The sequence below is a fragment of the Dendropsophus ebraccatus genome, chromosome 1 (genome assembly GCF_027789765.1).
Source record: "Dendropsophus ebraccatus isolate aDenEbr1 chromosome 1, aDenEbr1.pat, whole genome shotgun sequence".
NCBI lineage: Eukaryota > Metazoa > Chordata > Amphibia > Anura > Hylidae > Dendropsophus > Dendropsophus ebraccatus.
In genome coordinates, this window is record NC_091454.1 from 207,862,906 (window position 1) to 207,934,994 (window position 72,089).

At 44.7% G+C, this 72,089-nt stretch overlaps 3 protein-coding genes across 4 annotated transcripts; 1 reads left to right on the forward strand and 2 right to left on the reverse strand.

Annotated features, from left to right (window-relative positions):
* Positions 1-315: 315 nt before the first annotated feature.
* DNAJB1 (DnaJ heat shock protein family (Hsp40) member B1) lies at positions 316-7,707 on the reverse strand. The gene is made up of 4 exons (XM_069945958.1): positions 7,601-7,707; positions 4,258-4,509; positions 2,434-3,017; positions 316-1,584 (listed from the first exon to the last, which is right to left on the reverse strand). Exons 2-4 carry the CDS (start codon positions 4,466-4,468, stop codon positions 1,354-1,356), a joined length of 1,026 nt encoding a protein of 341 aa, XP_069802059.1. The 5' UTR covers positions 4,469-4,509; positions 7,601-7,707; the 3' UTR covers positions 316-1,353.
* A 14,167-nt stretch (positions 7,708-21,874) lies between these two features.
* TECR (trans-2,3-enoyl-CoA reductase) lies at positions 21,875-46,193 on the forward strand. 2 transcript variants are annotated; one of them, XM_069945981.1, is made up of 13 exons: positions 21,875-21,980; positions 33,563-33,613; positions 36,264-36,315; positions 38,237-38,281; positions 38,821-38,924; positions 40,237-40,352; positions 41,215-41,320; positions 41,609-41,681; positions 44,133-44,176; positions 44,498-44,555; positions 45,473-45,561; positions 45,673-45,718; positions 45,799-46,193. In XM_069945981.1, exons 1-13 carry the CDS (start codon positions 21,966-21,968, stop codon positions 45,924-45,926), a joined length of 927 nt encoding a protein of 308 aa, XP_069802082.1. In that variant the 5' UTR covers positions 21,875-21,965; the 3' UTR covers positions 45,927-46,193. The 2 variants fall into 2 exon arrangements, with proteins under 2 accessions (XP_069802082.1, XP_069802072.1); XM_069945971.1 differs by lacking the exon at positions 21,875-21,980 and having other exon boundaries at positions 33,060-33,613.
* Positions 46,194-57,628: 11,435 nt separating this feature from the next.
* Positions 57,629-66,926, reverse strand: LOC138793205 (adhesion G protein-coupled receptor E3-like). Its single transcript, XM_069971646.1, has 11 exons — positions 66,795-66,926; positions 65,800-65,910; positions 65,532-65,716; positions 63,299-63,466; positions 62,351-62,545; positions 61,588-61,823; positions 61,058-61,118; positions 60,879-60,970; positions 59,615-59,783; positions 59,396-59,494; positions 57,629-58,445 (listed from the first exon to the last, which is right to left on the reverse strand). Exons 1-11 carry the CDS (start codon positions 66,880-66,882, stop codon positions 58,383-58,385), a joined length of 1,467 nt encoding a protein of 488 aa, XP_069827747.1. The 5' UTR covers positions 66,883-66,926; the 3' UTR covers positions 57,629-58,382.
* Positions 66,927-72,089: the final 5,163 nt, after the last annotated feature.

Sequence of the window (72,089 nt, forward strand, 5' to 3'; positions counted from 1 at the left end):
TCATACCCACCAGAGTTGCTTGCCAGCCCCCCCCCAGCATGTCGAGCTGCAGCACATACTGGTGCACGGCCTCCGCTGGGCGTTGTTCAGTAGCCTGGGCAATGTGGGCTGCATCTCTCCATGCCAGACTCTGCAGATTGGGAGGGACGCTGTATCGTCCAACCAGACGTAGCTCTTATTTCCTCCCCAAGGAATGTTGCTGATATTGGGCCAAAACCTCAGCAGAATACATGGAGAGGAGTGACGGCACACGGCAGAGATCCAAGGCCCAGATTCTCTGGGGCATCTCTGGGACACAGGACCCGGCAGACGAGATTTATTGAAAATACTTTATTCAGTATTGGAGATGTTTACATGTGGTCCGGGTCATGTGACGCACACGGCCTCAGGACACACGGGCAGTAATACGAAACGTCATCTTCTTACACAAACAATACAACAGAAGTCTAAACGCCATACAGAACAGCTCATTCACCAAGCTCGCACCGCTCCAGTCACCTGTGGATCACGTATTTACAGCATGAAAACACCAACAAAATAAAAAGATATATTATATACAACACAAATACAAATGTCTTTATACCGGGGACACCGGAGTGAGACGCCCATTGTATCCTAATGTCCGTCCCACCACTTTTTGAAATACATATAAAGTGGCAAAGCATTGAGCCAAGAAGCAGCTTCTTGGCGCCAACTAGTGTCTGGTTCAAAGAATGACACAAAAAAAAAACCAAACAAACACAACTTGTGCATGCCTCCTAAAAGCAAATCATTTAGAGATGAGATTTTCTGGCCCTTCCTATATTCTAGGGGTCACTATCCAGAACCACGTCAACCTCTGCCCCAAGTATTGGCCACTATGTGACATGTGCAGTACCCACAGGGCAGAGCGACAGGTTAATGTAACATTAAAGGGTTAATGTGCTGCACCAGTCAGCACAGACGTTACTGAAATTCATTGAGATTTTGAGAACGAGATGACTAGTAAAGCGATGGGATCTGCTGTAAGACCCTTACATGGGACTGCAGCTTCTTGAGTACTCTCTGTACTGAGAACAAATAAATTCCAAAACATGGTATGGATCATGCAGCGACTGCACACATCCGCCATGACTAGAGGAGGCTGCTCTATAACTAAACAGTGGGCGATCGCCCTTAAGACGTTCAGTGGTAGCTGGTCAGATATTGGTGCAGCCCATGGACTAAATGAAGAAGAAGCTATGTGTTTTGGCTCATAGGGTGCACCAATACCCCCCGTCAGGAGTGTCTCCAGCTTCTCAGGCACTGCAGGCGTATGGGGCAGGCCTGGCAGCGCAGCTTTGGTCATTGTACGCGGCAGGGTCAGCACCATTATTATGCAGGCAGGATCCGCTGTAGTGTTTCCCGAGAAGCTGCTGGCAGACGTTCAGGAAATCGTATGTCAAACTCCACTATGAGATCCCCCCGCTGATCGGGGGCTTTGGGGAGTGGGAGTCCTTCTCCGTGAATTCTCCGCTTGGTCCCTGGGTTGATGATGTCTTTGCTGACAATTGGAATGGTGCGACCGTCGAGGGTGGGGACGTTAACGGAGCAGCCGCAGAGAGCCTGGAAGAGTAGAGATGATGGCAAGAAAATGTTACAAGAAACTACACTCTTAAGGCCACCCCCCCCCTTCACAAGGAAAATCTATCAGTATTTTTTATGACGAAATATAGATTTCCTGACCCATAGGGTTCTATTGGGCATGGACACCCCTCAGGATTCTTACTGAAAGGTGTCCATGCTGGAAAAATAGGCCTTGGCCTAGAAATGTCCAGAACCCTCTGGGGGCATTGAGAATTCCAGACAGCTCTGAAGGTGCATCGGATACTGGCCAGAATTCTGGATGCACTGCTTGGTAGCCCGGGCCAGCCCCAGGACAGTACTAACAGATGTTAGTACTGGCCCTTTAACTGTATGTGCTTCCAATAAGGAGTACAGTTAAATGCAGCGTTAAATTTGACAGAGCAGGATGCCACTGGCTGCCCGCCCTGTCAAACACTCTTCGGTCAAAAAAAGCATCATGCCTCTGGCTGCCAAACATCACTCTTTCCAACCCCCCCATGTCATTGTGCACTCGCAAAGCACAGAAATGTAAGAGAGAAGTCGTTGGTGGGGAGCACGGCTGCAGCGGGTGAGTATTTTTTTCCCTCCTCCATTTTTACAGTTGGGAAACACTAAGGGTAGCTTCACACACACCGTATCGCAGCGGATCTGCAGCTGATTTGAAGTTGCAGATTCAATGCAAAGTAACTCTGGGCCATCAAATCTGCTGCAGATCCTGTACGTGTGAAAGCACCTGTTTCCAGAAACCTTCTGATCAGTATTTCCTAACCCAAAAAACGGCCACGGACGTGTGAAGGGAGCCTAAGACTTGCTGATAGTGAGCGTTGCATGTGACCTGTTATAACTCACCTCTCGCAGGCTGATCTTTGCCGTGTAGATGACATTGGATGAATCTCTCTTGTACACAGAATGCGGCTTATCCTTCAGCACAAACACGATATCTGCCGGGATGATGTTGGGCGTCTCATCGCCCTCTTTGGGGAAGGTGATCTTGGTGCCCTCCTTCCAGCCCTTCTTCACCTGGATGGTGAGGATCTTGTCCTCGTTGTGGACGCTCCTTCCATCTGGTCCCACACGTTTGTGAGAGATCTTCATCTTTTTGGTGCAACCGGTGAAGATTTCTTCTAGAGAAACCGGCAGCTCCCTGACCACCGGAGGGTCCTGCTTCTTGGGCATCGCCTCACGACGTCCAGGGGCAGCTCTGGGGAAGCCACCTAAATGGCCAAAGCCGCCCATACCGCCCATGCCGAACCCCGAGAAGGGGTCCTCTGTGTCCATGTCATCCTCTCCCCTTGCAAAGAAGGAATCAAAGGGATTCCGGCCCCCAAAGAACTCTGCAAACATGGCGTGAGGATCTCCATGGAAGGTGTAGCTGAAGGAAGGACCATTGGGACCGCCACCGCCTCCTCCACCTCCCGGGACTCCTTTCAGTCCTGTGCAAAGAAGAAGACATTAATGTCACAGGTTTACAAGCACGTATGTCATATCAGCTGACCATACTGAGAAGAAATCTAACATTTAGGACCTTTCATTCCAAGCTTTAATAAGAGGGTGTAATGTTAAACGGGTCATTCAGAATTGAAAAACAGCTACATTCTTGCAAAAACAGCGCCACCTCTATTCTCAGGTTGTGTTTGGTATCACAATTCCCCTCCATTCACCTCAATATAACTGAGCTTCAAAACCCACGCCCAAACTCAGGACAGAAGGAACGGCCATGTTTTTCTATACCTAGACAACCCCTTTAAAGAGGATGTACCATCAGGTACACTTGCTTTAAAATTACATATGGAACGAACGGCGCCGGCACGGGGAGGCTGCTGCCGTGGTCCTTTTTTTGAACCGTGTCCTGGTTCCCGCTTATGGCGTCATTCTATTCATGGTTACCGGGCCGGGGGGTGAAGCATCAGGTACCTGGAGGAATAGTGACATCACTTTTCCCCCCACAATAACTTCCTCTTTGAAAGTCCCATTAAATTCAATGGAAGCTTCGCAACATACCCCAGAGATTACCGGGCCTAGTGTACAATGCATGGAGACAGGAGGCATGTCCTGATGTGCAGAGCAGCGAGGCTCCGGCAGGATGGGACCTGCTCAGCGTACAGTCACCTCCCCTGACACATCACAGTGGATGTCAGGCACTCAGATCCCCACTAGAAGCAGCCATGATAGTCAGCTAAGAGGGATGAACCTGACAGGTAAACCTAATGGTCTTATATACCTGGTGTCCTCAGGTCACTGTCTCTATAGAAGGACGTATAACCAAATGGGCCCAGCAAGTCAATGACCGGACGCAATTTGTTGCAATAAATTGGTGCCCTGCCCTCAGTCTGCTAAGAGACACCACAAGGTACGGGCTCCCAGTGCCAAGAGAGCGTGCCCGCACAGGTGTATGGGGGGGGGGGGGGCGAGTGTATCGCGGTTGCCAGGCGATCTGATGCCGCACCTATACCTGGACTGGAGGAATGCTATGTCTATGAGTAAGATATTCAGGTCACAGGGCGCACGCTGCTTCCTGCTGGAGGAGAAGCTGTAAGAATGTATGCCGATTGGCTGCACGGGATCACATGATCAGTGTCAGCCAATGAGGTTGCTGCTTTTCTTTCAGGCCCTCTCATTAGCTGCTGCAGGTGACCCCCCCCCTCTCCCCCCATATACACAATCGGTACGTACCCTCCTCGCCATACTTGTCGAATATCTCCCTCTTCTTAGGGTCGCTCAGCACGTCGTAGGCCTCAGCGATCTCCTTAAAGCGCTCCTCAGCCCCGGGATCCTTGTTCTTATCGGGATGATACTTCAGGGCTTGCTTCCTGTACGCCTTCTTGATGTCTTCCTCCGAGGCCCCCTTGGACAAGCCAAGAGTCTTGTAGTAATCTTTGCCCATGCTTTTGGGTGACCTTTCCAGTTAGTGGTGTAACCAGACACCTGCGGAGGAATGGGAACAACAGATCAGTATGACACCGGTCATAGGTGAAGACTGCTATGTGCGGAAAAGGGGGACGAGGACCACGCAGGGGTCACAAACAGGATGAACTACAACTTAAGTTTGCTATCCAGGCTAATAAAAAACATCTCCCAGAAACAGCGCCACTCTTGACCTCAGGTTGCGTGTGGTACTGCAGTTCAGTTCCATTGAAATGAAATGGATTGAGTTGTATATTCATACCACACACAACTTCTCTAACTCTAGCTATCCCCTTTAAGAGAACTCATCTATACCTGTACTACTACTACTCCCCTCATCAGTCCCTGTACTACTACTACACCCCTCATCAGTCCCTGTACTACTACTACACCCCTCATCAGTCCCTGTACTACTACTACACCCCTCATCAGTCCCTGTACTACTACTACACCCATCATCAGTCCCTGTACTACTACTACACCCATCATCAGTCCCTGTACTACTACTACACCCCTTATCAGTCCCTGTACTACTACTACTACACCCCTCATCCTATACTACTACACCCCTCATCTGTACCTGTACTACTACTACACCCCTTATCAGCCCCTGTACTACTACTACACCCCTTATCAGTCCCTGTACTACTACTACTCCCCTTATCAGTCCCTGTACTACTACTACACCCCTCATTAGTCCCTGTACTACTACTACACCCCTTATCAGTCCCTGTACTACTACTACTCCCCTTATCAGTCCCTGTACTACTACTACTACTACTACTACTACACCCCTCATTAGTCCCTGTACTACTACTACTACACCCCTCATCCTATACTACTACACCCCTCATCTGTACCTGTACTACTACTACACCCCTTATCAGCCCCTGTACTACTACTACACCCCTTATCAGTCCCTGTACTACTACTACTCCCCTTATCAGTCCCTGTACTACTACTACACCCCTCATTAGTCCCTGTACTACTACTACACCCCTTATCAGTCCCTGTACTACTACTACTCCCCTTATCAGTCCCTGTACTACTACTACTACTACTACTACTACACCCCTCATTAGTCCCTGTACTACTACTACTACACCCCTTATCAGTCCCTGTACTACTACTACACCCCTCATCAGTCCCTGTACTACTACTACACCCCTCATCAGTCCCTGTACTACTACTACACCCCTCATCAGTCCCTGTACTACTACTACAACCCTCATCAGTCCCTGTACTACTACTACACCCCTCATCCTATACCTGTACTACTACACCCCTCATCTATACCTGTACTACTACACCCCTCATCTGTACCTGTACTACTACTACACCCCTTATCAGTCCCTGTACTACTACACCCCTTATCAGTCCCTGTACTACTACTACTCCCCTTATCAGTCCCTGTACTACTACTACTACACCCCTCATTAGTCCCTGTACTACTACTACACCCCTTATCAGTCCCTGTACTACTACTACTCCCCTTATCAGTCCCTGTACTACTACTACTACTACTACTACTACACCCCTCATTAGTCCCTGTACTACTACTACTACACCCCTTATCAGTCCCTGTACTACTACTACTACACCCCTTATCAGTCCCTGTACTACTACTACACCCCTCATCAGTCCCTGTACTACTACTACACCCCTCATCAGTCCCTGTACTACTACACCCCTCATTAGTCCTTGTACTACTACACCCCTCATTAGTCCCTGTACTACTACTACTACACCCCTTATCAGTCCCTGTACTACTACTACACCCCTCATCTATACCTGTACTACTACACCCCTCATCTATACCTGTACTACTACTACTACACCCCTCATCTATACCTGTACTACTACTACACCCCTCATCTATACCTGTACTACTACTATACCCCTCATCTATTTCTGTACTACTACTACTACACCCCTCATCAGTCCCTGTACTACTACTATACCCCTCATCAGTCCCTGTACTACTACTCCACCCCTCATCTATACCTGTACTACTACTACACCCCTCATCTGTACCTGTACTACTACTACACCCCTCATCAGTCCCTGTACTACTACTACACCCCTCATCTATACCTGTACTACACCCCTCATCAGTCCCTGTACTACTACTACACCCCTCATCTATACCTGTACTACTATACCCCTCATCTATACCTGTACTACTACTACACCCCTCATCCTATACCTGTACTACTACTACTACTACTACTACTACCCTCATCAGTCCCTGTACTACTACTACACCCCTCATCTATACCTGTACTACTACACCCCTTATCCACTAAACCTCCACTACTACACCCCACCTATATGGAGGCACAAAGAAGATCTCCTATACTAAATGGGGGGCACTGGTACAGTAGGAAGCAATACAGTCGTCTCAAACTTTATTAAAATAGTATCTGACGCTGCAAGAAGAAAAATGTTCTGTTTATTTGGCAAATCGTCCAAAATTTAACAATTTAACAAAAAGCGAGATTAAATTTTTTTGGCCATATCCCCCAGCCCTAATATCATCAATATCATCGCTTAGAACCAGAAACTGGAAAAGCTGGGCGCTGCCCCCTACTGGCCAGTCATGGCGGTCAGTCATCACCCAGCTTTCTCAGCTTCAGACATACATCTTCTATGGGGCTCAGTATTAGGTCTTGTTCACATAAATAAATGCGCGTGAACATACTCCAAGGTCTATAGGAGTGGGGGATAAGGGGTTAACCACACACACACGTGTCACATACATACACAGCTTATTGTTGAATATCATCACCATTTTCTAGATCTCTGCTTGCTGTCAGTGAGCAGAAACCTCCTCCATATACATACACAGCCCTATAGCACTAATCACAGCTGAGGGTTTGTCACAGTCGCAGCCACTCTATACAATCCATTGTGGCCCTATAGCAGGGATGGGGAACCTTGGCTCTACAACTCCCATCATGCCTGGACAGCCGAAGGCTGGAGAGCCAAGGTCCCCTCCCCCTGCCTTATAGCTTGTTACAATGTACAACTGTGACAAGTAGCAGGTTTCTATTCACTGACAGCTAGCAGAACAGCGCCATGCCTATTCCCAAAGCAGATCCCCGCCACATACCTGTATCCGCCGCTCCTAGCGACTCCTCTGCCCGGGATCCGTGACAGCCAGTCCCTTGTATAGACTCAGCTCCACCTCCAGAACCTTCCAGATCTTTCTTCCGCACTCCAGAAACTTCACGAGCTGTTGACCAATCAGAGAGCTCGGAGCGTAGAGCTGAACCAATCACTAGCAAGTCACCGTCGGCAGCCAATCAATAGGCCGTAAACGATAGCCTGGGGGGTGTGACGGATTCTCGTAGGGGATTGGTTGTTAGGAGGTTTCGGCTGGCGATTAGACCAATCAGGGGAGGCATCAGAGAAAGGCAATGTCGCCATTTTGAAATTGGGTTGTGAGGGCACGTTTAAGACAGCGCGTTGGTAATAATTATTTTGGGGAAACCTGAGGGACGTCAGTATGACGTCACAGACTATCGCAGATTGTTATCGCCCAGCTTTCCCAGAGTGCTGATCGGCGCACATACGTGTTCCATAATTAGTTTTGCCTTGGGAGCTTCTCCTCTATGCTGAATGGCTGAATAATTATTAAAACTTTCCATGCCGTTGCCAAGTGCACCTAGTTACAGATTCCACCAGTTACTGGCTAAGGCAGGTCACCATTTCATTGTGTTTCTTCAGTGTTGCAGGGAGTAGTAGGGGACAGGGGCAGGTGAGTATAGCCACTGGGTTCTGCACAAAGTGCATAGTGCACTGACAGAGCGAGGAGCCATTGGTTCACCGCCCTGGCAGTCATTTTTTGTGGCAGCAGGCAGTAGTATTAGGCCTGCCTTCACAAGAGGCCAATCTCTCCACCTGAGCTCCAGCCCACCAGTTAGGAAGAGGACTACCTCTAGAGAAGGCAGAAGAGCAGGTGGACTGCGTGGGGGTCAGGTGAGTATAGTTTTTGTTAATATACTGTCTATAGGGTCATCCATACTTGGGGGAATTACCAACATGGGGCATGCTATTTACTGGTGGTAGCTTGTTACCAGGGCCCAGGGGGTACCAGGGGTGGACTACTTACAGGAGGGATTACCTACATGTGGGATACTGTTTACTACTATGAGGACTACTTACAAGGGTTGGGTCTACATGAGGAATAATACCTATTGAGGGGGTAAGCTGCAATGGGGATACTACCTACTAGGGACCTACCTATTATGTGGAAGCACGGGGGCCTAACTGCCATGTGGGGGCACAGATGGAGCCTAACTACTGTATAGATGCACAGAGAGGACCTAACTACTATTTGGATGGACAGAGGGAGGCTTACTATACATTGGTACCTTGGTTTAAGAGCGTTTTGGTTTAAGAGCTCACAGTTTTTCAAAATTGTGACTTGGTTTAAGAGCATTGCTTTGGTTTAAGAGCTCCCTATGCTGGGTGGGAGGGAGAGTGGGGGAGGGGCATGGTCTGCATAGCGGGCTACAGCCCTGTACTCTGACCCAGGAAGTCTCCCCTCACCTTCTAAATCATAGCAGATCCACTTCAGGCTGGGGCTTACATCAGGGGACAGGACTGTGGAGGTAATCTCTCTATAGCTGTAACCCCTCTCTCCCCAGACAGAGCGCTGCATGTTTGTGCCCACATATACCCTGCTCATTCCTCCCTGCAGTCTGTCAGCCCTTGTGTTTCCCATCCTCTTCATTACTGTACAGTAACTTATAATATCACATATTCTGCTGCTTCTGAATCTTTGTTTCATTCGTTCTACATGTTATTCAGAATAATAAATAATTATTTTTGGGGTGTGGAACCAATTGTCTGTATGTCTATGATTTCTTATGGGAAAATTTGCTTCGGTTTAAGAGTGGATTTGGATTACAAGCCCGGTCCCAGAACGAATTATGCTCGTAATCCAAGGCACCACTGTATATATATATATATATATATATATATATATATATATATATATATATAGGAACAGAGAAAACTCAACTACTCTAGGGGGCACATAGGGGGACATAACTACTTTATGAATGCACAAAAGCTGCCTAACTACTATGTGGGGGCACCTAGCTACCATGGAGGGGGCACAAAACTTCTGAACAACCAGAAGCCACAGCCAATGTATTAAGAGGCACTTGGATAGTTTTGCCACTATAGGGGGCAGTAGACATCCATCGTGCCAACTGCTTTCAATGAACGTCCTGATCTGTGGTTCTTCAGCCCAAATGGATTCATCACTAGGCTGAGTGAGACCAGTAGGGCACATAATAATACCGCCATAGTGCCAAGTGTGAATGATGTCTAATGGAAGCCATTGACGGGTGGTTTCTGCTAATGCTATGCTAAGTCCACACACTGCACAAGTCTCCCTGACAGGCACGGATCAGCTTGCAGGCACTGAAGACGCCAGGCTGTCCACCTTACGGATCCATATCACCAGCTGTTCACACATAGCACTGCTGATCTAGAGGGCACGGCCCCTACAGGTGCTGATATAGGCCATACGCTCTTATAGCCTGAAAAATGGCTCCCATCTCAGCTCCGATAATAATTATACCGGCAAGAATACAAATCCGATCCATATACTGTATGTTCTGTGCACTGGGATCGTGTGCACCCAAGTGATTGGGTCACTGACGAGAATAAATCCATTAGGCTGGGTTCACACTACGTTCCCCCCCCCCCCCCCCCCCCCCATCCATTTTTGTGAAAAAAATGATGAAAAAACAGTTTCATTTGTGTACGTCCGTTTTGATCCATTTTTTCTATTGACTTCTATTATAAGAACGGATCAAAATGCATAATTTTTTTTTAACGTACACATAAATAAGCGTGCGTTCACACTACATTTTTGCGGTCCATTCTTTTTCATCTGTTTTTACAAAAAAAAATGGAAAAACGTACGCATTTGTGTGCATCTGTTTTTCTATTGACTTCCATTATTAAAATAAAATGGATCAAAAATGCATCTTAACAAAAACGTACTCGACCCAAGTTTTGTGTACACCCCGCCCCCCCCCCCAAAAAAAAGGATGCGTTTTAATCCTTTTTTTAATTATTTTTTTATAAAAGTCAATGGAAACTCTTATCAAAACGGATGCACACAAATGTATCCATTTTTGTATCTTTTTTTTGTAATAAAAGATGGGGGGGGGGGGAACGGAGTGCAAAAAAGTAGTGTGAACTCAGCCTAAGGTCATCTACGTTTTTGTGCACGTTAAAAAAAAAGAAGTGTTTTTTTTTTTTTGTTTATTATGGAAGCCAATGGATCAAAATGTATCCGTTATTCTATAGGTTTTTTGCAAAAGCGGATAAAAAAAATAGACGAAAAAAAGACGTAGTGTGAACCCAGACTCACATGTTTGCACAAACTTCTACATTTTTGCACAAAACACATAAAAAGAGTTGTTGTGTTTTTTTTTTGTTTTTTTTAGCCAAAACCTACACAATTGTTACTTATCGTGTCCCTGTCGTTTCACAAAAGTTTTGACATGTCATAGCGTTCTGAGCGTTCAGACCGTTACTTATAGGGAGATAGAATCGGCGCTAAGAGCGGTCCTCTCCTGGCTCTGTGTCATGTGATTAATTGGACTTATAATGGAGCTCTATGGAGCCTGACTCATCACTTGCCTTCTCCTGGCGTTTTGTGGTGCCAGACAAGGGGTTGAGAATTTACCCACAGGGAAGCTACTTGCAATAGGGGGCACTAGAGAGCAAACTCTTTTCCTTCTGGAGGAGAGGATATTATTATTATTATAATTTTTTTATTTATTTTTTTTTACTAGTGGAGCATTGCTCGGCCTATAAGTCTTCTCACTCCAACTTTAGCTGCATCTTCTTCCAGCAATATCTAGTGATCGATAGGGGGCCAAGCACATAGATCCAGGCAAATGAAAACTTTTGATATGTCTATATCAAATCTTTTAAAGTGACAGTAACGGTCCGTAAATTCTGACATTATTATGTCCACATTGCAGACCTAAAGTTATGAGAAACCCCTTACCACCAGGCCAAGGCATTGCACACTGCTCATCTGTAGTGACTCTGTACCCACAATCTGCCCCCCTCCCCCAAGCAACTTGTACCGTCAGATAGCTGCTTTAAATCCAAGATCTGTCTTGGGGTCCGTTGGGCAGGTGATGCAGTTATTGTCCTAAAAAACAAATTTTTTTTTACTTGCCGCCCTGTGCCAAATTGGCGTGGCCTAGAGTGTCTGTGCCCTAAGCCTGCGACACCCCTCTGTCCCTCATCCCGCCCCCCCCCCCCTTTCATCATTAGGAATGCCCTGGGCAGGATTTCTCCTATTCATCACCTGTCTCAACACTGCACAGTTGCCTTACCGATCCAGCTCATGTGTAGTGATCAGACAAGTGATGAATAGGAGAAATCCTGCCCAGGGGAATTCCTATTAATGAAGAGGGTTGAGGAGGAGGGACAGAGAGGCGGCGCAAGCCTAGGGCATGGGTACTCTAGGCCACGCCAATTTGACACAGCGCTGCAAGTTTAAAAGTTGTTTTTTAGGACAATAACTGCAACACCTGCCGAACGGACCCCAGGACAGATCTTGGATTTAAAGCAGCTATCTGAAAGTACAAGTGGTTTGGGGGGGGGGGGGAAGATTGCGGGTACAGAGTCGCTTTAAATCAATAGGATGTCTGTTTAAAGGGGTTATCCAGCTCTACAAAGACATGGCCACTTTCTTCCAGCATCACTCTTGTCTCCAGTTCAGGTGTGAGTTGCAATTAAAGGGATTATCCTGCGCCACAAAAACATGGCCACTTTTGCCCTGATCTTGTCTCCAGTTCAGGTGTGGTTTGCAATTAAGCTCCATTTACTTCAATGGAACTGAGTTTTAAACCCCACCCAATCTGGAGACAAGAGAGGGGAAAAAGTGGCCATGTTTTTGTAGCACTGGATAACCCTTTAAGCCCTTTAAGCTCCATTTCAAAACCTGCACCCAAACTGGAGACAAAAGTGGTGCTGTCTCTGGACGGGACACTTCATTCTGGCCAAGACATATGGACCATTAGTCAGTATAATACTAATAGTGAATTTGAAACTGGAGTACCCCGTTTAATTTTCCTTGTCTGGTATCACAGCACATCCCACCTGTCAGACACTCCCTGATATCTTCAGGGTGAGTGATCTCAGTGAGTCATGGGGATCTCAGAGCACTGGCTCACACCGCTGAGCTGTGTACGATATTGCCAGACTTGTAATTTCATTCTCATACCGACACCTTTACCAACACCACCCTTCTCCATCACTTCTCCTATTCCTATACCAACAACACTGCTATAAATCTCATGCACAACTAACCCCTGTCACATCTATCTATCTATCTATCTATCTATCTAGTAGAAGATAGTCCACGGCACACCAGGTAAAGGTGAAAAATTTTTTGGTGTTTTATTCACAACAATGTCATGTTACAGCACTCCAGTGACGCGACGTTTCAGCAGCCTCGCGCTGCCTTTTTCAAGCGTGAAATGTGAAACTCATACAGGGATTAAATACATCTCAGTGATAAAGTGATTGGTTACAACAAATTACAAAGTTAGCTCCACTTGTGTTACAAAGTGATGATGTTAAGGAAAGTAACGCCCATCCATGGGCGTGTATACTTCAGTGCATGTGATACATCATGTGAGCACCTAGTTCCACCCACTGTGTTTAGAAAATATGTGCATCACAGTGTAAGTGCTCCATTAAAAGATTTTTATATACAAAGTCCACTATAAAGAATGGCGCTTCTGTACAGTTCTTTTACAGTGATGGAGGATACAAAAGTATTAATAAAAAACATCTCGTGCTATATCCGGATCTGGCTCCAACATTCCACCCGATTGAGGCGTAGACAGTCAGCGCATGCCCCGCGTCCTGTGTTGTCATGGCGACTGAGCTCTGTGCGCATCCGGAGGATCACTGCTTGGTAATTAGCCTGCAAGTTATGCACATAGATTGAGCACTGCCCCGGGACGTCACTTACCCATTCAGGTTATGTATCATCCCGTGTCATCTGGACTGGGGCGTCTAACCTGATCAGGAAGTTATCCTAACCAGGAGTACAGCCCCTATCCTTCAGACCAGGCCAATGTTCACGAACCTCTCCAGGTCCATCTGTAAAAACGCACCATTACCGCTGCATGTGAAAACCTCCCTACAAGAACCTTTCGCTCCACAGGTAACATCGGGTCCCCGAAAAAAATGCTGGCTGTTCGAGTATATGTTGGAACCCGTCCGGCAGCAGGATATTTGATCTGTAAGATCAGGTTAGACGCCCCAGTCTATAATATATAATATACCGTATATACAGTATATAATATGCCGTAGCGTGCGTACTAATCCGATCTATTAAAATAAAACAATATTTTGGATTGCTTTTTTTAAATGACATTTTATGTATAAAAAAATTAATATAAAGTGATCAATCTGTCTGATCTAGAAAAAAATGTTACTAATAAAAACTAGAGATCATGGTGCAAAAAATGACGCCAGATACGACTCCGTAGGTGAAATAGTAAAAGTGCTATAAGAGTTACAATAGAGCCATTTTAAATATGCCTATTTGCAAAAAAAAAGTTTTATTGCTAATAAATATATAGTAAAACGTTAGAAAACCTAGTAACCATGCATATCGCTGTGTTCAGACTAAGGGCCCTATTCCACAGGAACGACAATTGCCTGAGTCGGCCCCATTCAGCTGATTATCGTTCGGTGGAATAGAGAGAATGATCAGCCGATGTTCGTGTCATCGGCTGATCGTTCATTTAGGGCCAGACCTAAAATCATCGTTCCCCCACCGCGCATCGCTACGGTGGAATAGCGGTGTGCGGGGGGCGACCGACGATTTGAGAAGCACAATACATTACCTGTCAGGTCTTCTCCTGCGCTCCATCTTCCTCCCTGGGTCCCGCGTGCTTTAGCTTCAGAGTGGCCTGTCAGCTGACGGAGCGCTCAGCCAATTACAGGCCGGGACCCCCGCGGCCTGTGATTGGCTGAGTGGCCTGTCAGCTGACAGGCCATTCTGAAGCTAGAGCGCGCAGGACCCGGGGAGGAAGACGGAGCGCAGGAGAAGACCTGACAGGTGATGTATGCTGCAAGGGCTGCAAGGACATCGGTAACAATGTCCCTGCAGCCCTCGCTCAACGATCATCGGGCCGTGGAATAGGCCCAGTAAACGAGCGGCGATCTAGCAGATCGACGCTCCTTTACATCGTTGATCGGGCCCTCCTCGACCCGTGGAATAGGGCCCTTACCCATAGAATAAAGAAAAAAAATGTTAGTTTTACCGTAAAGTGCATTACATAAACTTGGAAGCCCCCCAAAAGTTGCAGAATCGCACCCCATAAATGATATTTTGGGGATTCCGTCATTCATTTTATGGCTGATTGAAAGACGCCATTACAAACTACACCTGCTCCTGAAAAAAAAACAAGGTTTCACATGGCCCTGTAGGTGGGAAAAAAAAGAGTTATGGGTCTTAGAAGGCAAGGAGGAAAAAACGAAAACGCAAAAGTGACAATTGGCCCGGTCCTTAAGGGGTTAAGTATGTAAGTCATGTCTGTATGTGCAGCACGTCCTGGGTAGGACATGATAATATGTGTTTCTTCAGATATTTTACAATACCATATGGCAGAAGAAGAGCCCTGAGATGGTTGGAGAGCTCGCCGCCATGTAACATCATAGGTCTTGTAGCCATTAAAAGGTATCATATCTACAAGACGGCTATTCTGTCTCCCTCAGAGCAATAAAACGTTTTATAGCCTCTCTGTTCTGCACGTGACTGTCTGGAGAACCAATCCACAAGAAAACATCAAATCCACAAGCCAGGCCAGGGATTTCTGCAGGAGTATCTTTATTTAATCCAATAAATTGCATATCTATCTATCTATCTATCTATCTATCTATCTATCTATCTATCTATCTATCTATCTATCTATCTATCTCCTATCTATCTATCTATCTATCTATCTATCTATTATCTATCTATCTATCTATCTATCTATCTCCTATCTATCTATCTATCTATCTATCTCCTATCTATCTATCTATCTATCTATCTATCTATCTATCTATCTCCTATCTATTATCTATCTATCTCCTATCTATCTATCTATCTATCTATCTATCTATCTATCCATTTATCTATCTATCTATCTATCTATCTATCTTCTATCTATCTATCTTCTATCTATCTCCTATCTATCTATCTATCTATCTATCTATCTATCTATCTATCTATCTATCTCCTATCTATCTATCTATCTATCTATCTATCTTCTATCTATCTATCTTCTATCTATCTATCTATCTATCTATCTATCTATCTATCTATCTATCTCCTATCTATCTATCTATCTATCTATCTATCTATCTATCTATCTTCTATCTATCTATCTTCTATCTATCTATCTATCTACCTATCTATCTATCTATCTATCTATCTATCTATCTTCTATCTATCTATCTATCTATCTATCTCCTATCTATCTATCTATCTATCTATCTATCTATCTATCTGTCTATCTATCTATCTATCTATCTATCTATCTATCTATCTATCTCCTATATCTATCTATCTCCTATATCTATCTATCTCCTATATCTATCTATCTCCTATCTATCTATCTATCTATCTATCTATCTATCTATCTATCTATCTTCTATCTATCTATCTCCTATCTATCTATCTATCTATCTATCTCCTATCTATTATCTATCTATCTATCTATCTCCTATCTATCTATCTATCTATCTATCTTCTATCTATCTATCTATCTTCTATCTATCTCCTATCTATTATCTATCTATCTATCTATCTCCTATCTATCTATCTATCTATCTATCTATCTATCTATCTATCTGTCTCCTATCTATCTATCTATCTATCTTCTATCTATCTCCTATCTATCTATCTATCTTCTATCTATCTCCTATCTATCTATCTATCTTCTATCTATCTATCTATCTCCTATCTATCTATCTATCTATCTATCTATCTATCTATCTCCTATCTATCTATCTATCTATCTATCTATCTATCTATCTATCTCCTATCTATCTATCTATCTATCTATCTTCTATCTATCATCTATCTATCTACCTATCTAGATATAGAAATCGCCCACAGCACACCGGTCGTATCAAAGAAAAGTGGATTTATTTCATTGTGAAACAGCACAGCAAACAGTTACATAGCGACGTTTCGACGACCTCCGTCGTCTTTTTCAAGCATAATAACATAGTGAATATCAGACCTTCTTATACAGGTGAATTAATTAGTGTGAATCCATGATTGGTGTAGAAAGTGCACGTGATTAAGGTTTGTCTAGCAAACATCATTTCATTTACATATTATAAAAACAGTTATATCAGTGTTTATACATGTGTATAAAAAAAGTGGATAAAAATAGAAATAGAAAAAGCTCGAGCCAGACGGCGAATACATAGTAAGTCCATAGGTGAATATAAATAGTTAAATTCAGTTGAAGCAGGCTTCATCTCACCACCCATAGAGTCAGAGATCGAACCAGGGCAGCTGTCAGCTGGATCATGTTGATGTTCAAACAACAAGACACCCATCAGAGTCAGGTGTAGGAGGAGCATGATAGGAGTAGTAGTGCTGGTGTTGCTCAGTCAGTTCAGTGATAGATCGCATCACCCCAGCGGGGGGGCGCTATCGTGGTTATGGACAGGGAAGATTATTTGAATGAAGCTTACCGTCAATTGCGGGACACACAGGTATATAGAGAGCTAGCAGGGGATCCGAGATTTAAAATTGCCGCATCCATAGAAGTGATATTGCAGGAGGCCCTGCGACATGACATTATAGATGAGAAAACTTGTGAATATCTGACTATTATACATCCCAAATTACCAATGCTATATCTATTACCCAAAATTCACAAGAATGTGGAGCACCCTCCGGGGAGACCTATTGTCTCCGGACGGGACTCCATATGGAGTCACATTTCCATTTACTTGGATGGGATTTTGAGACCTCTTGTATTGGAATCAAAGTCCTATCTAAGAGACTCTACACAATTTCTTAATTATATCAAGAATTTATATATACCTGATGGTGCTCTGTTGGTGACGTTTGACGTGGTTAGCTTGTATACATCTATTAGACTGGACATGGGCCTAAAAGTGATTGAGAAAATGTTACCTAAATTACATCTAACACCGAAAGAACAGGATTTTGTGTTGTGACTCCTTGAATTGAATCTAACCAACAATTATTTTAGTTTTGATGGTAAAATGTATTTACAGACACGTGGCGTGGCGATGGGGGCTAATGTAGCCCCCACGTTCGCAAATTTGGTCATGACATCCATTGAGGAGGAGAGCGTCTATGTGGCCCACCAGTTCCAGCATGTACTGGCCTGGTGGCGCTACATCGACGACATCTTCGTGGTCTGGACTGGCGACCGCACGGATTTAGACACATTCACATCTATGCTGAATAATATTGATGACACCATAAAATTTACCTGTACATGCAGTGATTCAAAAATGAATTTTTTGGACATACATATGACTTTGGAGAACAATAGATTGGTACCTAAACTTTTCACAAAACCGACTGACTGTAATAATACACTATTATACAACAGTTGCCATCCAGGGAAGATGATTAGATCTCTTCCAAAGAGTCAGATGATAAGAGCCAAGAGAATAGTGGAAAAAACTGATGACCTAGAAATAACTTTAGATCAGATGACCCAACAATTTAGGGAAAGGGGGTACCCTAAGCAATTACTTAGAGACTGTAAAACAAGTGTGACAGAAATTGAACGAGAAACTCTACTGACAGGTGGAAGGAGAAATGATAAACCGGCTAGAGTCCCTTTTGTATCTACGTACACACATGTATCCCCTAAAATTGGACATATAATAAATAAACATTGGTCCATGGTAAAACATAGCTTCCCGGGAATCCCAGAATTTCAAACCCCTCCTCTATTATCCTATAGACGGGGTAAAAATTTACGTGACAAACTAGTAAAAACGGATATCTCTAAAAAGAAAAAAGACACACAAACTTACCTGGGATCGCGTAACTTAGGTTGTTTTCCTTGCCTGGGTTGCGTGACCTGCAGGTATTTGGTAAAAGGTCCGAGTTTCATTCATCCTAAAACAAAACAAGAGTATAAGATCAGACATTATCTCAACTGTAAATCTGATTATGTGGTATACATTTTGTGGTGTCCCTGTAAAAAAATTTATGTAGGTGAGACTACATGGGATTTCAGAACCAGATTAACACAACATCGGTATAGTATCAGGAAACAAAAAATGGATCTTCCAGTCTCCAAACATTTTACTGAGGCCAAACATAATGAGAACGATCTTAAATGTATGATAGTGGACAGAATTGATATGCCTGCACGAGGGGGCGATCGACAACTTGCACTACATAAAAGAGAACTGCAGTGGATATTCAAGACTGACGCATTGGGTCCGGACGGACTCAATGTGGAATACAAAACATCTAAACACACAACTAGATGAGATGTGTACGTACTGGGTCTCTCCTGTAGCCTTGACTAACTAATCCAGGGTAAAAATTTATACATATTGGATCTTCTATATAATTTATTGTATCTTATTAATATTTATATTTTCTTTTTTAGATAATGTATGAAGTTATGAAGCGGACTCACTCACCACCTACTGATGTAAAGAGGAACCGAGGCAGCATGAATTCCATCTTTAATAAGTACCGAGGTAGCATTTATTTCCTCTTAAAGAGGATTTGAGGCAGCATTTAAAATTATCAAGTTGAGAGTTGCTTGCCACTATTCACACACAGCGATTTTAGCATGTTGGGCAACATGGAGTGATTTCTGGGAAAGGGGCTTGGAGTGGCCACAGGACGACGGGAGGATGTGGTACCGGAACACAATGCATGATCTGGGGTGTTGCACTTCCCTAAGAATTCGTCCCAAGTACCGAATATTGCCTATGTTTATTACGAAATGCCCAATGCTTATAACTGTGTATATAATCATGATATGCGTGTTGGCTGGTAAGTTAGACCGGTGTTTACAGATTGCGGTACTGGCATGTTTTTTACCGCTGGGGTGATGCGATCTATCACTGAACTGACTGAGCAACACCAGCACTACTACTCCTATCATGCTCCTCCTACACCTGACTCTGATGGGTGTCTTGTTGTTTGAACATCAACATGATCCAGCTGACAGCTGCCCTGGTTCGATCTCTGACTCTATGGGTGGTGAGATGAAGCCTGCTTCAACTGAATTTAACTATTTATATTCACCTATGGACTTACTATGTATTCGCCGTCTGGCTCGAGCTTTTTCTATTTCTATTTTTATCCACTTTTTTTATACACATGTATAAACACTGATATAACTGTTTTTATAATATGTAAATGAAATGATGTTTGCTAGACAAACCTTAATCACGTGCACTTTCTACACCAATCATGGATTCACACTAATTAATTCACCTGTATAAGAAGGTCTGATATTCACTATGTTATTATGCTTGAAAAAGACGACGGAGGTCGTCGAAACGTCGCTATGTAACTGTTTGCTGTGCTGTTTCACAATGAAATAAATCCACTTTTCTTTGATACGACCGGTGTGCTGTGGGCGATTTCTATATCTATCAAGCAAGTCTTGTCAAGACTATACCTGCTGGCACCCAACTCAGCGACTTCAGTTGTGCTGCTCCAAGATATCGTTTTGGTATCTACCTATCTATCTATCTATCTATCTATCTATCTATCTATCTATCATCTATCTATCTATCTATCTATCTATCTATCTATCTATCTTCTATCTATCATCTATCTATCATCTAGCTATCTATCTATCTATCTATCTATCTCCTATCTATCTATCTATCTATCTCCTATCTATCTATCTATCTATCTATCTTCTATCTATCTATCTATCTATCTATCTATCTATCTCTCTCTCTCTCTCTCTCCTATCCATTATCTATCTATCTATCTATCTATCTATCTATCTATCTATCTATCTATCTATCTATCTCTCTCTCTCTCTCTCTCCTATCCATTATCTATCTATCTATCTATCTATCTATCTATCTATCTATCTCCTATCTATCTTCTATCTATCTATCTCCTATCTATCTATCTATCTATCTATCTATCTATCTATCTATCTATCTATCATCTATCTATCTATCTATCTATCTATCTTCTATCTATCATCTATCTATCATCTAGCTATCTATCTATCTATCTATCTATCTATCTATCTATCTCCTATCTATCTATCTATCTATCTATCTATCTATCTTCTATCTATCTATCTATCTATCTATCTATCTATCTATCTATCTATCTATCTCTCTCTCTCTCTCTCTCCTATCCATTATCTATCTATCTATCTATCTATCTATCTCCTATCTATCTATCTCCTATCTATCTATCTATCTATCTCTCTCTCTCTCTCCTATCTATCTATCTATCTATCTTCTATCTATCTATCTATCTATCTATCTATCTATCTCCTATCTATCTATCTATCTATCTATCTATCTATCTCTCTCCTATCTATCTATCTCCTATCTATCTATCTATCTATCTATCTATCTCTCTCCTATCTATCTATCTATCTATCTATCTACCTATCTATCTATCTATCTATCTATCTATCTATCTATCTATCTATATCATTGGTGTATATATCCGTGTTTCTATATATTGACCACACATATAGAGGCTGTAGTGATATCGTGTCCACATCTGCTCTACACACTGTTAAATAAAGCTTTGTTACATTGAATCCCTGGCACAGGCTGTGTATGGGGCCCCTGATGCTGGGTGACAGAGTGTGGGGGGGGGGGGGGGGATGGGGACTAACCACACAGGGCTGGGGGAAAGGAAATTTTCACTTTAGGGAAGTTACAAAACAATAATGGAGCTCCCCTTTAAGTTATTTGTAATGTACGATCATTATTTATAATAGAATGTAACTTTAGGGAAATGTTCCCAGTTATTTCCCTTGAAGAGATTTTTCTATGCCTTTCATAGTACAACACACTCAGGACACTGCACTGAGTAAGCTGCCCCCTCCCCTGTGCAGCGCTACAAATAGCCTGACAGCTGTCCATCATGCTAGACACACCCCCGATTCCAATTGGCTGCTTAGAAGCATGATAAAAATCTTGCTTTTCATTGGTTGACTCCACGTCAATCATTCAAACCACGCCCTCAGCTCCCGCCCATTGCAACTTACTCCGGTCCCGCCCCCAGAAATAGCTGGAACTCTGATTGGCTAAGTGTTTTATCCTCCCACCTCCCGTTATCTATTCTGCTATCTGATTGGCTGGATGCTTGTCTTTCACCATGTCGAGCGGTTGGCCCCGCCCCTGGCTGGATCCCGGCAGGTAAACCGCAAGCTGTGAGTGTGGCCTAAGAGCCCGGCGGAACCATGAAGCACTATGAGGTGAGTAGAGGACCGAGGGCTCTGTGAGGTCCCGGGGTGTATATGATGGGGAATAGAGGGCCGCTTCAACGGGCCTGGGAACCCCTTTTTTTTTAAACTTGGTATGATCCGCTGTGCTTGCAGAAACAGGGCCTGAGAATAGATAGACGGGGGCCGCTGAGGGTCAAAACTAATTAGGATGCGAATCGTGCTAGAAACTTGTGAATGGGGGAATAGTTAGGGTCATAGTTGTGATGAAGAACATGTGTATGGTAACAATGGCATTCAGAGCATGGATTTATTAATATTTAAATCTTAGGTTTTAAAGCTGCAGTGCTGCAACACTACAACTCCCAGAATGCATGGCAGCGAATGCGCTTGGGGCATGCTGGGAGTTGTAGTTTTGCTATAGCTGGAGCACTGCACCAGTCATATTGATTCGGAGGGTATTGCAGCCCTCAGTATGATGCAACACTACAATTCCCAGAATGCATGGCAGCGAATGCGCTTGGGGCATGCTGGGAGTTGTAGTTTTGCTATAGCTGGAGCACTGCACCAGTCATATTGATTCGGAGGGTATTGCAGCCCTCAGTATGATGCAACACTACAATTCCCAGAATGCATGGCAGCGAATGCGCTTGGGGCATGCTGGGAGTTGTAGTTTTGCTATAGCTGGAGCACTGCACCAGTCATATTGATTCGGAGGGTATTGCAGCCCTCAGTATGATACAACACTACAATTCCCAGAATGCATGGCAGCGAATGCGCTTGGGGCATGCTGGGAGTTGTAGTTTTGCTATAGCTGGAGCACTGCACCAGTCATATTGATTCGGAGGGTATTGCAGCCCTCAGTATGATGCAACACTACAATTCCCAGAATGCATGGCAGCGAATGCGCTTGGGGCATGCTGGGAGTTGTAGTTTTGCTATAGCTGGAGCACTGCACCAGTCATATTGATTCGGAGGGTATTGCAGCCCTCAGTATGATACAACACTACAATTCCCAGAATGCATGGCAGCGAATGCGCTTGGGGCATGCTGGGAGTTGTAGTTTTGCTATAGCTGGAGCACTGCACCAGTCATATTGATTCGGAGGGTATTGCAGCCCTCAGTATGATACAACACTACAATTCCCAGAATGCATGGCAGCGAATGCGCTTGGGGCATGCTGGGAGTTGTAGTTTTGCTATAGCTGGAGCACTGCATCAGTCATATTGATTCGGAGGGTATTGCAGCCCTCAGTATGATGCAAAACTACAATTCCCATCATGCCTGGACAGCCTTCGGCTGTCCAGGCATGATGGGAATTGTAGTTTTGCAACATCTGGAGGGCTGGCAGTTCCCCATGCCTGGTCTATAGGTACCCAGCTCCATATCTATCTTACCCCATCATGGCGCAACACTGCCCCCACCTGGCAGGGCAATCTGACCAAATGGGTTTTCTGCCACAGCTTATGCCCGTCCTGGCATCGCTACCTCAGGCACAAGGTCTATTGCTTCCTATAATATTGATTCCACATATTCCAGGTAACCCATGGACACAGCACATAACACAATGGCCAATCACTGTAATGACAACAATACATGGAGGAAGACCCCTCCAGGTTACCCCCTCTGTCCGCCATACCTATAGCCTGTCACCCGTCTGACCACCTGGCAGACTAGTGGTGTGAGAGGGTAAAGTCCGTAGATAACGCCGCTGCTGGTTTGTTAACTCTTCACAGTCAGTCAGACATGATAACAATATAAAAGTCACCAAGGATGGCGCTATAGGGCAATAACGGGTCAGGATAAGTATCTAGCTCATTTGTGGGGGTCTGACCACCAGGACCACCACTCATCATGAGATTGGAGATGCTCAGCCTCCGCTCCATCTACAGAGGTCCATAAAGAATGAATGGACCCATGGCCCAGCATGCGTATTGCCGCTTCAATCACTCGAGGGACACGACGGTCTTCGTTTGTGATTAGATAGGATCTCATTGGTCTCACCCCCACCAATCAGTAGATAGGAGGTAATGTTAAAGGGGTACTCCAGCAAAAGAAAAAAAAAATATATTAACAGGTGTCAAAAAGTGTCAGAGATTTATAATTTACTTCTATTAAAAAAAAATCTCCATTACTTATCAGATGCTGTATGTCCTGCAGAAAGTGATGTATTCTTTCCAGTCTGCCACCTCTGTCCATGTCAGGAACTGTCCAGAGGTTTGCTATGGGGATTTGCCACTACTCTGGACAGTTCCTGACATGGACAGAGGTGGCAGCAGAGAGCACTGTGTCAGACTGGAAAGAATGCACCACTTACTGTAGGACATACAGCAGCTGATAAGTACTGGAGATTTTTTTTTTAATTAGAAGTAAACTATAAATCTCTGGCACCAGTTGATTTTAAATATATTTTTTTGCTGGAGTTCCCCTTTGAATCTTGTGATAACCACTTTAATTGTCATACACACAATGGTGGTAAGGCTACGTTCACACACAGTGAAAATGCTGCAGATTTCTGTCCAAGTTACATAAAAAGCAAAGTGGAGAACTGAGCAGATCTACACACTAGGCCGGTCCCAACATGAACATATATAGGTATACATTATATAAGTATATATAAGTGGCCCCAACATGAACATAAGTTTGTGCTGTGGAAAGAGGATTTGTTAGGGATTTCCTCCGTTAATGCCGTGATATAGCTGAATCCGAAGTCATATTGCCACATTGTAGTTTTTGGGGCCGATCACTAGCGGATCCTCGGGAACTGTGGAAAATCATCTAAAATTTAAAGGAATATTGTGTTGCCCATAGCAACCATTTACACAGCATTGTTGGAAATGAAAGCCGCACTATGGTTGCTATGGGCAACACTATCTTTCTTTGCAGTAATTTCTGTTGAGCGTTGGCTGATCCCTGTACACAAGGCCTCCAGTGATGCATTGTAGTCACATGATTGCTACAGATGTCACATGGTTTAACACATCATTGTTGGGACCAGTCAGGGGGTTGGGTTAACCTGGAGCGGAGGGAGGTGAGTATACTGAACTTAGCCAATTTTACACAATAATTTTATGGCTGCCTTTTTGCACCTGTATTATTGTCGGTTGTCTATTAAAGTGTCCCTGTTATTTAATTTATTTTTTCCCCCCCATTTTTTATATGTTTTGATGGCTTGGGTCTGCGTATTCAGATTCCCACTGATTATCAGAATGACCTGGGTGAAGTGCATGACTGAGCACTTCTCTCGCCCAAACACTTTGGACTCTTGACGGCTGTATCTGCTGCTCGTGGTGGGTTCGGCCTTCAATATATCATGTATGGGGCTTTCCCGATTGTTCACAGAGAGGTGAGGTCGCTGGTGATAAGGGTTGTGCGGCTGTGATGGAAAATCACCACCTGACCACTTTGTCTCAGGAGAGATAAGCCACAGTCAGAGCTCTCTGGCTGCGACTTACCCCTCCCCATAGAGATAAATGTTCCTGTGTATGAGGAGGACCATGCTGGCCGCCTGTTATTGACGGTGTATGACCAGCTTAACACACAGTCCCCAACTGATCAAACTTTTTGCATGTCTCTGTGCATAATACTATGGTTTTATAAGTAACGTAGGCCCAAAATGATGCCCATAATGCGCTGTGTGATATTGGCCATAGACTAAGGTCGCACCTGTCTGATTAGTTCCGGAAGTTTCAGCAGATATCTGGGCAGCACACTGATCCCGATCTCATAAGACTCTGCTACTATCTCTGATTCATCTATGTAAATGTATTCTGACATGTGAGACATCACCGCCATCATAGGGCAGAGAACGTTCTAGACTGTGGGGGAGATTTATCAAACATGGTGTAAAGTGAAACTGGCTCAGTTGCCCCTAGCAACCAATCAGATTCCACCTTTCATTTTCCATAGAGTCTGTGAGGAAGGAAAGGTGGAATCTGATTGGTTGCTAGGGGCAACTGAGCCAGTTTCACTTTACACCATGTTTGATGATTCTCCCCCTATGTGCCAGTTGTCCCTTTGAAGAATATTACAGTCAGCTTCTTTCTGGTCAGAAATGGCTGATAACAGGGACCGAAAGATTTATAGGAGCGTACAGGGTACAGAGGAGCTCAACTGGAGTATGCTCAAGTCCGGCCATTCAGCACTTGGATACCGGTGGCTGAAGAAGTCGGCTGCAGCCCTAGGGAGTATGGGAATACATGGATACAGCCATAGGACTAAGGTGGTATCCATGTTTCCAGACTCTCTAGGGCTTCATCCAACTTCTTCAGCCACCAGTATCCAAGTGCTGAACGGTTAGATTGGAGTACGCCAGAGCTGCTGATCTGAAAGGAAGACCAAGGTTAATAACATCTTATACTCAATGGAGAGAGGAAAAAAAAAAAGACATGGCCGCACGTCCACAATGATTATAACTGACCATCTGCTTCTCAGCAACGTTTACTACTAACATCAGGAGGTAGGGTACAAACACACACACCGTATACGCAGCAGATCTGCAGCAGATTTGATGCTGTGTTCAGTTATTTAGATCTAATCTGCTGCGTATTTGCTGCGTATCGCAGCAGTAAATACGCTGCGTATACGGTGTGTGTTTGTACCCTTAGTCACATTTTGATCAAAAGGCATAAGCCCGCATACTATGTCAAGGTTCCTGATAAAGTGTGGGTCCCTAACTTAAAAATGGCGCCATGGGAGGGAGCAGCCCAGTTGCACAGTAGCCATAATGCTTCCAGACATCGCCCCCCTGGGCTCTGAGCCACACCACCCGCAGACACAGTGCCACCACAGCAATGGAGACTGCAGGTATTAGTTGGATCCTGCATGCCCTGAACATAGGATTGATGCAGGGCTGATTCTGGGGTCTCTGCCGACTGGGGCAAACCACTGGCGGCCGCCCCCTGAGTGCCTTCCGCCTCAGGCAGCAGATTTTGCGGTCCGGCAGGGGGCGGCATTATGTCCCCCCTGCTGTAATTTTTGTTAAGTATCACTTACCAAAAATGACAGCGGCCGCTCACCTGTCCCGTCGCCCGTGCTCTCCGCTGTCTCCACATCCCGTCAGGTCCCGCGACGTAACCCTGCAGCTGTCATCGACCTCCAGGCTGTGGTGAGTTCCTGGGGGACGGTGGGGGATGGCAGAAGTGGGCCTGGATTGATGGTGCGTCTACACTGAACGATTGTTTGAATTTTCGCAATAACGATGGCATTTGAGCGATAATCGGCTCGTGTAAACACAGCAAACGTTCAAGCGACGAGCGAAAAAACGCTCATTTTGCTCTTTCAACATGTTCTCAAATCGTCTTTGGTCGTTTGCTAAAAATTCGCAGATCTCTTCCTGTAAACAGTCTTTCAAAGAATTCACCCTATGTGTGCGATGGGCTTAAGCGATCTTAAAAACAATCGCAATAACAAATTTTCTAACGATTTATTCGTTTAAACGCTGATCGTTATAAAAACCAAATTGTTGCCTCAAAATCGTTCAACGATCGATCGGGCGAATTATCGCGAATTATCGCTCTGTAAACGGACCATAATATAATATATATATATATATATATATATATATATATATATGAGGGGACAGAATCTACAACATACTCAATGTACTAACCCCTGAGAAGCAGATGGTCAGTCATAAGCATTGTGGATGTGCGGCCATGTCTATTTTTTTCTCTATCTAGTACTTTATAACATCTTGTATCTTGACCATACTTCTGTGTCTACTGGACCTGTGAAGGCACCATGGCAGAGAGTCTGGATCTCAGCTTTGCCAGTAACTGGCGTCCTCACTTAGGGGTATAGTAACATGTCCTATTAGGCTCTGTTCACATGTACAGGTTCTATAAGGATGCGATATGGAACACACATTTCGTCTAGCACTAAAGCAAGTGAAAGGGTTGTTTGTAACCCCCATAGACATGAGACGGTAAAAGGGCCAGTTCACACTGAGGAATCAGCGTCGATTCCTCACTGAAAATTCAACGCGAAACTATAGTGCAGAGCCAAATTTCATTGAGTTCAATTGACTTTGTGCTCTGCAGTTCACACAGCGGAATTTTCGGCAGCGGATCACCTTTCCACCTTCTGGTGAATTCTGCTGGCGGAATCCAATTGAAATGAATTGAACAGTGAGTTTTTGCTCTTAGAATTTTAAGCACGGAATCAGCGCGGATTCCGCATGGAATGCTCGTGGAAATTCAGCGGGGAATTAGAAAAAAATTAATAAATTTGATTAAATGAAAAATGAATTTGCATGGAATTCTGCCAGAGGTGATTCCGGGCGGAAAACTTTCCTTGCAGAATTCTTTGAGAACAGTTTCCAACCGGACAATTTCCTCGCTGATTCAGCACTGATTCCTCAGTGTGAACTGGCCCAGAGTGTGTAGATTTTGCCTATATGGCAGAAAAAGCTACAGATTTTTCAAATTGAATGACAATGAGGGGAGTCCATCTGCAGCAAAGATCCAGGGTTCCTTTTTCTATTACTTAAAAAAATAAAAAATAAAAAAAAATTTATATCGGATTTGCCATAGGCAAATCCTGATCATGTGCACATACCCCTTGGCTTACATTCACGTGTGTTATGTTTGCTATGGATAATTCTACAACACATACAGCCTCGATTATGTTAGGAATTTGCCAGAAAATCCACACTTGTAGATTGGATTCTTGCAGTGAATCTAAAAAGTAATACTCACCTTCTGCCGCTCCCATGCTGAGGCTTCCTTGGTCCCTGACCGCTCTCTGTTCTTCAGGGATCGCTGTTCCTCAGCGATCACTTGACAACACTTGACCACTGCAGCCTGTGATTGGCTGCACTGGTCGTGTGTCACTATGACCCTGGGGATCAGGGAAGAGACTCCATGAGAGTGGCAGAAAGATGGGATGGCTTTTTTTTTTCTTCCCTCTCTATTTTAAAAATTTTACTGTGCAAGGATTTGGTTGCATATTTTCACCTACACAATGAAATTGATGGAGTAAGTCCACACCAAATCCTTGGTGGCTTTCAGCAGCACAAATTAACATGTTACAGATTTTCTGCAGCGGACAATTCCTGTGGACTGGATGAGTTCAACTCTCATCCTTTTTGCTGGTAGCGCAATACCCTGTGGATTTCCTCCCTAATATTCGAACAGAAATCGGTGGTCGCAAATGTTTTAGCAATCGCACACACAAACCACCTTCACGGCCACCAGTATTATTGAGCGTCATGACCCCTCTGCCGCCAACAATGGCTGTGTCTGGAACTGGCATAGTACGTATTCCTAGCACTCCTGCATGCTGATAATGAGCCTTCCCTGATGCAGAATGTAGCAGCACTAGTGATATATATCTGTGCTGAAACCAGGGCTTGAGCAACCCTGCAGTTACTGACACAGCCATTGGTGGCAGCAGAGATGCCCTGTCTCCCCTTATTGCTGCCATTCAATGTAAAATTGCCCCACTACCTAACTGTGTATATAATACAAGGTCATATAAGTATAGAACCCCTGTAATCTGTTTTCTTTCTAATAAAAGCAGCCTCATAATATGGCTTTATCTCCATATCAGACAACGATTATATTCTCATATATATATATATTATATATATATATATATATATATTTTTTTTTATATATATCGGTGTGGTATTCTTATAACAGCCTCTTATGACATAATTGCCCTATACCCTGGAGGCACTGGGACCAGTAGCAGTAGAAATCTCTCTGTATTATGGAGAACCTTGTCTTGGGATCACACAGTCACTCCCGGTCACAGCAGTCATCGCTGGAGGGGGCAGCTGGTTCTCCCTGTTTATAGGTGCCGTGCTCGGCGGGTTACCTCCTGCTGTTCTGTCTCTCGCCCACTATTCGGAAGCGTTGTTAACACCATAGTGAGATGATAGCTGCCTGAATCCTCTCCAGCTTCTGTGCTGATCAATCCTCCCTCCATTCATCCAACGCTTAGATCAGGGCTCCCTCATATGGGGCTCCCCAGCTGTTGCAAAACTACAACTCCCAGCATGCCCTGACAGTCTAGGAGTTGTAGTTTTGCAAGAGCTGAAGGGCCACAGCTGGGGGAATTCTAGCTAAGACCAGTTTCCCAATATCTGTCTGCCTATCTATCTATCAATCTATCTATCTATCTATCTATCTATCTATCTATCTTTTTGGCTTTGGAGAATGAGAGTCGATGCATCCTGTAATTCCTACGACTTGTCGCCTATCCACTAGATAGGTCATAACTAGAGATAAGCGAACCTGGAGCATGCTCAAGTCCATCTGAACCCGAACGTTCGGTATTTGATTAGCTGGGGCTGCTGAAGTTGGATAAAGCTCTAAGGATGTCTGGAAAACATGGAAACAGCCAATGACTATATCCATGTTTTCCACATAGCCTTAGGGCTTTATCCAAGTTCAGCAGCCACCGCTAATCAAATGCCGAACGCTCGGGTTCGGATGGACTCAAGCATGCTCCAGGTTCGCTCATCTCTAGTCATAAATATCTGATTAGTGAGGGTCCGATCACTGGGATCGCGAGATCATGAGAACGGAGGTCTATTGATTGGCTATGGGGCTGTTGAAGATATCGTAGTACAACTAGGAAGTCATTGGTGCCCCCAGAAATTTTAATACCAGTTGCTTAAAGGGCTAGTCCACCAAAAAGTTTTCTTTAAATTTACTTTAAAAAAAAAAAATCTTTATCTCTTTATCAGCTGCTTTATGTCCTACAGGAAGTGGTATATTCTTTCCAGTCTGACTCAGTGCTCTCTGCTGCCACCTCTGTCCATGTCAGGAACTGTCCAGAGCAGGAGCAAATCCCCATAGAAAACCTCTCCTGCTCTCCAGACTGGAAAGAATACACCACTTCCTGCAGGACATACAGCATCTGATAAGCACTGGGAGACTTACAAATCCCTGGCACTCTCTGGCCCCTATTCATTTGAAAGAAAAATATTTTGGTTGAACTTACCCCTTTAACTCAATGTCAACTTTAACTCAACCAGTAGCTTGGCTCCATTGGGCCTTTTGTCCCACTTTAAAAAAACAGGACATACAGTACCATGGGCTTATGAAACTATTTAAAATAATACTGGTCCTTGTTACCCATAGCAGCAGCAGTTACATAGAGCAGCAGTTTATTTTAATTTCTATCTTTAATTATTTAAAAAATAAAAGCTGTTTTGTGATTGGTTGACAGTTAAACAGTTGTCTCCTAATTTGCATAAAACTTCTAAAACTTATCTTGGTGCTGGAGTGCTAGATTAAAATAAGAGTTATATCTCCTGATTCAGGATAAAACGTCCAATTGTACACTGGCTAATGGTTCTAAATTTGTTCTGGAAAATGAAGCAGAAAAGGGAATGTTTTCATGCAAAAATGTTTTTAAAAAGGTTAGAAATACTGACCTAAAATGTACAATTGTAAATGGCTGAATAAAATGGACATGCACATGCCCTATTCCACAGAACAATTATCGTTCATAAACTCGCTCCAACGACTGCTCGCTAAGATCACTAAACAATTTTTTTTTTTAGCGAACAATAACACATAACACACGTGGGAACGTGAACGATATATGTAGTGTAACGATTATTTTGCGGTCGTTACATGGTCGTTTAAAACGTTCGCCGGGGTGATCATGACCATACGACACACCTACTTTTTTTTAAACCTTTTTACGAACGACTGAAAGATTTCTAATTTTACGAACAGATTAGCGAATTATCTTTCAAAGACCAACGACTTTTTTTCCACATGCTGAAAAACAATTTTGAACTACAATTCCACAAAGTGATTATCGTTACCGAGCGGACGTTGGAGCGAGCTTATGAACGATAATCGTTCCGTGGAATAGGGCCTTTACTTGATATGAACAAATGGCTGTTTTACAATTAAGGGCGCTAAAACTCAATAGAAAAAAAAAGCTATATTTTTTGAGCTGTAAAACAGCCCAAAAATGAGCAGAAATCCAGTGTGTGAACGTAGCCTTACTACTCGCAATCCTATGGTAATAGTCAAAAATTTTACAACATGTTGCAGGGTAACTAGCTATCATCCTCTTACTTCCACCCTTTATTTAAAAGACCTTGCCCCAATGCTACATCTTGCAAATAGGAGAACCGCTGATATCAAGAACAATAAGGTTCTATATTAGCTGCATGGGGTCAACCAACGAGAATGGCCACCTATCTAGGGCAGTACTCCCCAACCTGTGCAAGCTACCACTATCGGCATGCCCAGGCAGCCTTCGCCTATCTGGGTATGCTAGCAGTGGTAATTTTGCACCAGTTGGAGGACCACAGGTTGAGTATGTAGTCCAAGAGCATTGCTTTAATGTTTCTCTTTGAGCAAATAAAAATGATAAACCAACAAAAAAAACCCCAAAGAAACTACTAGAACTGCTAGACCAATCCTAGTCAACCATGGCTGGGGGGTTGATGTCCACCATTGAGGTGTGGCTGCTAGACGCTACAGGGTGCTAATCCACAGAGGGATTTGCTCCGATATATGATTTCGTCAGGTTGTACCCTGCCAGGTAGCACCCAATCGCACAATATCCAGATCAATATAAGAAGAAAAACAGCAATGACTCAAAGAGTACTTACCTCTATCGTAGGTCCCATCTTCTGCTGGAGTGTCTCCTCTCGTACAGTGTGTGTTTTCTCACTCTCATGTTGTATGGGGGTCTTGTGTTTGCTGCGTAGGGGGAGGTAGTATGGGGAGCAGCCTATATTTAGGCTCCTGGGACTGAGCCCAGATATTTGCTGAGATCAATGAATACCAAGAGACAACCACAGAGGTGTAGAGAGACATCCTCAGCTAGAGGGAGGGCTTAGAGAGAAGGGGAAAAAAAAGAGTACAGTATGTCCAGCAAGAGATCATGAACAGGAATGGCAGAAATTAGGCGAGGAAATTATTATTAAAGAAGATTGGCACGCCAAGAGAAAGTGGGCAGAGAGGAAAAGATGAGGTCTGTTGAGGAGCTGGTAGTGACCATGTGTGGGGTCTCTGGGGGTGGGAGTCTCGGAAGTGTAGAAACACTGACAGATGTGAAATAGCCTAGTGAGTGATAAATATAGAGATCTGCTTCATATTACATCTGGACAGCCCGGGTGTGAGACTGCCAAGGGGAGACGTGGGAGAGAGAACCTGTACATGTAATATTCAAGCACTTTGCAAAAGATATTTAGACAGTGTAAGAGAGTGACTCGATTTTAAGGAACGATCTAGGACGCATAAGAAAGTGATATATCATCCAAGCGTTGGAGAAAGTGGTGCCCTAAACCTCTACACCTGTCATAGAAGGCTTCCTAGAGGAGAGGGAGGGCTGCGTTTAAAGAGAAAGTTTGAGACTGCTGAGGAGGCAAAGAGATTGCTGAGATAGTAATATATCCCTGAAAGTAAGATCGTCGCGAGTCTCAAAGGAAAGGAGAGGCACTTGGGAATACTGAAGGAACTTGTTGGTTAACGTGACTGGGTAAAAGAAACTAATTTTTTTCTGCCATGGATATGAACTCTGTGGTTTCGGAAATAAGACGGCCCAAGAATCAGAATGATAGCCCGACCCCCCGACGTGCAGCTAAACCTCCAAAGAAAAAAACCCCTGCTAAACGTGCTACTGTTTATTTTGAGGTGGAGATCCTTGATGCGAAGACGCGGGAGAAGCTCTGCTTCCTGGACAAGGTAAGGAGCTACTGCATGGATGGATTGTGCTTGGTCCAATGTAAGATGAGAAGGTCTACGTTTGGTAGATGGTCAAGGCTAGGCCATCTTGTGTGGGCAGGTAGTATAGGTACACACTGCTGACTGACCGGTGGTGGAAAGGATGGATTTAGGTTGGTCATTGGGATGGAAAATATGGATGCTGTCTAGAGTTTGTGGGATGAAGATGATGGACATAACGTGCCCAGTGCATGTCGTGGTTACCAGTGGGAGGAGCAGTACTGGCAAGAGGTAGGGACATAGGATGGGCAAGGTACACAAGTGGCAGCTATTGGAGTTGGTAAATACTTCTTGGTAGAGCAAAGGGGATGTTAGGAGAACATGTCCCAAAATCTGAAGTAGATGTATGCTTTCTAGGGTTATTGGTATTTCAAAGATGGTGGTAGACTAGGGCAGCGTATGTTTTGGTTATCAGTGGGGTAGCAATATTGGCAAGAGATGGAGGACATAGAATGACCAAGGTACACGAGTGGCATGTACTGGATTGGTGAAAACTTCTTGGTAGAATAGAGCGAATGTAGAGTAGATGAATGTTGAGAGTTATTGGCATGTAGAAAATGGTTGTATAGTTGACTGGGAGCATTTATGTTTTGGCCATTGGTGGGGGGGGGCAGTGGCAAGAGAACATTGGTTGGCAAGTTAGTTGATGCTTTATAGGTACTTTAGATGGCACAGCAGCTGGGATTGTAATAGCTGGCAATTAAGATGAATACTCGGTTGGGTGTTGAGGAGAAGATGATAGACACAAGGAAGTCAGACATTGGATTGACGATAGATATGTTGGACATGGGATGGAAGGGTGCACAATAGTGATGAAGATGATCTGCTGAAGGTACATGATGGTAGGGCAGATAATACATTTGACATATGAGGAGAGGATATGCAGTAAGGGCTTAGAGGTAAGGATGATGGGCATGGAGAATAGGGCAGCCATGAAGGGGAAATAGGGACGCTCCAGATATTAATTCTTGTCGTTAGCAGCAGGCAATGTGGTGATGGTTCCTCAGCAGACATTAGCAATATATCGTAGAGCATATGGAAATGGGTTACTATGTCAGACGCTTTTGATAAGTTCAGTAATAGCTAATGTAATGAAGAGTTCACGATGACATAGTCTTGAACTTGTTGCATAACACATGCCTGAAGGCAGGAGATCCATTGCAGGACACCAGCTTATGTTACATTATATATACATTCCAAGGATCCATTTCATAGGTGTCCTGTTTAGGACCATGTACCCAGAAGCCAGCATGCATGTTTTGGACTAAATGCGGCTGTAAGATAAACTAAACTCCGACATGCCTGTCCTCTCAGTATGGAGAGGGCTCTTGTGTCATTCATGTTCTTGCAGACAAATATCCCTCATTGCCAAGTGTAGGAACTTGGCATGGAAACCTCAGGAGATCACATCAGTGAGGTTACATGAGCTCAAACCACCACCGGTGCCCAGAAGGAAGGGGCATGTGGAGGTTGGGATTAAACCTAAAACCCATTGCAGGTCATCGGAGATTTCCACTACTCAATGTGAATATACAACTTCATATACAGAGTCCAGCATTTTGTACAAATTGATTTCTTAAAAAGTTTGTATGATACAGAACTCCCACCACAACCGCCACCACCACCACACCACATTGACTGTATGCAGAAAGCCCCTACTACCACAATCTCCTATTCTAAGAGTATACCATCACTGTATTCAGTTCCCCTTCATTCTGCTGATTGATGGGGGTCCTGGATGTGATAGTGATATCTCTTTAGAAGATAGGACAATCCCTTTAAACACATGTTTGTGAAATAGGTTTATAGAGACTGAGCTCAGGCTATTTTAAAGATGTCTTAAGCATTTGAACATCCATTAAGATAAAAAGGGTAGACTTTAAAGGATGCATTGAAATTTTTTTTATAGTTTATTTCCTAAATACAAAATGAAGCAACTTTCTAAGTCGATTTCATTAAAAGTCTCCTGTCGTGTTGTTGCTGTAAAACTATGCAGCTCCTCTAACATAGTTGGCTGTGCTGCTGACATAGATTCCTGAGCACACTGTACCTGGCTGTGTTGCTGTTTTGTGCTCTCCTTCTTTTAGGGATAGCCTCAGGGAGGGGGAATGAGCTATGACCACAGATCAAAATGTAAAGAGGGAGGAAAGCATCCAAGCCTTTAGGGAAGGCAGATTAAACAGCTAATACACGTATGGGAGTATAAACCATATAGAAGCAGTCGGACATCATTCTGCATGAGGTAAGGGATTGCACAGACTGTGTATCAGTCTATAAAAGAGAAGTGCCCCTCAAAAGACTGTGAAGGAAGAGGAAAGCATCCAGATATTCAGGGAGGGCAGATCACACACAATACATTGCTTGAGGCTATATACAGGGACAAAAGCATACAAACTGCAGTCTGCAGGGGGGATTACACAGGTTGTGTATTAGTGTGCAGTGTGAGGAGCACACCCATGACCGATTATGTGGAATTTTCGCCCCATTTTTTTCTTCTAAATAGATCCAGAGTTACAGATAGCAGTCAGAGCTTCCTGTTAGAGTGTTTTAAAGGTGAATATTGGTAAAGTTAACTCTTAGTATATTTGCTCATATTTGTCTTGTTTTTTAGGTGGAGCCCAATGCCACCATAGCAGACATCAAGAGCATGTTCAACAAGTCCCGTATGTATGAAGGGAGCGACTCGTCCCTATGTGATATTAGAGCAATAGCACAAAGGTTTCCCATGAGTCATGTATGTTAATTTCCTGGCTGATACTGGCATATTACACCAGGCCCCCCCACTACTGTGTGATCACTACACCTGCTGACAAAAAGGGGGATTCTTACAGGGAATATTTTATTTTACTTTCATTTTTACATTAAGTAGCAGCGACAAGGTCCTCGGCCTCTACCAGTGACTCTGTCGGGAACCGCAGAAATGGTAGCAATATGTTAACACGCCGGGATCGGGGCTTTATCGGCCCTGCAGTTCCCGACACAGCCAATGGTTTCTTTTCAGCCCGAACAAAATACCCCTTTACATTTAAAGGAATTTTGCAAAACTTATACCCCACTCCTGAAACACTGTTTGCATATGGACTCCTAATGGTGTCCAAGGAAGTTGCCCTGGAAAACATTGGTGACAACCAGTGTGCCTGCCGTGGTGTATCTGCCTAGTTATAAATCATAGGTATGGTTACACCATAGACTACAGTATAACACTCTACTCTAAGCAGAAAGGAATTCAGACTAAACCTTTCTTGTTGGGCTGGGTTCACACTATGTTTTTGCAATCCGTTTTTTGCAAAAAACGGATGAAAAACAGTGCAACTGTGACTGTTTCCATTGACTTCATTATAAAAAAAAATGGATCAAAACGGATCAGTTTTTTTTTTTGGACGGACACAAAAATCCTGATCCTGGTCAACTCAACCTTAAGGCCCTATTCCACGGAACGATTATTGTCCGTATTCGGCCGATATCGGCCGCTACGGACGATAATCGTCCCGTGGAATAGAGTGCAACGATCAGCCGACATCGTTCATGTTCGTCGTTCATCGTTACAGACGCTGCTGTATCCTATGGGCTGCCCGGACGATCAGCGATCACCCAGGCAAGCCCCCCCCACAGCTCCCCACGGCCCCTCCCGTACTCACCCGCTCGCTGCTGCCACGTTGAATAGTGGCGGCAGCGAGCGGGGAACGAGGAGCAAACGAGCGCTGAGAGCGCTCGTTTGCTCCTCTAAACGACCCATGAAATAGGGCCATTAGGGTTATATTAGACGGGCCAGTGACTGCCTGATCAATAATGTAAACAAGCTCTGATCTGCTAGATCGGTGCTCGTTTACTGAGGCTATTATACAGCTCAATGATTGTTTATTAAGGGCTGTGTGTGTTTGTATATGTATATGTACACACACACACGCACACACACACATTACCTGTCCACGCTCCCAGTTTTCTGCTCTCTGCTCACTTGCCAGCACTGCGGCTGCAGCTTCAGAGCGGTCTCTGAGCTGAAAGGCTGCTCAGCCAATCAATAGCTGCTGCAGTCCCGGCCAGTGATTGGCTGAGTAATCTGTCAGCTCAGAGACTGCTCTGAACCTGCAGCTTTGGTGCTGGGAAGCGAGCAGAGGGCAGGAGATTATCGCTTTGTGTAATAGGGCCCTTAGGGTCCTATTAGACTAATCGATTTTACGTTTTTCTCTGATTAACAATAAACAATTGCAAACGAGCGCTTATGCAAAAGACCTGAACTCGTTCACTATAATCCATGGTGATTGCAATTGCGATCAGTCGTATACTCGAATTATCGTAATGACCGAACTGTTATTACACACGGTAAGATTTGCGACTGATTAATGGTTATTTTCCAGTCAGCTGGAAAGATACTATCAACGAAGATGAGAACAAAATTTCGTTAGTGATTTCACCCTTGCCTGCATACACATGGAAAGATTATCGGTTAAATTTGAGCGATCTAATGATTTTTCACTCTATAATCTTTCGGCGTAATACAGCTCTTAGTTGTAAAATTTCCAACCATATAAGTGTTGTTTTAGTGTGTCACGTATGTTTTTTTTTTTTTTCTCACTTCAATAGATCCTGAGTGGTATCCTGCCCGGCAGTCGCTGCGTCTGGATCCCAGTAAGTCACTTCACTTGGGGGTGTTATGGGATATAAATAAATGGGCTATGTAGTGTAAGGGCCCTATTCCACAGGGGCGATAATTGGCCGCATTCGGCCCGATTCGGGCGATTTTCGCTCCGTGCAATAGGAGAGAACGATGAGCCGATGATCGTGTCATCGGCTGATCCTTCATTTAGGTTCAGACCTAAAATCGTTGTTCGCCACCAGCGCATCGCTACGTTTGAATAGCGGTGTGGTGCAGCGACCGATGATTTCAGCAGAACCATACCTGTCCGGGCTGCAGGTCTTCTTCTCCCGGTCCCGCGCGGCAGCATCGGCTTCGCAGCGGGGCTGTCTGAACTGACAGACCTCTCAGCCAATCACTGGCGAAGAAGACCTGCAGCCCACACAGGTAATGTATGAAACAAGGGCTGCAAGGACATGGGTAACGATGTCCCTGCAGCCGCCCTTGTTTCACGATCATACTTGGCTCTGCTGCATCTGTGTGTATGAACCCAGAGCGCTGCACTTGTATGACCTGTTGCTGTGTGTCACAGAGGGAAGGTCACTGAAGGACGAGGATATCCTGCAGAATCTGCCTGTGGGAACCACCGCTACCCTGTACTTCAGAGACCTGGGAGCACAGATCAGCTGGGTGACGGTGAGTGCATACAAATACTCTCACCCCTGTAACATTTATCAACCATAGCGGCCAGATAGGGGGTAAACAGACACTACTCTGGCCACTTCTGACTAATGGACTGCTATGGAGATGAACACTTGTACATGTATATACACTGTATAGAGAGAAGCGTGCAGTAATTATATGTATATATACTGTGTATAGAGAAGCATGCAGTTATTACTTGTATATACACTGTGTATAGAGAAGCGTGCAGTTATTACATGTATATAAACTGTGTATAGAGAAGCGTGCAGTTATTACATGTATATACACTGTGTATAGAGAGAAGCGTGCAGTTACATGTATATACACTGTATGGAGAGAAGCGTGCAGTTATTACATGTATATACACTGTATAGAGGGAAGTGTGCTGTTATAACATGTATATACACTGTATAGAGGGAAGCGTGCAGTTATTACATGTATATACACTGTATAGAGGGTAGGGTGCAGTTATTACATGTATATACACTGTATAGAGGGGAGCGTGCAGTTATTACATGTATATACACTGTGTATAGAGAGAAGGGTGCAGTTATTACATGTATATGCACTGTGTATAGAGAAGCGTGCAGTTATTACATTTCTATACACTGTATAGAGAGAAGCGTGCAGTTATATGTATATACACTGCTTATAGAGAGAAGTGTGCAGTTATCACATGTATATACGCTGTATCCTGTGTATATTACATGTATATACGCTGTATCCTGTGCATATTACATGTATATACGCTGTAGCCTGTGCATATTACATGTATATACGCTGTATCCTCTGCATATTACATGTATATACGCTGTAGCCTGTGCATATTACATGTATATACGCTGTAGCCTGTGCATATTACATGTATATACGCTGTAGCCTATGGATATATATATAGATAGATAGATAGATATACACACTATAGCCTGTGGTAACTACATGTGTGGGCCCGACACAGTCTATCTCCATAGAGTATGACAGGCTATACTGGTGCTGGCACTGCCGGGCGGTCTAATGATCGCCGGCTGCCAGTGTTTCTTGTGCTGCCAGACGCGTCTCAATCATTTACACATCAAAGTGGAGGCCAAATGTGGTCCTGATTGTAGCACATACCGCAGCACAAGTGTCTGCTGCCCGGCCCTGGCTGAGGATCCGTAAATGTCAGCTTACAGGGGGATTTGCTGTTCCTTCTTCCCTTGTAAATATGTGGAGCATTAATAAGATGATGTGTTATTGTGCTGCAGGGGCATGGTCCGTCACTATACATCTCAGTGATGGGTGATAAGTGCTCTTCTCTCTCCAGGTGTTCCTCACAGAGTACGCCGGACCATTGGTCATCTACTTACTCTTCTACTTCCGAGTCCCCTTTATCTATGGTCCCAAGTACGACTTCATCACGAGCCGGCACTCTGTGGTACAGTGAGTATTGCTGACCTGTATACGGGGTGGGCGAGAAGCTTAGAGGGCAGTCATACGTTCTGCACAGACAATGTGCTACGGACCAGAATTATCCTTCATGACTTTGGGTCTACACGCGGCTGTATCAGTACAGTAGCACAAAGACTTACACTGTTACCGAGCTCCCAGTATCATGGTGAATGAGTCCGTTCCGTAGCACAACGTCCATAATTGTGGACCATGCACAGGACAGGCGAATTACTCTTTAGTCGTTATGGCAATGGATCACAAGGTGATTTACATTTCCTGCTCTCTGCAGCTTACAGCTTTGCTGTGTAGACTTTGACAGAGTCAGCAGAGGTCAGTGGAAATAAAAGGTGATTTCCATGACAGTAGTATTGATCACTTTCTGACTGGTGGAGATTCATTTACTGTGATGTGACAATAAAGGGGGGGTACTGTGTATAGGTGTATGCTAAAGGGGTTATCCAGGCTTAGAAAATCATGACTACTTTCTTTCAGGAACAGCCCCAAACCTGTCCTCAGGTTGGGTGTGGGTTTTGCAACTCCGTTCTATCGATGTGAAGGTAGCTGTGTTTTTCCTAATACTGGATGACCCTTTTAGGGGGAGATTTATCAAACAGGGTGTAAAGTGAAACTGGCTCAGTTGCCCCTAGCAACCAATCAGATTCCACCTTTCATTCCTCACAGACTCTTTGGAAAATGAAAGGTGGAATCTAATTGGTTGCTAGGGGCAACTGAGCCAGTTTCACTTTACACCATGTTTGATAAATCTCCCCCATAGTGTCTATATATTCCGCACATGTATAAGCGGCCTAGCGTGGCGTACATATATATACTGTGTACTTCTTGTCTCCTGCAGCCTGGCCTGTATCTGTCACTCATTTCACTATATTAAGCGTCTCCTGGAAACTCTCTTTGTACATCGCTTCTCACATGGAACCATGCCGCTCAGGAATATTTTTAAGGTAAATGCTGTTAAAGGGGAGAGTGTACACAATTTAAAGGGGTTATCCAGGCTTAAAAAAACCATGGCTGCTTTCCTCCAGAAACAGCACCTCTCCTGTCCACAGTTTGGGTGTGGTATTGCGTCTCTGTTCTGAGGACAGGGGAGGTGCTGTGATCTTTCTAATCGTGCATAACCACTTTAAGGGGAATTTAAATGCAGGTGGCCCCTTTGGGATTTTGATCTATCGTGTCTTGTAATCACACGGATATGGCTCCTGCTTGTCTCATTGCTGTGCTGTGTGTTGCAGAACTGTATGTATTACTGGGGATTTGCAGCCTGGATGGCGTACTACATCAATCACCCCCTGTATACTCCGCCAGGTAAGTGCTCACACCTCTCATGTGGCCGTGTGTAATTTGTTGGTGCACAAATGGCTGTTTGTTGGTGAGGACTGCAGTGTCTATGGGGGACTGCTGTGACTATAGGAGGGGGGGGGGGGACTGCTGTGACTATAGGAGGGGGGGGGGACTGCTGTGACTATAGGAGGGGGGGGGGACTGCTGTGACTATAGGAGCGGGGGGACTGCTGTGACTATAGGAGGGGGGGGACTGCTGTGACTATAGGAGGGGGGGGACTGCTGTATCTGTGGAGGGTGGGGGGACTGCAGTGTCTATAGGAGGGGGTGGTAAGGACTGATATGACTATAGGAGGGGTGGTGAGGACTGATATGACTATAGGAGGGGTGGTGAGGACTGATATGACTATAGGAGGGGTGGTGAGGACTGCTGTGACTATAGGAGGGGTGGTGAGGACTGATATGACTATAGGAGGGGTGGTGAGGACTGCTGTGACTATAGGAGGGGTGGTGAGGACTGATATGACTATAGGAGGGGTGGTGAGGACTGATATGACTATAGGAGGGGTGGTGAGGACTGATATGACTATAGGAGGGGTGGTGAGGACTGCTGTGACTGTAGAAGGGGTGGGAGGGTACTGCTGTGACTATAGGAGGGGTGGTGATGAGGACTGATATGACTATAGGAGGGGTAGGAGGGTACTGCTGTGACTATAGAAGGGGTAGGAGGGTACTGCTGTGACTATAGGAGGGGCGGTGGTGAGGACTGCAGAGTCTATGGGGTGGGGGAACTGCTGCGACTATAGGAGGGGTGGTGGTGAAGACTGCTGTGTCTATATGGGGGGGGGGGCTGCTGTGACTAGGAGGGGTGGGAGGACTGCTGTGACTATAGGAGGGTGGGGGGACTGCTGTGACTATAGGAGGGGTGGGGAGGGACTGCTGTGACTATAGGAGGGGTGGGGGGACTACTGTGACTATAGGAGGGGTGGGGGGACTACTGTGACTAGAGGAGGGGTGGGGAGGGACTGCTGTGACTATAGGAGGGGTGGGGGAGGACTGCTGTGACTATAGGAGGGGTGGTGGTGAAGACTGCTGTGTCTATATGGGGGGGGGGCTGCTGTGACTAGGAGGGGTAGGGGAGGACTGCTGTAACTATAGGAGGGGTGGGGGAGGACTGCTGTGACTATAGGAGGGGTGGGGGAGGACTGCTGTGACTATAGGAGGGGTGGGGGAGGACTGCTGTGACTATAGAAGGGGTGGGGAAGGACTGCTGTGACTATAGGAGGGGTGGGGGAGGACTGCTGTGACTATAGGAGGGGTGGGGGAGGACTGCTGTGACTATAGGAGGGGTGGGGGAGGACTGCTGTGACTATAGGAGGGGTGGGGGAGGACTGCTGTGACTATAGGAGGGGTGGGGGAGGACTGCTGTGACTATAGGAGGGGTGGGGGAGGACTGCTGTGACTATAGAAGGGGTGGGGAAGGACTGCTGTGACTATAGGAGGGGTGGGGGGACTTCTGTGACTATAGGAGGGGTGGGGGAGGACTGCTGTGACTATAGGAGGGGTGGGGGAGGACTGCTGTGACTATAGAAGGGGTGGGGAAGGACTACTGTGACTATAGGAGGGGTGGGGGGACTACTGTGACTAGAGGAGGGGTGGGGAGGGACTGCTGTGACTATAGGAGGGGTGGGGGAGGACTGCTGTGACTATAGGAGGGGTGGTGGTGAAGACTGCTGTGTCTATATGGGGGGGGGGCTGCTGTGACTAGGAGGGGTAGGGGAGGACTGCTGTGACTATAGGAGGGGTGGGGGAGGACTGCTGTGACTATAGGAGGGGTGGGGGAGGACTGCTGTGACTATAGGAGGGGTGGGGGAGGACTGCTGTGACTATAGAAGGGGTGGGGAAGGACTGCTGTGACTATAGGAGGGGTGGGGGAGGACTGCTGTGACTATAGGAGGGGTGGGGGAGGACTGCTGTGACTATAGGAGGGGTGGGGGAGGACTGCTGTGACTATAGGAGGGGTGGGGGAGGACTGCTGTGACTATAGGAGGGGTGGGGGAGGACTGCTGTGACTATAGGAGGGGTGGGGGAGGACTGCTGTGACTATAGGTGGGGTGGGGGAGGACTGCTGTGACTATAGGAGGGGTGGGGGAGGACTGCTGTGACTATAGGAGGGGTGGGGGGACTTCTGTGACTATAGGAGGGGGGTGGTAAGGACTGCTGTGACTATAGGAGGGTTGGTAAGGACTGCTGTGACTATAGGAGGGGGGTGGTAAGGACTGCTGTGACTATAGGAGGGTTGGTAAGGACTACTGTGACTATAGGAGGGGGGCTGCTGTGACTATAGGAGGCGGGGGGCTGCTGTGACTATAGGAGGGGTGGGGGAGGACTGCTGTGTTTGGTATTTGGGTATAGAGCTTTGTGAATACTGATGAGCCCCGTTAACCATATCCCTGACCTGTCTTCTTCTCACCAGTGTATGGAGACGACCAGGTGAAGTTAGCAGTCGCCATATTCTTGGTAAGAGACTTCATCTTGCTCTTTATAAGGCCTCCATGCATACAATAGGGACCGGGGGTGGGTTCCCCATTATGGTGGGATGCGCTATCACACACATATGAGGGTCTGCTGGCAGATCAGATGATATTGGGGAGTGAAGGATCAGATATGCTGAATATTTGTTCATAGTGGAGATAGATGCATGGTGAGCACGTGTATGCTCAGCTGAACGCAGCGTGCGTGTGTATCAGGAGGACAGGGTTGACTGTGGGAGTTAAAGACAACAATGGAGATCTGGTTCCTGTATCCGGATACTAACGCTGCATCTTCCCTGTTTCTCAGTTCTGTCAGCTGGGTAACTTCTCCATACACATCGCTCTGAGGAACCTGCGGCCAGCCGGTGAGTCCCACCAGTGATGTCATCACGCTTACACCTCATAGTTACTGATTCAAGACCAACAGGTTTATGTCATGTAGGCAATCCGATTCATAAAGATGGAAAATCCCTCTAAGTAAAGTACCCCACTAGGCTGTTTCATCAGGAAATTGTAAAGTTTTTATAATCATATTTTTAAAGAATTTTTGGTTACAGAATCCCCCCCCCCACACACACTTTTCAGTTTCTCTCACTAGATTATAAACCAGAATTCTTACTGTTCTCCATCTGTCCACTAGGCCTAATAGATCTGCAGCAGTTGTTTCCAAACCTAGAAGAGTCCACCATAGGAGTCCAGTCTATTGTGTATGACCATGGGGTTTACTGTAAAGCATATCTCTAAATGCTGTTAAAGAGACTCTGTCAGTAGGTTTCTGCTGTCCTATCTCAGGGTAGCATAAACTAGTGACAGAGAAGCTGAACAGCTGCTGATTGGCAGTTATCTATCCATGCTGTGTATAGGCAGTCAACTGTCAATCAGCAGCTGGAGGGCGGGGGGAGGGGCGTGGCAAGAATCTTATTCTCCTGCATATTAGGAGAACGGCTGAACAGAATTATACAAGTAATACACCGATCTGTTCAGCATTTCTGTCACTAGCCATGCTGCCCTCATTTAAGGCAGAATAAACCTAGTGACAGATTCCCTTTTAAGAAAGCTTAAACAGTGCCCTGAAAGATTTATGCCCTCATAATATTGTACAAAAAATGTAATGGGGGGAGGGTATATTCAAAATTTCTGTATCTGCCTCTAAACAATAAAATGAAACCTAGGTGATACATTCCCTTTTAGGGGGTCTACAATCAGGAGAGAACATAGAAATCCTACCCCCTGTATTACTCTCTAGTCCGTAATGTATCCACTTCTGTGTTTTAATTCACAGGCTCAAAAACCCGGAAAATTCCTTTCCCCACCCGTAACCCCTTCACATGGCTCTTCCTGCTGGTATCCTGCCCCAACTACACATATGAGGTAAGAGGCAGAGCCTGCAGGGTTAATTTAAAGGAACAGGTCAGCTATTGAAGGCTGCACTGGGAATACTTTCCATCACATATGACTACACGTTCTGTCTCCATGTCTCAGGTCGGCTCTTGGATTGGATTTGCCATCATGACCCAATGTCTTCCTGGTGAGTGTAACTAGTATTTGTTATTGTTAGTACAGTCTCACTAAGTTGTCACATTAACTCCTTCCCTCCCTTTGTCGCAGTCGCTCTCTTCGTCTTGGTCGGATTCATCCAGATGACCATTTGGGCCAAAGGAAAACACCGCAGCTACTTGAAGGAGTTCAAGGACTACCCACCTCTGCGTTCCCCCATCATCCCCTTCATCCTGTGATGTAGGACCCTCATAACCCTGATCTAGAACTCTAACTTCCCACGTATGCGCTGGAGGAGGCCGCACTGACGCTGACACCTCTGTCTCCTCATGGGCCGTCCCTGGAAGAATCAGTCCCATTTTTTTTTTTTTTTTTTTTTTAATACTGTGAAGAGATGGGCTGAATTTTATTAGTTGCATCTGTCAGCACGTTTTTGGTACTCATAAACCAGTGGGATATTATAAAGTAGATCTGGATGTTATAAATCGATCATAGTTGTTTTTCAATGTAGTATTGTGATCTCTGTTCTGTCGCTGAGTATGCACGGGTCTCTAACCTGTGTCTCTCTAACTACAACTCCCAGCATATCCTGAAAGACTACCTGGGTATGCGGTGAGCTGTGGGGTTGCAGTGTTTAACATTGGTCATGCCTGCTCCCTCCGGTAGGATGATACTCCCTACATAGGAACCTTTTTTTTTTAAGATAATTATTTCATTTTAAAGGGTTTTTCCAGCCTGTACATCAGGCTAAAAAAAAATGGTGCTTTAAAGGGAACCAATCACACACAAATTGGCCATAAAGATAAGGAAACGTGCTGGTACATCAGCCAGCACGCTTCCTAACCATCCCCCTGTCCCCTCCGTCCCATGAACATTCAGCCCGCAAAGTTAGTTTAATAGTGTCCCGCGCTATATGCAAATTACCATGTAAGTAGTCAAGGTGGGCGGACGGCTGGTCAAGTAGTCCCGGTGGGCGGGGGCTTCGTCATGTAGTCACAGGCTCCTGGGCCGCCTCCGGTGCTGTAATCACGCCCCTCCGGGCGTGTTGTAAAGCGGCTCCTGGCGACGTCACTCGGGGGGGCCGGCATTGCACGTCGGCCACGCCGACGTCTTTACTAAGCTGCGCGTGCGCAGTACAGTGGGTGAAGCCGCTGCTGTACTACGCCGCGCAAGCGCAGTACAGCAGCATCTTCTCAGGCTGCATTGCGCATGCGCAGCTTAGTAAAGACGTCGGCGTGGCCGACGTGCAATGCCGGCCCCCCCGAGTGACGTCACCAGGAGCCGCTTTACAACACGCCCGGAGGGGCGTGATTACAGCACCGGAGGCGGCCCAGGAGCCTGTGACTACATGACGAAGCCCCCGCCCACCGGGACTACTTGACCAGCCGCCCGCCCACCTTGACTACTTACATGGTAATTTGCATACAGCGCGGGACACTATTAAACTAACTTTGCGGGCTGAATGTTCATGGGACGGAGGGGACAGGGGGATGGTTACGAAGCGTGCTGGCTGATGTACCAGCACGTTTCCTTATCTTTATGGCCAATTTGTGTGTGATTGGTTCCCTTTAAAATGTCACTGTCTCATTTTTTTTTTTTTATTTTTTTTTTGCAGAAATCAATAATACAGGTGACTTTAAGAAACTTTGTAATTGGGTTTATTAGCTAAAAATAGCTTTTTTATAATGAAAAAAATTGTTTGAAGCTCTCCCCCCCTGTCTCTTTGGAGAGGGGAGGGGTTGAGGGAGATGAGGCACCAAAACAGGACAACAGAGTTAATTTACAGCTACATCACCGGGCTCTCTCTGACCTCTGAATACTTTCACACAGCCCCCACTGTGTAATCCTTTGTTCTCTGCTGGTGACTAATCTCCCTCCTCCCTGCTCCCCTCTCCATAGATTAGACAGGGCTCCACTGATGTAAACTAGTCGAGATTTCCTGATAATGAGCAGTGAATGAGAGAGAGGAGGGAGGGGGGGGCCTGGGGAAAGTCTTTTTGAATGCAGATAATTGCATATTTGCCTAATTAACCCAATTACAAAGTTTCTTAACCCCTAGGTGACCCTGAATGTACCCGTACGTCCAGGGCCGCCTCCACGCGTTCAGAGTGGGGCCACGCGACCGCCGCACTCTGAACCGCCGCGGTCCCGGGTGCCGCTCGTAGCTTGGGGCTGCAACTATTAGCGGGCACGGTCCGATCGCCGTGCCAGCTAATACAGTAATCGGATGCAGCTGTCAAAGTGGACAGCTTCTTCCGATTACTTACTGCAGTACTTCCCTGGTGTCTAGTGGGGAGGATTGTCCTGGAGAAGCGATCCACACATCTTACCCCGTCCGGGGTCAGCACCGTAATGGCGCTGATCCCAGCTCGGCACTCGATTGCTTCCGGCTGCAGCAGCCGGAAGCAATCAATGTGCCTATCTCATCGATCTATGCTGTATATCTATGCAGCATAGATCTCAATGAGAGATCAGTATACTTATACTAGAAGTCCCCCAGGGGGAATAACCCTAACCCCAGGGGGAACAACCCTAACCCCAGGGGGGCTTCTGCTATAAGTGTAAAAGTAAAAATAAAAGTGTTATTATTAATAAAAAGTCCCCTCCCCTAATAAAAGTGTGAATCACCCCCCTTTTCCCGGGTTATAAATAAAAATAAATAAATAAACATGTTTGCTATCACCGTGCGCGTAATCGCCCGAACTATTAATCACATTCCCGATCTCGCACGGTAAATGGCGTAAGCGCCAAAAAATCCCAAAGTGCAAAATTGCGCATTTTTGGTCGTATCAAATCCAGAAAAATTCTAATAAAAAGCGATCAAAAAGTCTCATATGCGCAATCAAGGTACCGGTAGAAAGAACACATCATGGCACAATAAATGACACCTCACACAGCCCCATAGACCAAAGGATAAAAGCGCTATAAGCCTGGGAATGGAGTGATTTTTAGGAACATATATGTGTTAACAATGGTTTGAATTTTTTACCGGCCATCAGATACAATGAAAGTTATACATGTTACATATCATTGTAATCGTAACGACTTGAGGAACATGCTTAACAAGTCAGTTTTACCCCCAAATAAACAAAATGCGTTTGTTTTTGTTTTTTTCAATTTCACCACAATTTTTTTCGGTTTCGCAGTGTACTTTATGAAAAAATTCAGCCTGTTATTGCAAAGTAAAATTAGTGACGCAAAAAATAAGGGCTCATGTGGGTCTCTAGGTGAAAAAATGTAAGTGCTATGGCCTTTTAAGCACAAGGAGGAAAAAATGAAAACGCAAAAATTGAAATTGGCCGGGTCCTCTAAGGGTTAAAATCGCCTGTACTATTGATTTCTGCAAAAAATTTTTAAAAAAACAAGAAATGACAGTGACACTTTAGCCAGGACAGTAAGGGCCCTATTACACCAGCAGATTATCTGACAGATTTTTTTCGAGCCAAAGCCAGGAACAGACTATAAACAGAGAACATGTAACAAAGGAAAGACTGAGATTTCTCCTCTTTTCAAATCCATTGCTGGTTTTGGCTTAAAAAAAAAATCTGTCAGATAATCTGTTGGTATAATAAGGCCCTAAGCCATACTTACCTTTCACACTTCCCTAATACAGCTCACTTCCTGGTTAGTGGTCAGCATGAGCCATGCCCATCAGCCAGTCAGTAGTGGAGACGGGTCACTACCGCAGTTGCTGATTGGCTAACAGTTTGTGCACCAATCACTAACCAGGAAGTGCTGTGCATCAGTGATTGGGGCTCAGTTACAGAGATGTGGCGGGGAGGTGTGGAATGTAAGTATGGCTTCCCCACCCACCATTTTTAAAGCTGACGTACAGTTGAAATCTTATTCAGCAATTGGATTACTGCTTCAACAACATTTATGTACAGCCCAGTCTGTAGGTGTCCTTTAAGTTGGGCCTAAAAGTCTTGCCTCCTCCTAATAAACTACCCATGATGAGATAAATGCAGTCCTCTGCCCCATGAATTAGTTTAATAGATGCTCATTGATTCCATCAGCGTGACCCTCCCAGGGAACAGCTGCTAAATTCAGGATTCAGTATACAGGCTACAGATGGAAGACTTGCAGTACTGACAGTATAGGGAATACAGACAGGAGACTTGCAGTACTGGCAGTATAGGGGGTACAGACAGGAGACTTGCAGTATATGGGGTACAGACAGGAGATTTGCAGAACTGCCACTATAGGGGTTACAGACAGGAGACTGGCAGTATAGGGGGTACAGACAGGAGATTTGCAGTGATGCCACTATAGGGGTTACAGACAGGAGACTTGCAGTACTGGCAGTATAGGGGTTACAGACAGGAGACTGGCAGTATAGGGGGTACAGACAGGAGATTTGCAGTGATGCCACTATAGGGGTTACAGACAGGAGACTTGCAGTACTGGCAGTATTGGGGGTACAGACAGGAGATTTGCAGTACTGCCACTATAGGGGTTACAGACAGGAGACCTGCAGTACTGTGAGTATAGGGGGTACAGAAAGAAGACTTGCAGTACTGGCAGTATAGAGGGTACAGATGGGAGATGTGCAGTACTGGCAGTATAGAAAGTGCACACTGGAGACTTGCAGTACTGGCAGTATAGAGGGTACAGACGGGAGACTTGCAGTACTGGCAGTATAGGGAGTACAGACAGGAGACGTGCAGTACTGACAGTGTGTCTGGAGACATTCTCCCATTAGCATTACAGTCACTCCATTTTTTTCTTTAGGCTTTGTATGTAACCCAGCATCCTGCAGGGATATAGATGGAGACTGGTTTACTTTTATATCAGTTCTGTTTTTAGTCTGTTTGTAACCTGTAAAATGTGGCAGTGAGTCACTTCAGGTATCTGATGTCTTGTTGTGTCGTCTTGTGCTACCTCATCAGTAGGAAACCTAAAACAAGCCTGTGTTGGCTGGAGAGGCAGGCGCTTGTATAGCAGTGTGTTCTTCCTGTGGTCCCTCACATCCATGTATGCTATTTGGGGGTCAGGCGGTTACTAGTAAAGGTGACATACTGCAGTCTAGCCCATGAATTCTTCAAAGCAATGCCATGCTATGAGGCCAGGGTTGGGACGGCTGTGTGTTCATGTCATCAGTTGCATGGTCTGGCCACGACTTGCATATTACACTATTCTGAGCCCATCCTGTGTGTGGTTCTTAAAGGAGTATTCCCATCCCAGATAATATAGTTATACTTGTAGGACTTGTCAAGTTAAATAATTTTGTAAATACAATCATATAGCAAACCTGTCTCATTTTTCTGATATGCTGCTCTTTCCCTCCAATTGACAGCTCGTTCCCTAGGTTACCGACCACCACTCTGCTCTGAAAGCGGTGGTATGGCTGGTATGTGTGTTAATATTGATACATCTACATTATATTTATGTAATGTGTATGTACTGTATAAAATATGTATACACACACCAGCCAGACCACTGCTTTTAGAGCAGATTGGTGGTCAGTAACCTAGACAACGATCTGTCAATAATGGGAAGGAAATAACAGCATATCAGGAGAAGGAGGCAAGTTTGCTATATGAATGTGTTTGCAAAAATATTTATCTTGAAGTCTAAAACTGACTATATTAGTTAAAGTGGAAATACGCCCTTTTAAGAGCTGTATACTAAAGTTGGTTGAATCAGCTGCTGGCCACTGAGTCTCCACTGGCAGATGATGTGGACATAGCGATCAGCTCTGCCGGATTTTTACTGCCCCACCTTGGGGTTGGCTAAATTCCAGGCTAGAATTGACAGCAGGAACAGGAAGTCAGTTACAGGATTTATACTAGACAGGAAGTGGGGCAATTAAGACAACAGAGCAGATGGGGGAGATTTATCAAACATGGTGTAAAGTGAAACTGGCTCAGTTGCCTCTAGCAACCAATCAGATTCCACCTTTCATTTTCCAAAGAGTCTGTGAGGAATGAAAGGTGGAATCTGATTGGTTGCTAGGGGCAACTGAGCCAGTTTCACTTTACACCATGTTTGATAAATCTCCCCCATGGTTTGTGTCAGAAGAAGAGGGAAAGACCCCAAAAAGGTAGTAAAATAACAATTTACCCATATATGTTCATTTACTATACAACTTAACTAGATTTCATCATCTGACAACCCCTGCAATGACCATACACAGTAGGTAGGATGTAGTCAGTGGATGACGTTGGACATGTCACCGACAATGTCTGATATATAAAATAAAAAGTTCCCTTGCTTTTAAAAAGTAAAAATCCTCATAAGTATACAGTACATGGTAAGGCTAGAGCTATATATACTAGACACCCTCCACTCATGGGTTAGATATGTGCTGGTCTATATCTTCTGGAAGGTTATCCTAGAGCAGACATTGCGTTGTTCACAGCCATGAAGTCATAGGCTTTCTTTTTATAGAGTTCTCTGTTCCGTGTCATGGATGACGCTGACGTTTACCTCCAGCTCGTATAGTCCTGATACTTCTAACAAGGAGGCTGTGATATCTCAACTATTTCGGGAACACGTATAATAGACGTCAAGGCAGGCGACGGGGACGGACGTTGACTTCACCCCTGTGCGCTTACTGTAAATGAGAAGCAGAGCCATCAGAGGGGACTATTGTGTAGGCCCCCCGGAGGATGTGGATTATTCTGATATTGGACCATGTTCCAGAGTAGTCGTCATCTGAGGGATTACTGCGTAACCGGTACGGCACTGCTATGCGGCTCCTGTCTTATCCAGGACATCGGTCTTCACCGGGAACAGCAGGGTAACACAGCTAATGTAGTACACTGGCCTGTGTTTTGTAAGGACCTTGCAACATAGTACAGTCTTCCTATCCAGCATCTACTATGCTGTATGGTCATAAGTACGTGAACCCCTCCTAATTTATGAGTAAGAACCAGACTGAGAACATTGTGTGCATAAAAATTAAGCACGCCGTCATGAACAGTAGTATTGCATCATACTAGAGGGCTCAGTGATTTTATAGGTGACTGTGATAGGATATGCAAAAGAAGAGCCTGTGGAGCCTCATTGAAAAGTCTCAAAACACAGGACCAGCCAGATATCCCTCCGGGAAGGACCCAGCAATGGGATGGCTCCTGTAAGGAAACCACCAAAACCACCATATTAAGTGGCCCTTTAAATCAATGTATTGACAAGGAAAAAAACCAAGGCCAGGTGTCCATCCACATACAGCTGTTTCGGGGTGTTGTCCCTCAGTGTGGAGCAGGGGGCAATGCACCTAGGATTTCACTGCATTGAGCGCTTTCACTAGCAGCCGGCAATGTTATCGTTTGGCTGGTCTCCCTGAGATCAGCTATCTCTCTTATGGCTATACTAGGCATTGCTCCCACCTAGCCAGAATCCTGCTCCACACTGATGAGGGGCAACACCCTGAAACAGCTGTTTGTGGATGGATACCTGGCCTTGGTTTTTCCCTTGTCATTACACTGGGCCACTTAATATGATGGTTTTGGTGGTATCCTTACAGGAGCCACCCCATGGCCGGGTCCATCCCAGAGGGATATCTGGCTAGTCCTGTGTTTCGAGACTCTCTGATGAGGCTCCACAGACTCTTCGGGAGATGAAGAAGTTAAGTATAGCTTCCTCTCCGCACCTTCCAGAGCACCGTGTGTATAACTGGAGAACTTTAACACAGTCCCCTTCTGTGCCCTCACACTTAATTTAGTCTTCATCTGTGTTCCTAAACTTTTTAAGCTCCTACTGTGCCTTCACACAATACCAAGACCCCTTCAGTGCCCTTACATTTCATCTCCCACTCATCTTCAGTCCAAAGAAAAACTGTGTTATAAGCTGGAGGCCTGTGGCTTACAAGTAGGGGAGACAGGGCAGCTCCATCACAGTTTTCAACCGTGTCTGCATCTGGGAGGTGTGCACACAGTTGAAAGCAGTGTCTGGGGATTTCCTCTGCCAGGCTCAGTTCTTACGCCCCTGGACATGGTGCAGCAAGAACATGACATAAATCCTTGTTGTCTTAACACGTATACAGGTGCATATTGCCATATTACCAAACCATACAGTAACCACCACGAATATAATTGCATTTGCACAAGGAATAAAACCACAGTAAACAGTAAAAAAAAAAAAAAAGCAGGAAACACATGATAACACTAGAATTGTATAGTCCAAGTTTTGCCCTCCTTCCCGATGCCTTCCCGGCTGTGGGGAAGGAGGAGACAGCCCGGGTACCACCTGGAATTCCATCGGTACCCGGGCTGTCTCCTCCTTCTCCACGGACCGGGAAGGCAGTGGGAATCAAATGCGGAAGGTTCGACAAGGTTCAAGTTCTATAGAACCTAAGATTTTCCTACGTTCGATCATCTTTAATTATGAAATGAACAAGTTGCCAGAGCATTGCTTACCATATTGGGCCTCCTGCTCCCCGCCCGTCCCGCCTGTCAGGAGGGACTGAGCCATCTTGGGCCTTTTTCTCCCAGTCTGCCCACTGGGAAGGCTGGTGCTGGTGCTGTAACATACACAGTAGAGTAGATGGTATAGAGGCGTACATAGTATATAGATGGTATAGAGGTACACATATAGAGGCACACACAGTAGCTCTTGCTCACAACTCAGCGGCCCCTCCTGTAAAATGAGCTCTAGAAAGGTCACTGAGCACGCCCAAAAGCCTTTTTGATTGGGACAGGCCCTGTCTGTTGTTGCCTATGGTCAGTGGGGCTGGCTGTAAAGCATATCTCTAAATACAGCTCAGGCAAAAAAGTAGCAATAAATTCTGATGGGTTTATAGTTTGGTTGTTATGGGTGCAATGTTATCAGATGTGTAGAATTAAAACTTATTTCCACCATAATAAATTTTTTTTTTTTTTTTTTTAAACTTGACGTTTTATTTTTTCTATTACTATAGCTAATGATTCCAGTGACTCACCAAAACTACATCCTGCCCACAAAGGAATAGGTCGGACAATTGTTACAGTAGGCTTCTCCCAACCAGATCCCTTAGGGATGGGGAACCCTGAACGCTCCAATTGTTGCAAAACTACTTTTCCCATTGTACCTAAACAGTCAAAGCTATAACTTTGTATATGCAAAGAGAAAAAAGACACAAACAGCGTTGCATGTTCAGGTCAAAACACACGCTGGAGGAACATGCATGTGTGTGCAAATGCACGCTCATCTGAGTGGGTCGTACACAATTAGTCATGACTCTAATATGCGCGCTGGATCAACGGGGGGTTGCTGTTTACTACCTTCAGATTCTCCAGGATGGATCCCTGGTGTCAATCACAGTAGTAGTATTTTAGGCCTTTATTCACATGCAATACATTTCGAGGACACAATGCCCTCTTAATCAGTCATGTCATGGTAACAAACAACAATCTTTTATATTAAAGGGGTATTCCTCCCAAGAGCTAAAATATGAAATGCTCCAACACCTAGCCAGTCATACCAAGTCCCTTGAGTATTTTGAGCTGTCTCCCGGCTTTCTAGCTGCTGCCATTCCTGAGTTGCAACTTTTTCTAAAAGCCGATCTATATCCAAGATGGGGCCAGACAGAAAACTACATTTTCATCAAGCATTGCTTAACCCTGATTGCTGTGTGTGTGTGTGTGTGTGTGTGTGTGGGGGGGGTATGTCGTGTGCAGACTCAGTCAGCTGTGTGCCGGGGCCAGTGGAGACGCAGCACGAGGAGGGAGCTGAGGGAGACCCTTGACAGCCATGTGAAGCCGTCGCACATTTTGCAGCTCGTACCCGCCGTCAGACTGATGCGGGCGCGCGTGTCTCTCTGTGTCATAGACACGGGAGGATTCCGCCGGCCATCCAAAAAATGAATGAACAGAATGAAGTCTTTGACATGGGCAGATACGTACGTGCCCGCATTAATCTGCCGGCGGGTGCCATTCCGCACATACCTTTATAGAAGAGTTGTTTGTGCCGAGTAGAGATGAGCGAACCGGGTTCGGGTTCGAGTCGATCTGAACCCGATCGTTCGGCATTTGATTAGCTGGGGCTGCTGAACTTGGATAAAGCTCTAAGGTTCTCTGGAAAATATGGATACAGCCAATGACTATATCCATGATTTCCACATAGCCTTAGGGCTTTATCCAACTTCAGCAGCCACCGCTAATCACATGCCGAAAGTTCGGGTTCAAATGGACTCCAGCATGCTCCAGGTTCTCTCATCTCTAGTGCCGAACAAATTCCACCAATTTCTTCCCTGCGCTGCTACTGTGTAAGCTATAACTTCGGCTGTCCAGGCATGATGGGAATTCTAGTTTTGCAACAGCTGGAAAGCTGTAGGTTCCCCATTCCTGCCTTTAGGCCATATTCTGCTTTTCAACCTGTTGATAATATCGAAAGACTGTATAACATGGCCCAAATTGCCAAATAAGCGAGCACCGAACTGTTAGATCGATGGATTTAACGATTTATTGCACGATAATCGGCCCATATAAAAAGCCCTTTACATGGAGCCTAATTTTTATATTACACAACTATTAAAAAGTAATAGCAATTTGATTAGTAATAAAGTGGTCATATTACACACAATTGTGATCAAAATGGTCCTGGGGGAGATTTATCAAACATGGTGTAAAGTGAGTCTGGCTCAGTTGCCGCTAACAACCAATCAGATTCCACCTTTCATTCCTCACAGACTCTTCGGAAAATGAAAGGTGGAATCTGATTGGTTGCTAGAGGCAACTGAGCCAGTTTCACTTTACACCATGTTTAATAAATCTCCCCCTTGGTGTTTATACCATGTGTCCTCTATAAAGATTGAGCTAGAGTGCAGGAGGAGAGAAGAGACAGTGAGAGCCAACTAGACTCCCCATAAATAAAGCAGACATGATGTATTATAACCTGCCTCATCCCGATCAATCACTGTAGACACGTTTATTCCTTTATAAAACATTAGCATTGGTTTTCTGGTTTGATCTGACTAGTTGTTATGCTTACAATGTTTTCTATGATGGATGGCGCCATCTAGTGGACATCTGTGGATTTGCATGGAGAAAAGCAAATTGCAATAACAGTAACTAAGGGCCCATTTACACAGAAAGATTATCTGACAGATTATCTGCCAAAGATTTGAAGCCAAAATCAGGAATGGATTTGAAAAGAGGAGAAATCTCAGGCTTTCCTTTATGACCTGTTCCCTGTTTATAGTCTGTTTCTGGCTTTGGCTTCAAATCTTTGGCAGATAATCTGTCAGATAATCTTTCTGTGTAAATGGACCCTTATGCTACGTTTAGACGGAACGATTATTGGGCAAATTTTCTCAATAATGATTGCATTGAGCGATAATTGTTCCTTGTAAACGCAGCGAACGATCAAGCGATTAGCTAAAAATCGTTCATTTTGATCTTTGAACATGTTAATACATCGTCGTTGATCGTTCGCAAAAAATTCGCAGATCGTTCCGTGTAAACAGTTGTTCACTGATTTTACTCATGTGCAAGATAGGCTTAAGCGATGGCAAAACGATTGCAAAATGAATTTTCTGTATCGTTTCATCTAAACACTGATTGTTATAAAAAAAAAATCGTTACTTCGAAATCGTTAATCGTACGATCGGGCGAATTATCGCTCTGTGTAAACGTAGCATAAGGGTCCTATTAGACAAAGCTATTTTTCATTTCTCCTATTAACAATAGACAGTTGCAAATGACCTGAAATCGTTCACCATAATACATGGAACCATGGACGTTACTTACAATTGTTATTACGATTATTCCCATACTCAAACACTGGTGTAAAAATCTGATATCTGCCCAGGGGGTGCGCTTAGTTGGTATTTCTTAGTATTATATGAAGGAATGTATGTATTACCAGTGCTGGTCCGCTATAGCTTTGACTATTGCGAGTAATACATATATATATATAATTAAACTTTATTAAAGATTTTTTCGTTTTTTAAAAACACAAAAATCACAGAACACATTCCGTTATTATATTATATACATACTGTATATGTGTTTGTGTTAGAATAAGCAACACATCTAGCTTCTCTTTGCCACTTGTAGTCCACTTTCTTCTTGGGTGAACTTGTCTGTATGTGTGTGGATATGTATAGACTAATGTGTATATGATTTCCCCGGTAAAATTATTTGACCACAGGGCCGGGGTCCAGGCTCTGACACAATAATGGGCTCCAAAGGTTCAGCAGAAGAGAACCCCATGTGTCAGTGACATTGAAGTTAAAGGGAACCAATTGGCATGATTGTGCTGATATGGTTCCCGGCTGCACAGTATAGATCTACTGTGCAGCTCCCCGAGGCTACCAGCCGCGTATGCAGCAGTAGCTCTACATTGGGGAGTCCGGGAGAGGGGCAGCAACTAGTCATCTGGGTGACTAGTCACGGCTCTATGCCTGTCAGCATGCAGTGCGGAGAAGATTGACAGACAGGCAGACCACTAATTGAGCTGATTGGTTCCCTTTAATAGCTATTTGGGCTCTTTCTTATACGATAAATAAATAAAGTATCAAATAATTGATGATCGGTCCTGTGTACCATGATAGCAAAGATTATAATACAGGGAAAAGAGGAAAGGGGCCTACTGGCTGACTGTCTTCTCCCACTTTATATCAGCTGGGATGAATACAGTTTCCTCTGGATGTCTGGAAGGTGGTCATATTTACAGAGAACCCTAATGTCTTCTTATTGTTCATACAAGGCTCTATGTACTAAAAGGTATTGTGTGTGTGTACAGGGCAGGAAAGGTGAGGAGTCCAATCATTCTCAGCATTTCCGGCTCTCCAGGTCTCCCACACCATCTTCTTTCGCATTCTCTGAGAGGTGACTCTATGGATGTGACACAATGTATTACTGGCTGATCCGGATAACTACAGCAATGTATGAGTAATAATAACATGTATTATAGGTTGGTGGGGTCCCTCCAAAAATTATAAGGTGGAGGATACAAATATTTACTAAAGCAGAAGAGTTAAGGCCCTAATACACGGAACGCTTATTGGCCAATCGTCCTGTGTAATAGAACACAAAATGAACTATGTCGGCTGATCGTTGTAGTCATTTGTCTTACAACATCTTGAAAGACAAACAAGTCATAAAGCAGCGATCGGCTGCCGCCGCCCCATGGAGCGGGAGCAGCGTCAGCAGACCGCTGCTATATGCTATGGGCTGCCCGCCCCCGGCTCTCACCCGCTGCGGCGGAAGCAAGCAGGGAACGTGGAGCAAACGAGCGCTGACGTCACTCGTTTGCTCCTCACAGTCGCCCCATGTAATAGGGTTTTTTGGGGCAAAACAAATTGATGCTTATCCACAGGATAGGTCATCAATTACTGATCAGGGGGTGCCGACACCAGCTGTTTAGCTCCCACACCACACAGTAAACAGGAAGCAGTTGTCTCCCTTCACTATGTAGTGGCCGGACCTGGTAACTGCAGCTCAACTGACATTCACTTAAAAGAGACATGATGTGCAGTTACACGTCACCACCACTACACAGTCAACGGCGCCAACTGCTTCCTGCCCTGTCCACTGTGTAGTGTGAATACTAAGCCATCTGATTGATCAGGGTGTCGGGTGTCGGCACCTCGCTCATCAGAAATAGGTCACCTATCCTGTACATAGGCTCTCCTAAAGCCCCTATAAGATGATCCTTGAAGGACTGTTGAACACACCTTGTGTGACAATAGAGATTAGTGTAAATGCAACCATGGTGACCAAGCTGAAAATGCTACTTTTATACCTTAGCAGAGAGTAGGATATGAGACAACACTAAGACTTACTGGTTTTGCAGTCATGGGGAAGGTACTACCAGATACAGTGTCTGACATGGACTTTTTAGTATAAAACCTGTAGAATCCTTTCCTGTATTCTTCCTGCACCTTTAGGTAGAAGTAGGAAATACAGAGTTATTTTTAAGAATTCTTCATTGTGGGAGGCAGACTGTGATCTGATCATATTGGAGAATCGGGGGAAATAAAGGGTGATGGAAGTCACATGACCTGGCGGTTGAGCAGACAATGGACAATGAAGATGTAGACTCCTTGAAGACTGTTGCAGATGGTGAAGATGTAAGACGCAACAATGGAGCCAGATCCGAACTGAAAGAGGCCGATAATCCATGTACAGCCCAGTATGAAGAGCTGGGACAAGGCCTTGAATGCCAGGAGGCTGCAGGGAAAGTAAGGGTTATATTATGTCATTGCATATTTGATAAATTTAACTTTTCACCTTTACAATTGGGAGGATCCCTGAGGTCAGACCCCAGAATCATACAACAACGGCTAAGCCCAGTTATACGCCATGACTATGAAATAACAAAACCCCTACAATACAAATAAGATAGGAAGGTGGAGGGGGTTCACCTATGGTGGCACCGCAGGGAGATTGGGAGGTTGAACATTTAAAGCCAAGTTTCCTCTCAGGTCGAAACAGATCACAAGTTCACAACAGTCCCACCTGGGGGATTACTTTGTAATTAGTTTATTGTCAAGGGACTAACAAATGGGATTTCTCCAAGGAGGAGAACCCTTTTACTTAAAGCCGCATTCACACGATCCGTGGCGCGATCTGGTGGAAGATCGTGGCACGGATTCCCTAGTAGTGCAGGGCCCCTCGCCGCCCGGCAGCAGAGGTGACAGTAGGTGAGTAGTCAGATACGATGATAGGAGTGCACATTATGCGTTTCTGTCGTCTCTGCGGGGGGGGGGGGGGGGGGGAATCCATGCCACGATCCGCACTAGGACACTTAGCTTTTTTTTCGTGGTGCGGATAGTGATGGGGGTCACAGCACAGATCGTGTGAATGGCTGCATTCACTTGGGTGGTTCCTAAAATTTTTCTAAAATTTGAATGGTTAACTTGAATGTAGGGATGGTCCGAACCGAGTTCGGTCCGGGTTCGTACCAGAACGAATTCTCGGTAATGATTCCCGCTGTCTGCCCGCTCCGTGGAGAGGGTAGATACAGCGGGAGGACCGCCTGGAAAACTGGGATACAGCCATAGCCATAGGCTGTATCCCAGTTTTCCAGGCGGTCCTCCCGCTGTATCCACCTGCGGAGCGGGCAGACAGCGGGAAACTGATGCCGAGCGTTCGGGTTCATACGAACCCGAACCTCGGCAGTTTCGGACCATCCCTACTTGAATAGTTCCTAAATTTTTTCTAAAATTTGGTTCCTAATATTTTACGGGATGTGTGAATGCAGCGTGAAGAGTGAATCTTTACTGTACTGTATATTGTTGTCTGAATTTTCTGTTTTGGGCTCACCGGGTATGCCTCAGGGTGGAGACATTGGAGTTTAGAGATGCCAACTTCTTCTTCAGGAGACAGAATGTGAAGACCAAGAGAGTAAAATTAACCTAATAAGAGAATTATGGAGAAGAGGAAATGAGTTACCAAGTGAGTTAACACAATGGGGTTTGCCAATACGGATTTTATATACTTACAGAGATAAACATGCAGACTGGACCGAGGAAACTCCAAACATGACTAACTTTCAGCCAGCAACTAAAGACAGAAAGAAAACTCAAGCGGTCATCATCTTTTCATTATTTTGTCTGTCCGTTCTCACATTGGAAGGGAACCAAGAGGAGGTGGAAGCTTAGACAGTATTCTCTATCATGGCACTCAGTGGTAGGTAGACTGAAGCTGGCCATACACCTTCAATAACTGATGGCTGAATGATCTTTTGATCATCAGTTATCCCTGCAGACCCCCTTCTCTCCCCCACAGGGATGTTTGACACAGCTAAACGATTTATTGAAGAGGGTAGTGGTAAGTTGCAGCAAGAGAGATCTGGCTTAGCCTTATCTCTCCTAAAACAAAGGGGTCGGGCAGTGATTTTCCATCACATCCGATACCCATCTTCACTGGTACGGCTGTCAAAAGTCTAAAGTGTATGACCACCTTGGACGCTACTAGTTAGGAGTTACCTTTGTTAAATCTAAAGTTCTCCATAGTCAGTGATGTAACTTACTGTGTCTCCCCGCCGTAGACATGTGGATATAGTGAAGCTGATATAACCATTATAATGACAGGAATTCCAAACCCAATCAGACAGAGATATGGGAAATAAGAACGCTGAGATTTCATAAAATTCATAGCCTGCAAGTTTCGGACGGTCAAGAAGAGAAGGAAACTTTCCAGAGACATCCAGCAGAATGCGCAGAGGAAGATGAACTGTAGACTGCCGGCAATCACCGAACACAGGATCTGAGATACAGATAGGGAAGAGTTATATTGGGCTGTGATATCAGGTTATAAGCAGTCTAGCTGTCAGAACTGAGAACTGAGATCTCAGGCACATCAGGGTCTTATTATGTTAGCAAGACTTTACTGGAACGTAAGGGCCAAATGGGACAAAAACAACTAATAGTTAGTCTGCTGCTCACTCTAGACTTTGGAATCCAGTAGGCAATCCAACTCAGTGATTGACAACCATCTCTGTATGCAGGACCGCCCACCGGACTCTTTAACCTGGAATAAGCTTTTAAATTAATATTCCCACAAATATGTATATCAGTCTGCCTAGCTCCTACTGCTCAAGAACATGCCGACTGGAGATTGGACTGTATTTTCAATGAGACCCATTAAAGTATTTAACACCAGACAATGGAATGAGGTCATTCTGAAGCCTGAAAAAGAGTAAGAGTCACCACCATCACCATCATCCCCACCACCATCGGTTATATGAGGCTCACAATACTTTATATTTCTAGAAAAGTATGAACCATAGTTACCTTATTCGAGGTTTGTTCCAGCCCCACCAAAACAAGAAGTTGGCCCAGGAAGAGACATCCGCAAAGAACCATTAGAATAGAGGTGTGGGCACTTCTCAGAGACCGACAGAGGGAGAAGGTGAGAAAAGAGAGAAGCAAGCAGACGAGAGATATACTGAGGCCAATGATGGAGATCAGTCTCAAGCCGGTGTCCTCCTGTAGTAGAGAAAACAGTAAGGGGCTTAGAAGTGACAGTGTAAGACTATACTATAAGTGATCTGCAGAAGTGAACCTTTAAAACCCCACAAATGCAGGTTTCCTATACAACATTATGTATACAAGTATAGTGTTTTAAGATGTTACGCTGCCCATAGAGAAAACCAGCAAATAAGATGGGACATTAAATGGCTGAGAGAGTAGTTTGGAGAAGAGAACAGATGGGAAGACAATAAAATGAGCGGTAAAACTGTCGGGTCTGTCCCTGGACAGTACTTAAAGTGGTAATACCACACTGACAATTTATCCTATCCACAGGTTGTTAAATGGCTGACCATTGGAACCACCACCAGTCATGACAACATGGATCCCAAGTGCCCTGTTTGAATGGAGCAGCCATCGATGTGTTTACTGTTACTCCATTCAAAGTGTATGGGACTGCTAAAGATAGTGTTGTACTCAAGATCCCTGTTCAAATTATTGGTGGGAGTGATAAAAGGCCCTCAATGTTTTTGGGCCCTCCCCAAGTACCATATACTGGTGTCTTTTTCAATGAGAGGGAGTGTTTGGGAGCCTTGGGCACCAGGCCTCCTTCGTAACTGCTTTCCCTGCACTCCTTAAAGCTATGGCCCAAGCTCTGTCCAAGCTGCCCAAGCTGTCCACTAAGAATTATACAGTGTCTGGTGTCCATAGGTGGCAGGATTACTCAATAAGAATAAATGGGTATTCAGTCAATCATTACAGTTACATCACCTGGATTTCAGTGGGTGCCATGATGACAGCAAAGGTGGAGAGATGTGTGCAGACACATATAGTCCTGTTCTCTTGCTCTGACATCCCTGTTGTACATCCATGTGTTGACCAAACTTCATTTTTTGTGTCCCAGAATACACACCGTACAGTGTGGGATGGTTTTACAGCCTATACATATAAATAGATGTAGAGAGACATACAATGTTGTTTCATATCTCACAACTGAGTTTAAGGCTTTAATGTTTACACAACGCAATTTGCAACAACTGGCGTGATTTATTAAAACAATATGTTCAATGGAAAATGAATGGGATCCCGGACGGAGTGTATACACATAGTATACGCTTCGGCCGGGATCCCTAGTGGCCGCAGGGAAAACTGACATGTCAGTTTTGTGCGGCCACTATTCATTGAGTAATGGCTGCAAAAGCCTGAGAGGTCACACAATGGAGAGCACGGCTCCGGCCGCACTTTCCATTGTCGGCTTTGGTGAATTGGGATTCAGGCGCACACGGAATGCAATAAAAATTAAGTTTATCCGGCTGGTACTGCAGTACTGACTGAAATAAACTTCGCTGACACCGGACGTTCTGTGACACGGCCGGGTCACAGAATGTCCAGTGTCTTACGTAGTGTGAACCCAGCCTAACAGAGTATGAAAAGTTAAGGCGACTCTGTACCCATAATCTGCCCCCACCAAACCACTTGTACAGACAGCTGCTTTTAATCCAAGATCTGTCCTGGGTCAGTTCAGCAGGTGATGCAGTTATTGTCCTAAAAAACTACTTTTAAACCTGCAGCCCTGTGTCAAATTGGTGTGGCCTAGAGTGTCTGTGCCCTAGGCCTGCAACACCTATCAGTCCTTCCTCCCCGCCCTCTTCATCATTAGAAATGCCCCTGGGCAGGATTTCGCCTAATCATCACATGTCTGAACACTGCACAAGTGCCTTAACAATCTAGCACATATGTAATGGTCTGACAAGTGATGAATAAGAGAAATCCTGCCTGGAGCATTCCTGATGATGAGGAGGGTGGGAGGAGGGACCAAGGCCTAGGGCACAGACACTCTAGGCCACATCAATTTGACACAGGGCTGCAAGTTTAAAAGTTGTTTTTTAGGACAATAACTACATCACCTGCTGAACGGACCCAGGACAGATCTTGGATTTAAAGCAGCTATCTAATGGTACAAGCGGTTGGGGGGCAGATTGTGGGTACAGAGTCACTTCAAGAAAATTATTTTATAACAAGCAAAATATCCATGCAGACGCTCACTGCCCAGTCCTATGTATCCCAGAACACTAAATTCTCGTGTGTCGCTGGAGAAAGAACAAGCTATGTCTAGCATCACTTTCTTCCCTAGACTGAGAGGGTAGTATTTAGTCCAGGAGCTCTTAGCATCCTGTGAACCTTCAGTCCGACAATTGTTGTACCACTGGAAGCCAAGCAGCCTGAACCTTTTCACCTCCAGTTCAAGAAAGATCTCAGGAACTAGCTCAGAACACCTACAGACTATCACGGGTTACCTCTCCACCAACCAAACTAAGTTTAATGTTTCATTTCCGTTAAAATTAAAAACTGTTCAGGAACCGTGTCTCCACCGATGTGGATGATTTGTTACCTTTCAGTAAATTGCATTGAACTGCACTTCTCGCTAGACTGGCTTTGTTCTTCTATCTCTTTTACACTACTATTACACAGACGGCACTACCAAGGACCATCAACCAGGCCCCAGTGGAATCAATTTTCATCACACTTGTGCAGCCCCTCCCTTTACGTTCTTCTTGTGGTGACCTCCTTGTGTCTGGGACCTGAGATCCACCCAAGCTACTGTAACCAATACGTTCTACTGTGATTGGGACTACGAGTGCCGGCTGACCCTTAGCTCAACATGTGTCACACACCACCCATATAGCTAGTTTAAGGATCAGGTCACATTGGCCTCTGCCTCTTTCCGAAGGATTGTATGAAGACATAAGGCATACATACTTCTGTTTTTGACAAATGGTTGACACAAGATCCAAGGCAGAGAATCATTTCTTCATCATAATGTCATAATGTTGTAAAGACCAATCACTCATCACCTCCTAGACCTGAACTTCCTGGACCAAATTGGACAATTCTTCTTTAATGTGTGGCTTCTAAAAGATTATGACTCCAAAGTAAAATATGGCAAATCAGCCACTAGTTATAGTACTGAAGACTCATACATGGTGTGAGTCCTTGTACTGACCATCAGATGTTTCAGTGTGAAGGTCACTGGAGGGTCCAGGTTCTTTGTATTGGGACCAGTGATGGCTCCACCAACCACCGGGGAGATTACTTCTGTTGCTGTGTTATTAGAATCCCCAAAAGTTGCAAGAATACTGCCATTTAACCTGGAGTTGAGACCTCTGTATGAGATAAATATGGCACCACCTGATAAACATATAAATAGTATAGCATAAGAATCCATCAAATAATATAATTGTATAGTCAGTACAAGTGCAGTCCACACTCACCACCTACGAAGTTCACAAGTGAATACGGCACTTTCATTGTGTTGCCATTGACTGTTAAGATAATGGAAGATCCTTCACCACAATGGTCCTGAGAAACCTTCATCTCAGCCTCTATGGGAAACAGAAAAGAAGACCTCATCCATATGGGAGCTATGGCACACCTTCCAAATAGATATATTAGTCATTGTATATTACTATTCCAAAATGCATCTTCTCCATCTGTTACACTGTTGGCGGCTGAATTGATGAACCAGGTGTCCATGGACAGTTGAGAAATTTTGGTGATTACCAATAAGAGAAGCCTTCATCCATGGCCCACACCCTATCTTCAACATGGTCTCTCACACTCTTGTCTGTACCCGCTTTAGTAACTTGCTTTGGTGGACTTTTCTACCTTAAAATACTCCACTTCCATGAGTGCACCTACTCTTGGATGCATGTCAGGTCAGTACTCTTATCATTGCACCTTCACTAAGATGAATCTAGTACTAGTTTTAGGGGTATGTGACCTGTGTGAACTACATGTCATTACTGTAGAGTTGAACAGCGGTCTTAATAGCCTGACTGTACATCCATGACTCCACACTTGGTGCTTAAACCAATGGAAAGGCAATGCTATTTGGGTATTATATGTGCACCATATGGGGGCAATCAATACAAGGTACTGTAAATGGCCTTATCCATGCTAAGGCCAGTATCCATTGAATCAGACATTGACATTTTGGGGGGGATTTATGAAGACCGGCGTACAAGTACGCTGGTCTTATATTAGGCCCCGCCCCCTTTCGCTAGCAGGATTCACACGCCTCTTAGCCGCCCAGGCACCCGAACCTGCACCCGGCGTACTAAATCTACACCTGCTTCCAATAAGTGTAGATTTGGATCATGATTTACGCTTGCGAGCACCTTCTCCCTGGCGTGCGCCTCGGGCGGACGTTTCGTAAATGTCCCCCTTTGTGTCAAAATCTACTGCAATTTAATACATGATCACTCACCAATTTCGAGGGTGCTTATTTCTTCATTTCTGGGATCTGTAGAAAAAGATACCAGTAGAGAGGTTTCCACATTTTCCGTTACAGCCATGAAGACTGTTTGGAGGTCTGAGAAGTTCAACTTTTCCAAGGAAGTTTCATTAAGAAGGTCAGTGATCTGCGATGCCACTTCCTATTGACATGAGAAAATGTAAAAAAAACAATTGTTGTCTACGGTAGTATATTGTGGATGAGCCAAGACATCAGAGTGCGTGTTCTATGCATCACTATTGAAGTGTTCCTATCATTAAGAAAAACGTTTGGCAAGATACATAGACATGATTGGTTGGGGTTTTAGTGCTGAGATCCCCATCAACTTGTACAGTGAGCGAGGAGATGCAAGTGCTTAAAGGGAACCTGTCACCAAGAAAATGCTATCTAATCTATCGCCATCATGTTATAGAGCAGGAAAAGCTGAGTAGATTGATATTTCACTTAGTGGGAAAAGAATCAGTATAACTTGTAACATATTGATTAAATCCCTGATCATTCTGTGTTAAGGAGTCCAGTGGGCGGTGTCACTCTATGGACAGGACTCTTTAGCATGAAAACATCAGAGATTTCAATCAATAAATTACAAGTTATACAGAATCTTTTCCCATAAAGAGATCTATCAATCCGCTCAGCTCCTTCTGTTCTATAAGATGATGCCAGTATCTTAAGCTGCATTTTAATGGTGACAGATTCCCTTTAAGCGCCTCACTTTCCAGCTGACAGAGATCTCAGTCCAGCTTTTATGGATTGAACTATAGACACCATGTGGGAGATTTATCAAACATGGTATAAAGTGAAACTGGCTCAGTTGCCCCTAGCAACCAATCAGATTCCACTTTTCATTCCTCACAGACTCTTTGGAAAATGAAAGGTGGAATCTGATTGGTTGCTATAAATCTCACCCCATATACCTATAAGTAGGAGCAGAGGTCTTAAAAAGTGAAGCAGAAGAAAGTCTTTATTTTGTGCTAACAGTGTCACAGAGACGGGTCTTTGACCCTGTCTGTGCCCACCCTGCTCTTCGTCCCCGCCTCCTTTAGAATGATTGACAGCCGACATGTTGAAATCACACGCAGCCGAAGATAAGCTGGCTGTCAATCATTCTGGAGGAGGATAAGGGGGCAGCCTGGAGACAGAACAGTGGGGTGGGCCCAGACACACCCGCCTCTGGGACACTATCAGCATGAAATAAAGATTTTTTTTTTCTAAAAACGCAGAATCACACAGTGGAGAGGAAGGTACTGGATACCAGCTAAATAGGTAACTGGAAACTGGCTGCACGGATATCTGCATATCTATACTGTCAGTTTCCTTTTAACCCTTCTCGCATGGATAAACAATGCAAGATACCAATGTTATATATCTTATTGGCCCTTTTCTTGCCTGGACAGAAGTACTGGTGATCTTTCTCTCACAGACGTCTTCTTTAATATGGACAATGGCTTTCAGGAAAATGCACACTGGATCCTATAGGAAATATAACAAGAAAGTGTTAAAATGAATTCACACAAAATAATTTTTTCATCTTCATGTTATTTTCTAAAAATGAAGCTCCGCCACTTTAGACATCATAAACCTGAGGGTATGTTGACACTATGGAAAAGAGGCAGAAACTTCAAGCGGATTCCGCTGCGCGCCTCCGCTTGAAGTTCCGCCCGTCCCATGGGCTATGGGATGGGCGGAACTTCAAGCAGGGCCACGCAGCGAAATCTACTTTCCATAGTGTACGCATACCTTAAAAATACCATAAAGCGCTGGCCTATTGGCCCTACTAGAGTGATAATCTGCTAAATCAGGCCGATTCAGTATCACTCTGAGTAATAAAGACAGCTGATCGTGTCTTCTGGTTCTGCCTAAAAATCATTGGCCGCCAACTGTGCATCGCTGCATGTAATAGTGATACGTGACCGATGGCTGATGAATGTGTAAAGAAAATAATAAAGTTTATACTTACCTGTCCACATTTCTGCCCGCTTCCTGGCTTCTGCCTGCAGTGACGCTGGAACTTCAGAGCTGGACTCTCAAGTGACAGGCCACTTAGCCAATCACTGGCCACGGTGCTGTCCCATTTTGGCCAGGGATCGGCTGAGCAACCTGTCACTTCAGAGTCCGACTCTGCAGTTCTTGCGACAGCTGCGGACAGGAAGCCAGGAAGATACTGGGGAGCAGGCATAAGCACCCAGGAACGTGGAAAGGTAAGTATATATTTTATTATTTTACACTAAAGGCAAGCCCTTGCTGCACAATAGTCAAAGCTGTGTAATAGGCTTAGTAAAGGAGCGCCGATCTAGCAGGTTGGTGCTCGTTTACATTGGTGATCGGCCTGTGTAATACAGCCCTAACACAGCAGATTCAGCTGCAGGGAACTTAAGTGTCCAGTAGATGCCTTTAAGATGCCACCATAAGTATACAGGAACCTTCTGCTACTTATTTGCATCTGGTGCTAATATGTTTAAAATAAAAAAAACTGAGGTAATTTTGCTAATGGTCTTGATTAAAAACTAGAGCTGAGCGAAACTGGTTTCCCAGGATTGGATCCAGCTTTTCCCTGACATTCGGGGTAGAGCAGCAGGGTGCGGAGCAGCACTGGTAGTCAGCCGACTTGATGAGCGGAGCGCTGCTCAGACAAAGCACTTTGCTTCATTTAGATGAGGGATTCACTCATCTCTATTAAAAATGCTCTGCCGTTGTGTGTCTGCAGCTCCTGTGCAGAGCTATGTGTCTAAATAGAAACAAATACACCCTATATAGTCTAAAGATAGTCATGTTTTAATCCATTTAGACAGTAGCAGGGATAAATGGAAGACAGTAACACAGGATCAGACTACACAAGACTAATTTGTAGTCTGTAACCATGGAGACACATAGGTCTGCCTAAAAGCTGTACTGTATATAAAAAAATTGTCGTTTTTATTTTATCAAACCAATTTATAAATATATTCCACTTGTGAGAGTGGTCATACCAGATAAGACAAGTTTTGGTTTCTCTTCATTCTGTTTTTTGTCTGTTTTTTACACTTCTGTTCAATTCTGGATTTAGCGTGACATCTTTCATTGACTGTGAAGAGAGACAAGGAGATACAGGATTACACATTAAATAGCTTATTCTCAACATATAAGTGTTTTGAGGTACTGCAATCGATCGATCACCCGGGTAGCCCCCCCGCAGCTCCTTGCGCCCCCCCTGGACTCACTCGCTCGTTGCTGCCGCGTATAATAGCGGGGAACGAGGAGCAGCTGGCAGCGCTTGTTTGCTCCTCACAGTCGGCCCGTGGAATAGGGGCTTTAGACTACTGCAATTTCTAACTCAGCTGCACTTGATCGAACCCTTAAAGAGATGGTATCACCTAGATTAGTTCTATTATTATTATCTTTGTTATCTTGCCTGAGCTGTTTTTAACAGCATTTATTGATATGCTTTACGGCAACCCCATGGACAAAGACGGAGTAAAACTTTCCAGCCCCTATTCTTTTATGGGGCAAGTTAGTAAGCAGGCTCTGTGACCTGGACAGAACTCATCATACATTGGAGGTGGAGGCTGAGCTCCTATTGTCTTTGCTATCTACTGGTGTTACCTCTTGCTGTAATCTTATACAGATCACTTTCCAGCAACCTCCTCCTTATCATTACAGACAGAAGGAAGACTCAGCTTAGTTTTAGCCCCAATGGCAAAAATGAAGGTTTTAAGATTTTTAGGATTTTTTTTTTATAAGGTAGAAAGTAAAATGGAAAATTATTAAAATGAAAATAACAATTATGTTTAACATAAAAACGTTAATCACTGGCTGAGAGAGGACCGTGGCCGAGACCGAGGAAGGCCCAAGGACACTGGGGAAGGTATGAGGACACCGGGGAAGGCCTGAGGACACCCAGGAACATGGTAAGGTAAACAAATACTTATTATGTTACAATAAAGTAAAGGGCTGCACAGACATCGTTAACGACGTCTGTGCGGCCCTTGCTGCCCGATAGTCAGTCTGTGTAATTGCTCACTAAAAAAGCGCTGATCTAGCATGTAATAGGGCCCTAAGGCTCAGTCTAGATATGGTAGCAAGTTGGCAACCTGACCAAAGGTGAGACAAAGCTAATGGAAAAGGGTGACACATCTCACATTGACTCTTATGGAATTCCCACCTGCTTGTGATGACGGAGCTCCTAGTTTATAGGCGGCTGTGCTCATCATGGACACGACTGATGTCTCTGAGGGTGTAATGGTGGAACTAGAGCTCTGGTCTGAGGGAAAAAGTTATAATGTGATCTTAAGAACATAAGTATTCTTTTTTTTTTTTTTTTAAATTGTAAATTTTTATTGAATTTTTCACAATTATAAAGCAGAGCATTTGAGGTTTGAAATATACAGTCAACAATACTCAATACAGAGGAAGAGACATTACCGCAATAGAAACAAGGCCTTCCCTCCTCCTCCCCCCCCCCACACTCACCCACAGAGGAGTAAATTACTCCAGACCCCAGACACAGGCTGCCCTCTCTGGAGGGGAGAAAAAGGAGCAAATGTGTAAAAACTGTCCATTACTATGGGACTGACCAAACTAACACACTATAAGGGAATATGTCTTCCATAGAACAATCGCACTAACAAGACAAAACAAACATTCACAGGACAAGGATACAAGGGAGACAACAACTAGGTAAGGGGAGAGGGGGGAAGGGGAGGATTAGACCCAGGCCTTCTAGCCTTCATCACTTTCTTGGGTACAAAACAAGTCCCAAGGGGACCATATGGACTCAAACAGATCAATTTTATTATTTAGGGAGGCCGTCATCCTTTCAAGGGCTCTTATTTCCTTTACTCGGGCTATCACACAATTAAGGGAGGGAGGGTTAGTCTGCTTCCAACTCCTGGCTATTAACGTCTTCACCGCAGTCAGTATTGCCAATAATAACTTCCCAGGCTTTTTTCTAATAGTTTTAGGATATAGGTTTAGAAGACACACTATTGGATCATTAGGGACCTCTACCTGGAGGACCCCAGATGACATGGAGCACACCTCCGCCCATAGTGGGCTGATAAGGGAACAGTCCCACAAAATGTGGTATAGAGTGCCAATGGACCTTAGGCACCTCCAACACTGAGGGGAGATACTGTTATTTAATCTGTTCAGAAGTTCTGGGGTGTGGTACCACATGAACATGAGCTTGTAATGTGATTCTTTGTACGTAGTGCATATTGAGGAGCATGAAGCCCGCTCCCAGACTATTGCCCATCTCTCAGGTGATATCCGCACTCCCAAGGTGGTCTCCCA

What these genes read in the sequence shown, in the direction of transcription:
- DNAJB1 (XM_069945958.1), bottom strand. Translation starts at nt 4,468, where the DNA reads ATGGGCAAAGATTACTACAAGACTCTTGGCTTGTCCAAGGGGGCCTCG. An exon ending in CGACAAGTATGGCGAGGAGG is followed by an intron (nt 3,018 to 4,257) that starts GTACGTACCGAT and finishes TTCTTTGCACAG; the next exon opens with GACTGAAAGGAGTCCCGGGA. An exon ending in CAAAGATCAGCCTGCGAGAG is followed by an intron (nt 1,585 to 2,433) that starts GTGAGTTATAAC and finishes CTACTCTTCCAG; the next exon opens with GCTCTCTGCGGCTGCTCCGT.
- TECR (XM_069945971.1), top strand. Translation starts at nt 33,434, where the DNA reads ATGGATATGAACTCTGTGGTTTCGGAAATAAGACGGCCCAAGAATCAG. An exon ending in AGCTCTGCTTCCTGGACAAG is followed by an intron (nt 33,614 to 36,263) that starts GTAAGGAGCTAC and finishes CTTGTTTTTTAG; the next exon opens with GTGGAGCCCAATGCCACCAT. An exon ending in AGCCGGCACTCTGTGGTACA is followed by an intron (nt 40,353 to 41,214) that starts GTGAGTATTGCT and finishes TGTCTCCTGCAG; the next exon opens with CCTGGCCTGTATCTGTCACT.
- LOC138793205 (XM_069971646.1), bottom strand. Translation starts at nt 66,882, where the DNA reads ATGGCTGTAACGGAAAATGTGGAAACCTCTCTACTGGTATCTTTTTCT. An exon ending in AATAAGCACCCTCGAAATTG is followed by an intron (nt 65,911 to 66,794) that starts GTGAGTGATCAT and finishes TGTTTCCCATAG; the next exon opens with AGGCTGAGATGAAGGTTTCT. An exon ending in TGGCACCCACTGAAATCCAG is followed by an intron (nt 62,546 to 63,298) that starts GTGATGTAACTG and finishes TCTCTACTACAG; the next exon opens with GAGGACACCGGCTTGAGACT.